Raw genomic sequence first — 72,089 nt, forward strand, 5'->3', positions numbered from 1 at the left:
TATTGCATTTACTGTTTTGTGCTTTGAGGACATATTTCTCACAATTTATATTATTACACTGACTTTACTCACTTCCTTTTGTCCTTGCGTTATTTCTGAGGGGTACAGGGTGGATATGTAATGTTGTTGCATCTGTTTGTGTGTATGATGTTGGGGTGGGAGTGTTGCGTGTTGCATGTGTGTGTGTCACTCTCTTTTTTCTCCACCCCTCAGTTGTGTACTAGGTGAGGTAGTCACCGTGGTCATCTTTGCCGCTGATCGTGTTCCTGGTGTAGGAGGAGGTATACCAGCATGGGTAACACCTGCAGTTCGGGCTCCATGGCGTTGTGGTTGTTCCCTGATTGTCCAGAGGTGAGTCGCTTCCCTTCTGTGTACTGTTTCCGCCGTGCTTCCGATGGCGTTGGTACTGCCCCAGTAAAGCTGGCAGATTGGCTTGTTGTAATATGGTGGGTGATACATTGTCTTCCACCTGCCTATTGGCAGTTACCGCTGCAGTGCTTGTTGCTACCGCCATGGCGGTCAGAGAGTTAAAGTGGCTGTCCGTGTAGGCGGTTTCCACCGTGGTCGTAATTCTATTTTATTTACCGCCAGCCTGTTGGCGGTATTACCGCCGCTTTTGTTGTGATGAGGGCCATTATGTTGTACAGAAAAGAGTATGTCCTCTATGGATGGAGAGCTTCAGAGCATGATTCAGAAACCATGAACCAGTGCATGCGCACAGTAGAGCGGACCATGCTGGACAATGAAAAGATGAATGAGGGATGCCAGAAATCTGAGGGTTGTACCTATGCTATCATCTCTACCTCACAATCTAATGTGGGAAATATTCAAAACACGGCCAAGTCCACCAACATATGAATCCTATGGATGAAGGCAACCTTGTGGTTCCTGAAAATACTCCAGATCTGTGACAATGGGAATTTGAGAACTCGAAGGCTGATAGGGAACACTTCGACTTATGGGCTCTTGCACATGATGAAAATAAGTAAGATTTTTTTTTAAAGAAAATGTTTTGTTGTTTTTTGTTATTGTTGATACACAGATACTCCAACACATATTGCATTATAAGCCGAACTGAATAGAATCATAACAATGTGTTAGGACAAGTCTAAATGAAATTTTAGTCAAACCTTCCATTCACGGTTTACATGACATGTGAAAAAGAACAGTGCTTATATATGACAGATCCTCAATGGAGGTACTTATACATTGGTGAGTATTTTTAAGGACCAATGGAAGAAGGGGTAGTGGGAAAGGAAGGGAAGGTTACTTTGGTAAAGTAAGAATAAGCTGGCAGTGTTAGGCTTCAACCCAGGATTCTGGAGTGGTGAACTAATGGAGAGGATGAATAACACATGAAATGGATGGGCTGCTGGCTCAATATATCCTCTGAATTGGGGTGGGGGAGTGAGTCCCTGGGAGTCCAAGAGACCCAGAAGCACGACGCCCCACCATCATAACCAGCCAGCCCCAACTGGGGTCTGAATTTTTTAGCTTTGGAGATTGAGTGTTATTCCCTAGCCTGAAGGCATGCCATAAAGATTAGTAAGAGGAGACATATCCACTATGTGGTTTTGTCAGCTCTGAAAGTGGTCTATCCTGTTCTTGCGCTATTGGGTGACAACGGAGAGCCTTAGTATCATCACTATTTAACTCCAGAGCTTAGGCAATTACCCATAATATTAACGCATGCACCAAGCCTCATATGATGAGGTAATGGGTTATTCCAATGCAAAGTAATTGATGTTTTTGACTGACTAAGGGACAGGTTTAGGAGGCCTAAGGCAGCTCTATCTTTCTTCAGCTGCCTGTAAATCCTTAGAGCTCCCAATTCCCAGGAGTCTACTTTCAGGAAGCTAGTGATTGTCTCCAGTTGCTGTGTCACTTCGGGCCAGTTTAGACACCGCTGGGGGCAATTCCAAAGCATGTGTTTAAATCCAGCAGCCAGAGAACCACTTCTAGCACACACATTTGAAGTTTCAGAAACAAATCTACCAAGCCACTTGGAGGAGAGTTACACCCTATGTAATATGTAGAATTGTATTAACTTTGGACAGTTTCTGGAGATTTATATTCTAATGCTTTCATCCACTCCTTATCATGCAGGACTCTACCACATTCCTCTTTCCATTCCTCCCTGCAGGGTTGCAGTGAAGTTAGGGAGTGGGCTGCTAGGGCTGCAAATGAATGAGTTCATCGTCATTGCCCCATGTGTGAAATAGTAAAGGAAACAAAGGAGCATCACCATCTTTGAGACTGCAATGCAACCCATGGCCAAGAGAGACGAAACCGTAATAAGTTCACCTGTGACTAGAGAAATGCTACAGTGACAGTTAAATGGCCATCAAGCAAATCCAGTGGACTAAATGGATAATGAAAGCAGAACGACCCCTATTGTTTAAGGCCCGCTACTAAATCCAGGTTTGTCAAGAGTGCATTGGGGTTCAGTGGGAACACTCCAGTACATCAGGAGGATTGAGATGGTTCCAAATATATCCAAAAGGTAGGCAATATTAGGGTGGCCACCAAACATATCTCTGATTTAGAACAAAACATAATCTGCATAAAATTAAATTCTAAAGGTTCTGTCTGGTAAGGGAATTCCCCGCTTCCCTCTGTGCATTCCAGCATGGGCCAATTTCAGGACTAGAGTGCTAGCAAAAGTCATACAAATCTGCCTGAAGCCCATCTGTTCCAGGGGATTTACCTGCTTCCAGCTCAAGAATCACTGCTTTGACCTCTTAGATCATAATAGGTGTGTCTATCTCCTCTTAATTGTCTGGGAACAACCAGGGGAAAGGGGTGAGCTCTAGGAAAACTAGTATCTCATCTCAAGGGGCACCCAAGGAGGAAAATAAATGGCTTGGAAAAAAGTATAAAAGACACATGGATGGCTTGTTTTGAATAAAGAAACGTGGCATCTATGTTGCACAGTGACATCACCAATTATTATTTAGCTTTTCTATTTTAATCCAAGCCAAAAGAAGGCTGAATTCATTGCCCTCAGAGCATGTGCAGGTTGCATAGGATGCATTGTCTAGACATTACAACCTCTCCATCAATATGGCCTTATCCTAGCATAATTTAATCAAGGTATATCTGAGAGTTGGCTTCTGGACAACTTGTCCCTCCATGTCAATGTATGCCCTGCTGACACTATCTAACTCTCGCAGAAAGATGTTTCACTCATCCAGCATGGTGAGAACATAATCACCCTTGATAACAACTTTAACAGCCTCTCATTCGCCAGTACTAGAGGAGGCGGACCCTTCATTGTGTTCAAAGAAGTAGTAATGCATTTTATCTAACAGTGTTCCCGTAAAGGCTGGGTACTCTAGTCTGGATGGATGCAGACACTAGATAGGGATTGGGGAAGGGGTTCTGTCTCAGGTTGGTCTCAGTATCAGAGGGCTGTTATCAGATAGTTCCCTCCAGGTAGTTCTAAGAGAAGATAGATGGAAGTGCAGAACTGTATTCTAACCTGGTGTCCACATGTCATGTTCTGAAGAGTAAGAGGAGTAGATCCTGCTCTCAGGCTTATGGTGGCACCAGGCATATTGCAAAAACCACTGCTGGAACCATGAGAAATGGTGGGGCAGCAGGGAGTGCAGGATGTCAGCAGTCTACCAACCATGGGATGTTCACCCCTTTGTCTAAGTGATCGTTGTTATAGAAATTTCGGTGGGTCATAGATAATTATTGAGGAACCATCTAAGAACACCTCAAGCAGAAACACCTGCGAAGTTAGTGGTATAAAACTGGCCTCTTCATCTCTTCTGAAGCCTATCTCCCTCCAATTGAACAATATGGGAATCTTGTGTCAGTGCTATATGAACTACTTTTTGGTTAAGGTAAGTGTGAATTTTGTAATGATTAGTTCGTGTCTGCATCCTGTGGCTGCAACAGAAGAATTTACGATAAGTCTAGGCAGGAAGCATTTATGGAGTGTGTTGAACCTTTGAGTTTCCATGAAACTGTATACTTCCATCTTTTTGTAGGTCTTGGGGATAGCCTAGACGGGCCAGTGTTGGAAGGGGTTAGGGGTTCCAGCTCATGTTTATCAACACTTAAGAACCTCGTAATAGTAACTAAACTCAAAGAGAATGCAATGGGCAGAAGGCCAACTGTCGGCTGTTCAAACTGTGTGAACAATTGTCCCTCCTCGAATTTGGGCTTATGGAGAAATGTCTGCGGCAGTTTAAATAGTATAGGCTGTCAAGGAAAGTCATAAATGAAGAGCAGTTGGGCCCATTTTGGTGGGGCTCTGTGCAGGACCCTTGGGGCCCAAAGGAGGAACTGGGGGACAGTAATGGATAACTAACACCGGGGAGTAAATCTTGACCCTGACCAGTGTGGAGAAACCTCTAAACTATAAAATAGTCTTGTAATCTGAGCCAGAAAAGTAGCTACTAATGACCCTCTGGGGTAATCGAGTGACATTGGAGTCTAGACTACTACCTCTTTCCTCCACCTCCACAGAATGATACTGGAGAAATTAAAATTAGAGGGGGGGGCACAGGTTTCCCAGGACAGGAGAAGAGGGGAGGTTGAGAGGGAGGCTGTATGTTACATAGAATCATTGGCTATCTAGGGTATTAACCTGGGGGAAACTCATGTCTTGAATTAGCAAAGGTGAGGAATCTCTCCCATCAGATTCCTCCTATGAAGTGCTGACAGGGTTTCCCGGTGGGTCTCAGAAAGTAGCTGCAGCATCAAAGGCCGATCGCTGAATGTTGTGGATTTGCTCTAGGGACTGGGTTGTTACCAGTGGGTGGGAGCCTCATGGTCATCTCCTCCAGCAGCACCAATGGCCAGGTATGAGCTTCGTCCATCATGGGTTGCTGATTCTTGTGATGATGAGCCCTCAGCCTTCCAATCAGTCCTAGTCCCCAGTAGGACTCAATACGAAGAACACATTTTGGTCCATCACAATTTGTAAACTTGGTGGGGAAGAGCGTGTGTAATTCCCATCCCCTGTCATGGCCTCTCAACTCCTAGGACGAACTCTGTCTGACAGTGGACCTCCAGTGCATAGTCCGAAAAGATGCATTTACAGGGATTGTACTTGAGGAGTGGGTCTGATCGTCTTGCCATTTTAAAGATGATATCTGGAACTGTGAAATTATATTTTGGCCACAATTGGCTACAATCAACCCCACCCTGGGGGCTATCTGGTGGCTACTCAGTAGACCCTTTCTATTGAAAGTAAAGGTGTGAAGTATTGTGACACGGTATCCTATCACACCCTCTGCTATAGACTCCACACAGCTGGCATCCGCGGAAAGGCCCTACAGTGGATACTCTCCTTCCTGACTGACAGAACACAGAGTCAGACTCCTGCCATACCTGTCAGAACCTACAGAAATCAGCTGCGGAGTACCACAGGGCTCCTCCCTGAGCCCAACACTCTTCAACATCTACATGGCCCCACTTGCGTCCATCATTAGGAAACATGGACTGAACATCGTCTCCTATGCTGACGAAACCCAGCTGATCATCTCACTGACTGAAAACCCTACAACTGCCCAAAAGAATTTCCACAGTGGGATGGAAGCCGTCGCTGCCTGGATGAAGGAGAGATGCCTCAAGTTCAACTCTGACAAGACCGAGATCCTCATCCTAGGTCCCTCCACATCAGCCTGGGATGACTCCTTCCTAATGGCCTGCTACCCTCAGCACACACCCCACCCCAGCAAACCATGCTTCAACCACAGCTTCTCTCTGGATTCATCACTCACCATGATCCGCCAAGTCAACTCTGTTGCATCCTCCTGTTTCCACACACTCTGACTTCGCCAGGAGCTTTTCAACTGCATCCCAAATGACTGCTGCAAAACTGTAACACACACCCTGGTCAACAGCAGACTTGACTACTGCAATGCCCTCTATGCTGGCACAACCCAGAAGAACCTGAAGAAACTACAGCACATCCAAAATGCCTCCCCCAGACGTCCCTTTCTGCAAACACATCTCCAGACACCTAAGAGACCTTGAGAAAAGAATCAACTGTAAACTCCTCATCCATGCATACAAGGCTCTCCATGACCTAGGACCCACCTACCTCAACCCCCTTATCACCTTCTACGCCCCCACCAGACCTCTCCGCTCCACTCAACAGGCACTAGACACTGTATCCCGCATATGGAAGACCTCTGCAGGAGGAATATCCTTCACCTACCTTGTGGCAAAGAGCTGGAACACCTTGCCTCTTCACCCCAGGCAGTCACCATCAGTTCAGGAAGGACCTTAAGAAGTGGCTCTTCAACTTCGAGTCCCTTACAGGTGAGTAGTGTGCTCTACAACTTCGAATTGATTGAGTGATTGATTGTGAGGTAACCAGCCCCGTCAACCATCACTCCAGATAGTCCACCATGTTGTAGCCCTCTTTGTGTTCCAGGAGGCCTATGATATGAATATTAATACAGCGGGAACAACCCACCTCATCCTCCATCTGGGCCACAAGGAAATGGAACCTCTATGTCAGACTTTGTGCTGGAGCTTTCACGTATGTGGTTGCAGCTCTACTCTGGTTTTGTTAACTTGGTGATCCTTTCAGAACGTTTTTGGTGATCATCCTACAGCAGTTTTATGTGGAAACCTATGCCATCCAACTGAGGACGTTTCATTTCACCTGGAGAATAGCGTTGAATTTGTCTGGGTTCTTCACAGAGGTGCTGGGTAGAATGGCTGAAGGAGAAGGTGATGAGGACTCTGTGCTTGTTTTGAGAGACTTAGGGGCAGATGTAAGAGCCCCTAGAGCCTCCTTGTGCCACATTAGCCTCATTGTTTTTATGCTAATGTGGCCCAACGAGGCCAAAATTGCTGCGCCAAATTTACAAAGTGGCGCAAAGCATGTATTGCACCACTTTGTAACCATTTGAGCTACATTATGCCTGCACCAGGCATAATGTATGCAAAGGGGGCGTTCCCCCTCTGGGTGGGATGAAAAGTGGCACAAAGAAATCGAAAAGATTTCTTTGCATCATCCTTTTCAGCACTTTTAGGGCCATATGTATGAAAACTGGAGCTTGCGAATCTCAAATAGCGATTTTTAAGAAATCGCTATTTCCGAGTCGCAAATGGCCATGTAACAATATTGCGATTCAGAAATAGCGATTTCTTAAAAATTGCTATTTGTGATTTGCGAGGCCCATTTACCGAATCGCAATTTGCATTATCGCAAATTGCGATTTTTCTGCGATTCAGTAAAAAATCACAAATTGTGAGAAAGTTAGAGAAAGCACACCTGGAGGAGGCTGATGATACCACCAGCAGGAAATGAGTCATCCCAGGCAGTTTCAGGTGCCACACCCAAACCAGCATCCTGAGAGAAAGCAGCCCAGCCACACAGAGCAGCACTCAGAAGGAGCAAGAACACCTGAGCAAGGATGGATACCCCAGGCCAAGCACAGGAGAAGGGTGAAAGGAAGCGCAAGCTGAAATTCAGCGAGCAGGAGCTTGAGGTACTAACTGAGGAGCCATGACCGCCTCTTTGGAAAAAGCTCACTCCACGTGCCTGAGAGTGAAAAGAGGAGACTATGGTTGGACATACAGTCCAAAATCTGCGCAATTGGAGTGGCACAGCGCTCCATTGAAGAGATAAAAAAAAGGTGGTATGACATGCGGTCCCGTGCAAAGGAGAGAGTGGCAAGGAGACTTGCGGAGGCCAGGGGCACAGGAGACGGTCCACCCACAGAGGCACCATCAACACCATTGGAGGACCTAGGGGAGTCCACACTCCTCCCTGAAGCTGTGACTGGGGTCACAGAGATCGACACCTCTGGCACACCAAGTAACAGCCAAGGTAAGTGCAATATTGTTTTGTAACCCTATATGTGTATGCACAAAAGCCCCTTAGGAATTAGCAAGTAATGTGAAACAGTGTGATAAGTAGTCCAGTCCACATCTTAGAAGCAGCACTACAATGCATTATGGTAGTGGCAGTCCACAACCCAGAACTGAAAGTAGCACAACAATGTATTTAAGTAGAGTGACACCCAGAGGAACACAACACACACAACACCGTGTAGAGCAGTACCTGTACCTTTATTGCCATTGTCTAACCGAAAATGTAACATACAGAACTGACATGCTGCATATTGTTGTTGCAGGTGGGCCAGGCCCAGCAGCCACAGCATCTGCACGGGTAGGCGAGACTGACACCCATCTGGGCTTAGATTCGAACACCAGTGGGTCCCTCATCATAGCGACTGTACGACGCAGGCCCAGGGCACTGCTACTGCCAGAGCTCAGCAATGACTCCGATGAGCAGCAGGAAGGGCCAAGTACCCCATCAGCACCAGACAGGTGCAGCCAGATTCAGGAGGGCAGGTGTCATCCAACCACAGCACCACGCAGGATTGCGACAGAGTCCTGGGCACAGCAGCATGAGTCAAGTGAGGGTCCCTCCTTATTTGGTGGCCTGGAAGCTGCTATGTTGCAGCAGCAGCGTCTGCAAAATAAGCTGATCCTTGCATTAGACAAAAACCTGTGCAAACATAACTGCAACATGATGGGCCTGCATCGACAACTTGACACCCTCGATAGTAACATTGTACAGCTGCGTGAGGGACAGGTGCAGGCATCACAGGACACCAGGGACCTTACAAGTGCTGTCCGTGAACTCTGCCAGGAGCTGCACCATGAGAGGGTGAGCCAGCGCAGGCAGGTACCATGTTTGGCAGCTTCTGTCGTTCCTCTAACATGATGGCAAATTCTACAGCACTGATTGCCTGTCGTGCAGTGGCTGCGTAAGTGGAGGCAGCACACAGCAGCAGGGACGTTGTCAATGGACTTGTGCAGATCACAAATGTGATCGAACACATTATGGGACCAAGATCAGCCACTCCGAGTGAGCTAGCACTGGGGGACATAGCACTGGGGGACACTGAGGACAGTTCCCGCATCAGCAGTGTTGCTGTACCTGCAGTGGACACCAGACGGCGCAGTGCCAGGCACAGCACTACCACTGAGGGTGACAATAGAGGTGCCAGTGACATAACTGGGCACCCGAGTGGTGTGCGTGGGTGAAAGAAATGACTTTTGCTGCCATTGGACAGCTGTTGACACTATGAAGTAATAGTGCATAAATCTGGTTCTTCATTGGTTTGCATTTGTCACATTACCTGTCTTTTTTTATTACTCACACATACATTACCTGACTTAAGGTAATACATTTATTTCACTACAGGTACAGTTGTCAGGGGACTTGTGTCATTAATACTCACGTCTGAAATGGTTGTGTGTGATGTTGGCACTCCTTTGCCTTCCCTCTGCTGCACTGGTCCTGTCTGCTGGCTGTAGAGGTGGTATGGGATCGTCATCCTCATCTGATTCAGATTCACATATTTCTACAGGTATGTCCATGGTGGTAGCTATATTGTGCAGGATTGCACAAGTAGCCACTATTCTACATGTTGTCTCTGGACTGTACTGTAGTGCCCCTCCACTTTTGTGGAGGCACCGGAAGCGACTCTTCAGCAGTCCAAATGTGCGCTCCACCATGTTGCTGGTTGCCCTGTGTGCTGCATTGTATTTCCGTTCAGCTGGTGTTGTGGGATTGAGGTAGGGCGTCATCATGTAGGTGTGCACTGCGTAAGCACTGTCTCCTGGAAGGGACAGAGGGTGTGATGAGTAACTGAGCCATCTGACATCGGTACGCCATCAATGCACCAGTGTACAGAGGGACATTACCTAGTAGATGTCCTTCAACAAACTCCCCAGCTAGCAGTCTTGTGTGAATCCCTCTGTGGGGAAAGATGTAAGAATCATGTGTGCTCCCTGGGTACCTGGCCACGAGATCAGTAATGATGTAGGAGGCATTGCATATCACCTGAATATTCATTGAATGCTGGTATTTCCTGTTGTGGTACACATACTCTGTGGCTGATGGTGGACAGATTGCCACATGTGTGCCATTTATGGCACCTGGGACATGGGGGAACTGTGCTATCTGGTAAAACTCTATTTTTGTCTGCTGTAATTCCTGTGGGGTGTGAGGGAATCTGATGTACTGGTGTAGTTTGCTCAGCATGGCGTTGATGAAGGCATTGAAAAATCTGGAGAGGGTACTCTGTGTGACCCCTCCAGCTGCTGCTATGACCCCTTGATAGCTCCCTGAGGCAAGTAGGTGGAGGGACCATAATACCTGCACATGGGTGGGTATGCTGTGACTCCTTAGTGTTCTGCGCTGCAGTATGGTTTGTAGCTCAGCTATCAGATCAAGTATCATGGCTGAGTTCAACCTATACCTCTCATATATTTCCTCGTCTGTCAGGTCAAAAAGTGTAATGCGCACTCTGAAAATGCGCTCCTGTCTCCTCCTCCCTCTCCCCAAACCTGCCAAGATCCTCATCCTCCTCGCCATGACGTAGAGTGCAGCCATTGTTGAAAAGAGTTTGAGGCATTCTGGGCCTCTTTATATAGGTTGCACCTGGTTACCACCTGGTTTCAGTTCATGGTATTATGCATGTGTAAAATGCCATTCTGCGAAAAATCGCAATTTGTGATTTTTTTATGCATCGAAGTGCCACTTGGATTTTGCGAATCGCAAGTTGCACCTCGCAATTTCCTACTGGAAATACCGAATCGCAAAATGCGACTCGCAAAACCAATTCACAACGCAAAAATCACAGTTTTTGCAATTTCTTATTTTTGGTCTGCAAATGCCTTTCATGCTTCGCAGACCACGTTTTTGCACTCGCAAACAGCCGATTTTTGCGATTCGCACTGTTTGCAGGTGCAAAAACATTTCATACATCTGGCCCTTAATTCCTGCTCAGAGCAGGTGTTAAAAGGAGGCACAACATTGTTTACAATGGGCCTCAATGGTCTTTTCAGGATTAGCGTAATCTTTTTTGACACTTTCCCATTCGGGGCATACATCAACCACAATATTGGGAGCTGTGGGGGGAGCCCCAGGCTCTTCGTGGCTCCAGCTAGCTACCCGCATAGTGCTGAACCGCCTGGAGGGTGCAGCTAATTATGTATGCTCCCTCTGGGCGGAGCAAGGTTCTGATCTGTTTCGCTGCCTGCAGGAGTAAAGAAAGGGACATAGAACATAAGTCATTTCTAAAGCTCCCACCGTCTGTTTACCCCCTTCTAGCGGGAGCTTTTAAATTGCTCCTGCCAGGCAGGAGCAAACATATGTTTTCTTGCTTGTATTGGTCAGGGAACCTACTGGGTGGGCTCCAGGGATGAGCTAGGTGAGCTGGCCCTGGGAGATAGGGACCCCAGAGTCTAAGAAAGCCTCAGGGAATGGGGCTACATGGCCCTGCTCACTCTTAATTAATGCAATGGCCCAAAGGGATGGGGTCCCCAGGGCCTTTTAAAGCTCAGGAGGGGGGCCGCACATCTCTCTCCCCTTTTTTCTTTTACAATTTTTACCACAAGGGATAGTTTCCCCAAGGCTTAACAAGGTCTGGGGCAGCACATCCCCTCCTCTTAATATACCCACCACTGGGGATGGGCTACCTGGGGCCATAAATGGCCTCAGGGAGGGGGGCCATATTCACATCCCATTCCCACATACTTAATAAAGAGAATGGATGTTGCCATTTTATTTTTTTATTTTTTTTTAACTGTAGGGACTAGTGGAGGCAAGGTATCCCTACCGCTCATATTAATGTATTTCAAAACTTCAGGACAGAGGACTAAAGGCCTGATTTAGATCTTGACAGGAGTTCCATCATAGCGCTGTGATGGCAGTTCCAAGTTCTCCGTCAAGCTGACGGAGTTCAGACCGCATTATTTAGATGTATGGCCACTGAACCTCCATCCATGTCAACAGAGTGGAATCCACTGCATACGCAGTTTCCCGCTGCTGATGCAGCAGACTCCAATGCTAGCTAACCATACCCTGTCGCCGTCAGGACAGCAGGATTGTGCCAAGTATATTTAGATTCCACAGTTGTGCTGGTGTTGTTCTGGCGAAGGAATCCTGTTGGCGAGAGTCCATCGCAGGACCCGCTCAACATCGTAAAATGTCTGTGGCTTGTATTGGATGGATGCCAGCAGCACACACCTGATGTATATTGGCGGATTGTGAACGCGTGCATACCACACTATAAAACACACTCCATTGCAGACCATGATCCTTTGCCATTCCTCTGCAGGACACCATTTTGATGCTGAAATTTGCACTCAGGAGACAGGTCATTTTGCAATTTTTTTTTCTCCCTCTGTACATTTTTCATTTGTCTCCTTTTTACATCTTTTTTATATCATTTATGTTTTATTATTCATAATGGCAAGGAGGAGACATCCCTGTTTTACAGAGGGAGAATTGTCAGTCATGGTGAATGAAATCATCAAAATAGAGCCACAATTGTTTGGAACCCAAGTAAGAAATATAACCATGTCTCAGAAAAGGCAAACGTGGTCCAGAATAATTGACAGAGTGAATACTGTAGCAAATAACCTACACACACAGGAGGAAATTAGGAAGAGGTGGAACAACTTGCCGGGGACAGTGTATTCCCTGGCCTCGAAGCATCACCTGGAGGCCCAGAGGACTGCTGGTGGTTCTTCCAGCCCCCTTTACAACTTTTTCCCTGAGAGTAGAATATCTTGCAGATCCTATAACCTAGAGGCTTGACAGGAGTCCCAGGTTGAATGGAGACCTGTAAGTTAGACTTAAGAGTGTCTCACTAAACATAAATTATGTTTTTGCTCTCACGTTAGCTGCACATAATGTGTTTTCCACCTTTGTAAATCATATAAGTACAAATTTAAAACTCACAAATCTATTGTCATCATCAAATTATTAGCATTATGGTGCCATCACACCTTTTAATATATGTGTGGTCAATATGTACTGTTCTTCATTTCTTGTATTTGCTTGTTTGTTTTACTAGGAATGTTCAACTTACAATTATCTGAGTATTGGCAATGTCAAATAGTAATGGCTACAAATATCATGATGCCTTGTTTTTGGATATGGAAAATATGTTTGCAATGTGATGTTGGTTATTCTCTCTTTACTTCCTTACATGCACATATGTCAAATTGTCAGGCATTTCTCAAACCACATTTTATACAACAAATAATAAGTAGATGATGGCATGTCATTTTGCATGTTGTCACTTTCTTGTCATTTCATGGAAATTATTTAATTGGTTTCACAACTCAAAGTATGTTGCCTTAAAGATCTTATATCACGTTATGCTGCATGCAGAATATGAGTAGTAGTGATAATAACTTTATTTTGCAACGTTCATATGATGACCAATGCCATTAATCCTTGTAAGTTGTACAATAGTCTGAGTTTAAGCCTGCTAGGCTTTGGAATAGTTAACTTCTCAATTATCCCCTACACTGAGGTAGGTGTTGAATATGTGGTATCATTTTTGTAGACTTCCTAAGTAATCTTTTTCTTTTCAGGACATCTCCTCACATGCTAGTTTTTGGAAGTTTGCATGTGTGTAATTTATAATGTTTGGATAATTACCAAAATATGCACTGAAAGGTATGAACACACTATAAATACCAATTTATTATTTTTAGTTTGCTTCAGTTGTAGCTCAAAACGTATCTGATGCATAATCCAGACTTTTACAATTTGTTTACTTGTAATTGATTTTAGGTCCTACACCCAGAGTACTTGAGTAGACATCTGCCACTGAGGAAACCTCCACACCAGCCCTGAATCAAGCCTTCAGTGAGGACACCACTCCTGGAAGTCAAGATGATATGGAGAAGCCTAGTCCATGCGGTCTGTCTGGGGATACCGCTCCAGTTAGTCACTCCAAGCCCAGCTGTTACAATACCTCAGCCAATGGACACCTCTACTTCCTGTGTCCAAAAGGCCATCATCCCAATCTTGTTCCCCCCAGTCCTGGCGTCCTGGCTGCTGTTGAACCAACAGCAACACTAACACCACCTCCAATTCAGCCATGACCCAGTGGGATGGGGCACCCTGGCTTAAAGGTACAGGGTAAAGGGGGTAGGGTACGTGGGACGGAATCTGTGGGCCAGCAAAGTGAGGCCACTTGGTTCACTGTCACCCAGACCATCAGTGGTCAAGTCTTAGGAGCTATCAATCGATCCCAAGACATGATGGGTCAGGTCCTGACAGAGCTCACAGACATGAAGCAGTTGCAGAGGGAGCTCAAAATAGAAATGCATAATTTGAGCTCTCTGACTGGGGTGTTGTTTGCTATTTACTGTCATATGTGCAGGGTTTCCTTCCCCTTTATGTGGCCCTACAACAGCTCGGTCCACTACACATGCCTTTGCCACAAAAAAGGATGCCCAAGCACAAGCAGAAACATCTGCATCCACCTCAGTACCAGCAACTGTGCCCCCCGCCTCCCAAGAAGGTTACATTCATCCAGAGCACGAGAGGATAGCAAGACCTCCACCAGCAAGAGAAGAATAACCTAAGTTCCTCCAGTGTTTGACTACCATTCATTCTGTGGACTACATTCGGTACACATTTACCTTTTATATGCCATTTGTATTTTTTACACTCAACTTCAAACAATTTTGACTCTGAAATAATGGTTTAATTCACCATGATTGACTCTTTTTTTTGGTTTGCCACTTGGGTATTTGATTTTAATCATGTATCAGTTTATTTGACTGTGTAAACTAAGGGCCAGATGTAGGAAACCTTTTGCATGGCGCAAACAGCGAATTTCGTACATCTGGCCCTAAATTCTAAAAATGCAAAGTCAATGCTAGGTGTTGTGTTTCTTGTGGTATTTACTTTTTTATTTATTCCTTCCGTCATTATTGCACAAATGCAAAGACTCAAAACAATTTATAACCAAAAAACGGTATATTTAAGTGATGCTTGTCCCATGTTCAAAATAGTAAAATATAACAACTGTAACAATTCTGAATGTATTAATTTCATACATTAGTGGATAAGAATAGTGTGTCAAATGACAAAAATGAGAACACATGCATAAACAAATCAGTCAATGTCTTTTTTGTTTTTACAGTTTCCAGAGCTTGACACTGTAGGAAAGTACCATCTTGCCTGGCATGTTACCCCCATATTTCACTGTATATATGTTGTTTTAGTTGTATGTGTCACTGGGACCCTGCCAGCCAGGGCCCCAGTGCTCATAAGTGTGCCCTGTATGTGTTACCTGTGTTATGACTAACTGTCTCACTGAGGCTCTGCTAATCAGAACTTCAGAGGTTATGCTCCCTCATTTCTTTCCAAATTGTCACTAACAGGCTAGTGACCAATTTTACCAATTTACATTGGCATACTGGAACACCCTTATAATTCCCTAGTATATGGTACTGAGGTACCCAGGGTATTGGGGTTCCAGGAGATCCCTATGGGCTGCAGCATTTCTTTTGCCACCCATAGGGAGCTCTGACAATTCTTACACAGGCCTGCCACTGTAGCCTGAGTGAAATAACGTCCACGTTATTTCACAGCCATTTACCACTGTAATTAAGTAACTTATAAGTCACCTATATGTCTAACCTTTACCTGGTAAAGGTTGGGTGCTAAGTTACTTAGTGTGTGGGCACCCTGGCACTAGCCAAGGTGCCCCCACATTGTTCAGGGCAAATTCCCCGGACTTTGTGAGTGCGGGGACACCATTACACGCGTGCACTATACATAGGTCACTACCTATGTATAGCTTCACAATGGTAACTCCAAATATGGCCATGTAACATGTCTAAGATCATGGAATTGCCCCCCCCCCCAATGCCATCCTGGCATTGGTGAGACAATCCCATGATCCCCCGGGTCTCTAGCACAGACCCGGGTACTGCCAAACTACCTTTCCCGGGGTTTCACTGCAGCTGCTGCTGCTGCCAACCCCTCAGACAGGTTTCTGCCCTCCTGGGGTCCAGCCAGGCTTGGCCCAGGAAGGCAGAACAAAGGACTTGCTCACAGAGAGGGTGTTACACCCTCTCCCTTTGGAAAAAGGTGTTAGGGCTGGGGAGGAGTAGCCTCCCCCAGCCTCTGGAAATGCTTTCATGGGCACAGATGGTGCCCATTTCTGCATAAGCCAGTCTACACCAGTTCAGGGATCCCCCAGCCCTGCTCTGGCGTGAAACTGGACAAAGGAAAGGGGAGTGACCACTCCCCTGACCTGCACCTCCCCTGGGAGGTGCCCAGAGCTCCTCCAGTGTGCTCCAGACCTCTGCCATCTTGGAAACAGAGGTGCTGCTGGCACACTGGACTGCTCTGAGTGGCCATGGCCAGCAGGTGACGTCAGAGACTCCTTCTGATAGGCTCCTCCAGGTGTTGCTAGCCTATTCTCTCTCCTAAGTAGCCAAACCTCCTTTTCTGGCTATTTAGGGTCTCTGCTTTGGGGAATTCTCTAGATAATGAATGCAAGAGCTCATCAGAGTTCCTCTGCATCTCTCTCTTCACCTTCTGCCAAGGAATCGACTGCTGACCACGCTGGAAGCCTGCAAAACTGCAACAAAGTAGCAAAGATGACTACTGCGACCTTGTAAAGCTGATCCTGCCGCCTTCTCGACTGTTTTCCTGGTGGTGCATGCTGTGGGGGTAGTCTGCCTCCTCTCTGCACTAGAAGCTCCGAAGAAATCTCCTGTGGGTCAACGGAATCTTCCCCCTGCAACCGCAGGCACCAAAGAACTGCTTCACCGGTCCTCTGGGTCTCCTCTCAGCACGACGAGCGAGGTCCCTTGAACTCAGCAACTCTGTCCAAGTGACTCCCACAGTCCAGTGACTCTTCAGTCCAAGTTTGGTGGAGGTAAGTCCTTGCCTCCCCACGCTAGACTGCATTGCTGGGTACCGCGTGATTTGCAGCTGCTCCGGCTCCTGTGCACTCTTCCAGGATTTCCTTTGTGCACAGCCAAGCCTGGGTCCCCGGCACTCTAACCTGCAGTGCACGACCTCCTGAGTTTTCCTCCGGCGTCGTGGGACCTTCCTTTGTGACTTCGGGTGAGCTCCGGTTCACTCCACTTCGTAGTGCCTGTTCTGGCACTTCTGCGTGTGCTGCCTGCTTCTGAGTGGGCTCTTTGTCTTGATGGATGCCCCCTCTGTCTCCTCACGTAATTGGTGACATCCTGGTCCCTCCTGGGCCACAGCAGCATCAAAAAACCTTTACCGCGACCCTTGCAGCTAGCAAGGCTTGTTTGCGGTCTTTCTGCATGAAAACACCTCTGCAAGCTTCTTCACGATGTGAAACATCCATCCTCCAAAGGGAAAGTTTCTAGCCCTCTTCGTTCTTGCAGAATCCACAGCTTCTACCATCTGGTGGCAGCTTCTTTGCACCCACAGCTGGCATTTCCTGGGCATCTGCCCACTCCCGACTTGATCGTGACTTTTGGACTTGGTCCCCTTGTTCTACAGGTACTCTCATCTGGAAATCCATTGTTGTTTCATTGCTGGTGTTGGTCTTTCTTGCAGAATTCCCCTATCACGACTTCTGTGCTCTCTGGGAACTTAGGTGCACTTTGCACCCACTTTTCAGGGTCTTGGGGTGGGCTATTTTTCTAACCCTCACTGTTTTCTCACAGTCCCAGCGACCCTCTACAAGGTCACATAGGTTTGGGGTCCATTCGTGGTTCGCATTCCACTTCCAGAGTATATGGTTTGTGTTGTCCACATCCTTATGTGCCCCCATTGCAATCTATTGTGACTGTACATTGCTTGCATTGCTTTCTATTGCTATTACTGCAGATTATTGGTATTGTGTACATATATCTTGTGTATATTTGCTATCCTCATACTGAGGGTACTCACTGAGATACTTTTGGCATATTGTCATAAAAATAAAGTGCCTTTATTTTTAGTATATCTGTGTATTGTGTTTTCTTATGATATTGTGCATATGACACCGGTGGTATAGTAGGAGCGTCACACTTCTCCTAGTTCAGCCTAAGCTGCTCTGCTAAGCTACCTTTTCTATTAGCCTAAGCTGCTAGACACCTCTTCTACACTAATAAGGGATAACTGGACCTTGTGCAGAGTGTATGTACCCCTTGGTACCACTGCAAACCAGGCCAGCCTCCTACAGACACCATGGAAGAACAGGGTATAGTCATATATTACAGATTCAATAGGCAAACAATATTGATTCATTTCACCAGCTGGAGCCAGACCTCCTGCCTCACAGTAGGAATTCCATATCACAAACACCAATCGTCAAAATCATGACAGTATACAGTTTTGTGTCCACAGGATCATTCCAATTCACTGTGGCATTATCTGGTGGCATGTCACAACCAACTTTAAGTGGTGTGCACAAAGATTTCTTTCTACAATTATGAGACGCATCAACAGCTTCCTAGACGTAACACAAAATGAATATTTTGAAAATATAAAGGGAGAGTAGTATGCTATGGGTCAATTTTCAAGTGTGATCAAACCAAGTTAAGCAAGACATATTACCTTGGTGACAACATTCAACAGAAAACAAGTCTAATGCAATCTCATAAACTTCTATTTAATCACTGTGCAAGTTCTCTTTGTACAAGATATGTACATCCAAAGTGTGTGTTTTTCACAGGATCAACCTATGTTCCTTTGGTACTTTGCAACAGCATATAACAGCATAGGATACAACTTTGAAATGTCCAAATGAAGATGACATGGTGAAGCATCCTAAAACAGAATAACAAGAAAAAACTAATTCATTTTCATGACAAAATAGACACATTAAAAATGACAAATAATGAGGACACATTCACTCAGAACAATCAAAGCTTAACAATAAAAATGGACACAGTAGTCAATGTGTCAGAAACTTCGACAACAAACATTGTTGTCTTGGAATGTACTACACTACCTATTTCTAGTACATGCCCTGCACAGACTGATATGCTCTTTATTATACAAGTTCTTTGGATATTGACTGTAACACTAGGTAAAGATATACTTACACTCAGGTGAAGAAGTTGTCAATAACATCCTGACGTACATCAATTCCTTCCTCTTCACCACTATCATCTTTATTTGGCATTTCAACATCCTCACCTGGTGGCTCATCATGGTCTCCAGCCTCTGCAACGCATGGGATGTTCCGTCACAGGGCTATGTTGTGCAATATGCAGCAAGCCGTGGTGACTTTGCACACCTTATCGAGTGAGTAGAGCAGGGCTCCTCCAGTTTTATCCAGACATCTAAATCTTGCCTTCAGGAGCCCAAAAGCCCACTTCACTAATCTCCATCATCTCCTCATTGAAGCAGGCTTCCCATAGCTTTGTTCGATTCCTCAGAGGCGCAAACATCCATGGTTGGTTGTGATAAGATGAGTCTCCTATATGAAAACTATATATATTGAGCAAATTTATCTAATCCCATTGTACATTCTTAAACTAGAAATTAAGAAAGGAATCTTATAGGCAGATTGTACTTACCAACAAGCTGGCCCTCTCTGGTCCCAGTTGAGACATTTGTAGGGGTAATCTGCTGTACTGCAGTACAAAGGATTCATGTGTTAAACCAGAGAAGTGGGCACAAAAGTGTTAAATGTACAAATTAGGCATGCAGACACATTGATTGAATGGAAGATCTTCCAATTGCAGTAGACCTGTTCCCTGGTGTGTAGTGATACTAAGGGAATATGTGTGCAAATAATTGCTCCAACCACGTGGTTTGCCCCCAAAACACAAAAATCTCCCTTAAGATTTGCAAAATTCTCATTTTGTGGAAACTGGATGAAGCTGTTGATGTGTCTCATCATTGAAAAAAGGAATTCTTCTAGCATACCACTGAAGGTTGGTTGTGACATGCCTCCAGAATCTGCTGCAGTGCATTGGAAGGATCCTGTGGCCACAAAATGGAGTACTGCCATGAGTTTCACTATTGGTGTTATTGATGTGGGATTCCTATTGTAATACAGAAGATCTGGCTCCACCTGATGACATAAATTAAGAATAGTTTGCCTATTCAATCTGAAGTTTTTTTGATAATATCCCTTTCTTTTGTGGTGGCAAGGTATGGAAATGTTCTAAACACCAAAGGCTGTCATTCTCCACCTCTCCCTGGTTTCATGTGTCTGCATTTAAGAAAAAAGAGACGCTCCTCAATCTCACACACCTTAGGTTAAGCATTTGCACTAAGTGTGGTATCACTGTTGCCTATACCAAATCTTTAGATTATCTTCATGTTTTCAATGTTCTGTGTCCTTGTAATTGTCCCTAGGTTTGACTAAAAGACCTCACATTTTTGTCCCACATGTTGTACAAATTTCACTTCAATGATGATCTTTTTTCTGTTATTGTAAATATTCACATCCTTGATAATTATCCATGTGCCTGCAGACAGGGACTTTCTAGCCAGGTCCTTTCCAAAGTGATTTATTAATATCCATGTGTCTGCAGACAGGGATGTTCGAGTCAGGGACTTTCCAGAGTGACTGCAAAGAGGGACTTTCCAGTCAGGTACTTTCCAGAGTGATTCATGTGCCTTCAATATGGTGACTTTCCAGTCAGGGACTTTCCAGGGTGATTTACGTGCCCTTCTAGAAAGTACTATCTACATATAAATACTAAGTCAAGCCCCAGTTGGGTGCTTGTCTTTTTTCCAGATAAAGAACCCTTATCTTCCCTCCCAAACTCCTGGATCATCACACTCTCTCTCCCTGATCCAAGCTTCCTAGCCTGACCTGGTGACATCTGCACCCTAGTAGGCCTACTGTGAGTGACAGTGTGGAATCCTCTTTGCAGCTGCAGCCGTTCAGAACAAGCTCATTGTGAGGACATAACCTGCAATGAATGGAAGGACAAAGCAAATGAAGAGAAAACAAGTTTAGTGCACTATTCTTTGTTTTTCATCTGTCACAATTCTACAGAATGAAAAGACTCCAAGACTTGTGAATAATCCAGGCATAAGACTCCCGCATTATCTGCTGGAAGTTCAAGAGACAATTTGAAAACTTTTAAGACGAAAAAGGGAATTCAAAATAAAGAAAATCACATAACAAGAGCATATGACGAAATATGCTCCCAGGGAAAAAAACTGTGAACTGTTATTCGAAGCTCACAAAAGGAGTAGGAAATTCTATCCCACAAGAACTAAAGGAGTACATATTTTCTGTGTTGTTATAAGCATCTCTAGGTGCATGTACTTTCATTGCTCCATTGTTATTTGAACTAACTATGTTAACGCATGCCAATGCTAATATAATTTGTATGTTTTTTCCCTTTAGTTGACTCTCCTGAACACCCCGAAAGAGAAAGACACTTGGGGGATTCCCAAACAGGATATCAAGTTAGACACCACTCAGAGGGCGCAAGTCTTTGTCTCTTTTATAATTTTGTCCCAACCCCTTTCCCTACTAGGACAGCACCTTATTTGAGGTTATTATTCCTTGGTCAGGTGTTGTGCTGGGAGAGAGTAGGGTCTAATATCGTCGCTGCGGGTAAGTTCTCCAGGTTAGTGGCCTGACAATACCTTTGTAAAATTCCATATACTTTTTATTTATATTTACACATACGTTTTTGTTATGTTGCAACGTAGAATAACAAATTTTTACGTTGTACATTTGTAAAAAAATGATGTGTAAATAACACTTTTTCAATGTACTAGTTACACAATCTTTTTTCAGTTTTTTCTCTGAAATTCCGTCAACTGAAGTATAAAATCAACTGTGTCACTATTGCATTTAAACACACTAACACATTACATTATACTGCTTTAAAATTAAACAAATACAGTAACGCTCTCAATTTGTAGACATAAACAAACTAGCCACAATTTTTACTGGTGGTGATGCACTTAACATTAAAAAATACACTGTTTCACTTTCTAAAATGGCAGGTGCATGACCTTGCTGTCAGGATGTTTGCAATTAACCGGCTGGCGGTGGAAGGTGACTGCATAACTCCATGATGGACTCAGCCATAGGCTATCGTGTCTGACTGCAAAGTGCGAAAGCCAATGGATGCATCATCTCTGTTGACAATTGCGTACACTGTGTAAATGTGTCCTTCTTTACAAGAAAAGCTCGCTTGCCTCCTAACACTGCAGCCAACAACATCTCCTCCACATTTGCTGCAGTTGCCAACCTCTGGGAACCACAATGCTGCACAAAGCATGCTACAGGGCCTCTAACTTCTCTACTGAGGAGTTGGAACTGCTCACCACAGAGGTCCTGTTCCTGTACAGCCAGCTGTATTGGAACCCAGAAGAACAGGCACATGTTTGAATGGAAAATGTATTTATAACTAACTTGTTTTTTTAAAACACAGGCTGAATTGTCCATTTTATTTCCAAAGTGAAGTTTTGAAAGATTGTAGTGTGATCAACTCAATAATGTAGCTGGGAGCAAAGTTTATGAAGTCTCTAAATTGAAATGAAAAGTAATCTGGGTGAATGAGGTGACTTTACATTTCAATTTACTCACAATTTAATTTTTCAATTTGCAAACTGCATGCTCCTTACTTCCAGTGTCCAGTAGAACATGTGCCATAAGCAGAGTTGAAAATTACATGTTGAATTGAGAGAAAAGTAAAGTGAAAGAAACACATTTCTAGTAATGAACTTGCCTGAAATTTTTTAGGCACTTTACATTTTTTCAAATTTTCAGATTAATGAGTGTCTGTGTGTATAATACATGTAAAGGTGCCACATATTGGGAAAGGTACATCCTGTGCTGCAAGTACATATGACACAGACTCTCAGTCACCAATTCAAATATGTCACATTCTTACACACACAGGTTCATACATCACCTAAAACCATGCTTTCACTCACTTTTGTACTCATTATAAGTAGCTCTTACAATAGGACATATTTGAGAACCCTGACCTAGGTGATGTTTGTGGAACGGATTTGTATAATGAGAGCATTAGAATTGCTGAGGGTACTCAGCAGGTCACTACAAATTAGTCTTTCCGAGGATATAATTATTTTTAAGGATGATATTGTATGATCTGTACTTACGTATCCTGGGGGTCTACAAGCAGCACAGCATTCACTGCAGGAAGAGGTGGGAGGACCTATGAAGTGGGACCCGCAAGTCATCTGAAGCCTACCTCGGCCAGTCTTCTCAATGTGACAGGTGACATAGCATACAATGCACTTATGATGCACTGGATGTTCCAGACATCACATTGGTGAGTTGGTATAATAACCAACAATATTGATCATGTGATCGGAAATGACTAGTAACATGAGAACAATGGCAACATTTCTTAGCACAAACATTAAATAAACAAGTTTTCACTGCAAAGTGAAATTTAGTTCATGTTACCAGTTGCAGCTTGGCATGAAGCCGTATTTTTTCACAAACTGCATGTAAGCCAGCCTGTTTCAACCAACTTGAATTTTGTAGGCAAACATTACTAATAGAACCAGCCAGGAATGTGTACACATAGATGACAGAGTAACACATATTAACAAATCACATTTTTGTGTCCTTTGTTATGTCCTGATGATAATTCAATATTGAAGACATGGAGTTATTGAAGGTGACTTTTGCAGATGGACAAGGTGCATGATACTAAGCTTTCTTGCTACATATTTATTTTTGTGACATGAGTTCACTATTCCAGTCAACCAATCTGTACCTTTTTCAAAGTGATAAACATTCCCAAGAGAAATTTAAAGGGTTTAAGAGAAATTATTAAAAATGAAGTGGGAGTAATGTTGGTAATTTAGAAAACTGTGAGCAAATGGGACCATAACATTCCCTACATGCATGGGGTAATAGTAAAGTATACATAAGTTTAAAAGCCTTGAAGCAGGTGAAACATTACATTTAGGAAATGTTGTCTTAAAGAACCTCTTGATAATTCTCCTTTGCACAGATACAATAAAACAGTTGTGTGTGTCTTTTCAACATCTTCAGGAGAGGGCAAAGGAGACATTGGCCACAAATGTGGGAAAGCAACTAGTGGCTGTGCATCCGGTGCAGGAATATCTGACATCAATGGAGCCAGAGGCATGGAGGGTAAGGGGCCTGGTACGGAGGTCACAAGCTCTTCATCTATACTGGTGGCCCCCATAAGCGAACAGTCCCTAGTGGTGGTGGACCCTATAAGACCTGTTCCATCAGCATTCTTGTCCACTACCCAGATTCCATTTCTACTCTTTCTCTTGCTTCCCCTATGTTGGCCAAATCCAGCTCCCTTAAAGGTCTGGGATCTCCATTGTCACAGGCACCTCTCCCTCTGCCCCTGTCCCCCCGGCTGCACTCAGTGAAGAGGCTATTGTCCTCTTATGCAGCATATCTGTAAGCCAGACAGTGATTGTGAATGGCATCCCGAGGCTTGCTCTCTAAATGACACAAATGGCTGCATTCCTGGATGCCCTTTATAGTGCAATCTCAGGCATGCAGAGATCATTTGCAAAGATAGCCTTTGCACTGACTGTAGCCCCCCCAACCAGCCAAACCTTGTGTCAATACTGCCTGCAGTCCTTTTGTCATCCCAAATCCCAACTACAACCCAATTCCAAGTATACTCACTTAATTTCATATACCTTCTGTCACAGACAAGAGCAGCACACCCACACCCACACATAAACAGAAACACACAAAGAAATAATAATCCGCCATCCACGCACTAGTGACACTACACCCAGACACACCACACCCACCACCACAGGCACCACACCCATCACTACACCCACAAGCACCACTACCATACCCACAAGCACCACTCCTGACACCATGCTTTCTAAAAGTGTATGTAAAAACAGACAGCTCGGTGAAATTGTAAAGTGGCATAGTAGAAGAAAGTGGACAAGTGTTTCTTGGCTCCCCAAGTGGCAGGTACAGCGGGCCAACCTCCCTGTCTCAGCAATGTGCCATATGTTAGTCACTGAGGTCACTGGTAACGTGCCCATGTGAAATGTGAGCCAGAGGGATCTTTTGTCCACCGGGTACATTGTGTCATTAAAAGTAGCTTTGCATTCTGGGTTAAAAGATGGGTAATGTCTTAAAAAGGGGCCAGATTAAATGAAGGGCCTCTGTGTTTTGTGGACCCAATAGGCCCTTATTACTGCAGGAAGACTGTCCGCCCTAATTTTGCCTGGATGTACACAGAAATCTTCTAGGTCCAGGGCCACCAGTATTGTTGCGACATGATTACACCAAGGTAGCTTTTGAAAGTTTTGAAGTTTCATGGTGTCTATCAGTGCATCTTTATATGGTGTTAAATCCTCCTTGGACCAAACACGGAAAAAGTATCTTATTGGTGCCAGAGCCGCGAGGCCTTCGATTTTCATCATTTGTAAGTTCTTATGGTATCCATTGGGGTGCCACGGCCTTGGCGAAGTAGACGACAAATAAAATGGTTTCAGTTATTTGTATGTCTGGGATCTTTTTAAAGCCTCAAATTTCCCCACCATCCAATGCTGCAGCCCTTGCTTTCATATTACATGCTAGTATTGCATGTGTTACAGAGTGGTTCCCCACGGCTTTGGTAAATCTTGATACAGCTCCAGCTTGTTGTATTAAGGTGATATTGTTTTTATGTGCCTGGGGATTCCAGTTCATTGAATTGTCTACCTGACAGCCCAAATAATTGTACGTCGTGACACGATCCAGCGGCCTCTCCTTAACCTTGAAAGTTGCCCGCCATTTCCATTTTGGATTAAGAATCATGTACTTTGTTTCATGTATTTTTATCTGCAGATTCTTTGAAGCACAGAAGTCCTCTAAGCCCTGTATTAAATGATGCATTGCTACCTCAGTTCGTGCTAGTAGCACAGCATCATCTGCAAAGAACAATATTGGTATACTATTGTTTGCAAATTAAGGCACATCTAGGTTTAAATTCTTAAATTTTTGGGCCACCTCTTTTATGTAACAATTAAATAGAAGTGGGGTGAGAATGTAACCTTTTTTGACCCCTCGTTGGATTGGTATCCCATCTGTAAACTCATTTTGTTAACTATATCAAACCCTTGTGGAATTTCCAGTATGTCATAGAATTAGCAACCTTAAGATTATTCTTGGGATGCCCATCTCTGCCAAGAGCTTCCATAGTTCTGGGTGGTCTACACTGTCAAATGCAGTCTGAAGATTGACGAATACCAAATACAACAATTTATTCTTTAGGGAGACATATTTGGAACAAATCAAGGTAATTCCAAAAAATTGGTTCACCGTGCTTCGGCCTCTCCTGAACCCCGCTTGGTATGATGATAGTAAATCTCCTTCTTCTATCCAAAGAGCTATACGCGATTGCAGGCTCTTGCCAAAGATTTTTGCCGCGCTGTTGAGCAGAAAAATAGGTCTGAAATTGCACGGGTTGTCTCATGGACCCTTTTTATGAATTGGAACTATTATTGATTTTGTCCAGGACGAAGGAATTTGCTTGAGACACCAGAGAATATTATATAGTCGATTGAAAACAGCTAGCCAAAATGCTAGATGGCTGTGATAGGTGTCTGAAGATATTCTGTCTGGACCAGCTGCCTTACATGATTTTTGTGAGAGAATGGCTTGCTCGATTGAATGTACATGCATGGTCTGAGAGTTTTTAATACAAACTGACTGATCGAATAAATGACTTGTGGAAACTTTGGGCCATTGGGCCATTGTCTCATAGTTCTATGGCAGCTTCATTGTCTTGTAAGTGCTGGTTCTATTTACTGCCAGCCTTTGTTTATACCCTATTGGGTCTATAATGAATTCTGATGGTAAATTATTGTCTCCTTGATGTTGGCCTGTGGAGCGATCATTTGGATCCTGAAAGGCTTCCATTGATACGATGTTGTTGCCTTGATACAAAGCTGTAAAATGGTCAATCCATTGCTGTGGGTTGTTCCAGGTTTTTTGGCAGTCCCCTCCTGATTATTTCCCAAAAAGTTCTTGTGGTTCCTGCCGAGATTGCATCTAAATGTTCTCCCCAGAGCTTATGAGGGAAGATCTTCTTTTTATATTTTAATAGTTTCTTGTACTGAGACCTATAGGCTAAGAATTGTTGCTTATTTCTCTAGCTAATGTGCTGATTTTGCAGAGCCTCAGAAAGGGACTTTTTAAATTTTAGGCGAACCACCCTTGTTTTGCCAGCAGGATGTTTCTATCTATCTCAACTCTTACCTTTGATGTTTGATCCTGGAGATCACTGAATTTTTGCAGCCAGAGAGGCACATCTTCACCTGGCATGTCTAAGATTGTAGTGTGCAATACGTACCAGGTTTCACTTGGAGAGAAGTTGTGGAGGTCACCCTCAATTACTGATTGAATATTTTTCCTATTATACCTCGAGGTGATTCTTGGGCGATTTTCGTAATGTGCTGAAACGGCTTTCAGGTGATCTGTACCTCGGTGCGTCATCTCCAATAGCAATGGATCGTGGTCACTTTCAATCCTGGCCTCAACTTTCATGTCCCTGATGTAATGCCAGGCTTTGATGTTAATTGCTATGTAATCAATTGTACGTCGCCTCCTACCAGCCTGAAACGTGACATTCAGGCCTTTGTCTGAGTTAGTTCTTCCATTTAGAGTACGCATTCCGCATTCAATTAAGGCCTCTAAAATTTGCTCTCCCTTTTTTGAGCTTCGGCATCACACTATTGGGGGATATGGAATATTCCAAGCATTATCTTCTTCGCACTCAACTCGTCCCCTATTATGGGATGTGGATTGGTGTTAAGGTCACTGCATTTTAACAGAACGTTACTGCAAGCCTGTGATGAGCACCCGCCTCTAGCTCCAAAGGGTCATTCTACCTGGGCTTCTGCTCTTCTGCTTCAGCTGTATTTTTTTAACAGTTGCACTCCTGTCTTAACTTGGGCCCTGCTGGAGGGAGGAAAGTAAACATTCACTAGTTCGAGTGACCATGACTTGTTTGCCATTGATATAGCATGCATGTTATTACTAAAAACGGTATGAGTTACTGCGAAGTTTTGAAGTAGTGATGTTTTTACCCAGATTGTTAGGCCCCCTACTGGCCTGCCTTTGCAAAATTTCAAAGCCTGTATATGGTAAGAGCAATAACCATCTAAATCAATGACATTTACAGACCACGTTTCCTGGAAACAACTGATATCTTGTTATTTAATTAATTCTGACCAGTCCTTGTCCTCCATTTTAGATTTTAGGCCTGCGATATTCCAAATTAGAATTTTTAATGGCTGTCTCATATTTCCTTTCAATTTGGGCTTGCGACATGGCTGTTTGTATGGCACTCTTTTTTGGCATAGTTGCTAACAGACAAAACCTCATCTTGCTCAAGTCTGGCCATTGGGGGAGAGGACGGAAAGAGCTAATTGCCCCCTGCAAAACTAAGCCAGGTGATTCCTTGATCTCATTATTACTGTACAAGTTTTGAGTTTGTCTTCTTTTGAGGAATATGGGAGGGTACGTTTCGTTTTGCGGGTACATATTGTTATTCCCCATATCTTCATTGTGATAGAATATCTTAGGATCTCATTTACTATCCTTGCAGAGCTCCAGGCTGTGTCAGTAGATTCTCCATAGATCGACCCATTCCTTTGTATGACTCTAACTGAGAATAGACCACTGGTTGATACGTTGTGCAAACCCGGCAATGAGTTTACGAGGTGCATGATGTTACTCCTGTTTATTATGTCATGGCTCCCTCTCGAAGAGTACTCTGGGCAGAAAATGATCGTTGCTTCCTGTTCGTTGCTTCTGCCAGAGTTCATCACTATACTCTTACGCCTTTCTTGAGACTGACTTCTTTGGGGCCTAGGTTCGTCTTGAGGGTTGTTTTTGGTGTCAAATGCAGGCCTTGATGAAACCACCCATGCCCTCTCATACGCCTGCTGGGGAGGGTCTTGCCTGGCTGGTATGTTCATAGCGCAAGTCCTTGTGATGATGGTTTATTAAGGCAGGAGCCATGGATGTAAAATCATTTTTGTCATTGCTCCCATGAATAGTTGTGTTTACACTTGGCTCACTATTCACAGATTCGATGTGCTTTAGTTTTAGTTTCCCCAAGTTAGTTTTAGAGTTGCTAAACGATGTACACTCGAGGCTGGTATGCACTTTTTTCTATTGCAATTCGCTGCACTTCCACCTTTCACAAGCTTCATGTACTTGGGCTAACTGGTCTGTTTTAGAGTCTATCTCATCTTCGAGGGATATAGCTCTTCAATAGTATAATGTCTGGTATGGCATCACTGATTCTTGTGTTGTATTCCCTGTTCCGTTAAACGGTTCCTCACTTACCCTGTTACCTCTGTTTCCATAGATTAGACGATTTCCATTCTCTTCCTTGTTAAGTTCTCATGGTTGGGTTCTAGGCCTCTCCTGTATCCAGTGGGAGCATGGTTGATGTGGGAATGGAGGGTGCAACCTTTATCACACAACAGATCTAGGTTTTTGTTCACTAAATCACCGTTCGTGTCAGCGCTTGGTCCTTGAGATTCTATAAGTATACAATGCCCCTTGTTCATTTGGCAGGCAACATTTTTCTTTTGGGGTTGTGTTGTTTTTTGGTTGCACACTTTTGACTGCCAGGTTACAGATTTTTGATCTTTTGCAATCTGCCTTGTTTTGTTCCACTTAGCGTTTTTCCACTTGTTTTTAGCCTTCCCCTTTGGTTGCCACATTGTTCACTGGGACTTCCTCCTTGCAACAATAAGAGTATGAGTTACAGCAGTAGGTATTCCACTCACTTCTTCGGTGATGCCATCTGAATATCCTCCAGTTTCCAGACTGTCTGCGGGGTCCACGAATTGTTGGGCTCGACTGGGCATTAGTCTACTTGGTGAATTTGTGAGCTCAGGGCCTGTAATGGGAAGGTTTTTAAGGCTGTTTCTGCAGTCCTCAATGAGTCGTTTATGACCTTTGGGACTAATTTCTCTATCAATGGGCCACTTATTTCTTTTCTTCCGATTCGGCTGTCGTCTGTTGTCTTAAAATTTCCCTTACGGCACCTTCTACCAAGAACATTCTGTGATCTATAGCCTTTGTAGAAGCTTTAAATTAGTCAGTTTGAGTTGCACGTCAAGGTTTTCGGACTGGGTCGTGAGCGCTACTCCTATTGAATCTAATGTTGCACACAAGGTCTTCATTATGCTAAGTATTAGTTGGTCCAGTGGGAGATCTTTTTCATACTCCATTGAGCTTTGAGTCTGGACCATTTGCGTGTCTTGATCTTCAGATTCTCTCCGCCCTTAGCCTTGTCGCCCCTTAGTGTGTTTACATCCAGGAACTTCAGGTCATCAGATGTTATGCTTTCCAATTAGGGGATGATGTTACAAATCGAATTACCAAAGGAGAAATTATTGAGTGAGGAGAAGTCCCAGCTGGGTGATCCTAAGAAGAATGGGTCTGGGTTGGTCTTAGAATTTTATTAATTGGTGAGTGAGCTGACTTGGATACCTTCCCAGCAACGTTATGGAACTTTACCTTCTCGAGATGGATACTTTCTGATTTCGTTTGAGTCGTCTGGACTATCTCAGGTAAAGTCTCAGGTCCATGGGGACCTTGTGGATCTTGTGGCCCTGTGTATTCATCAGGCTGCTCTCGGGTCTGCCCCTGGCTCTTCTTTCCTTCTTCAGATGCACTCCCCTCAAAGGGTTGTTAACCCTGAAATGGAGGGGAGAGACATTCTCTGTCAGGGAGGCGGCCCTTACTTAGGTAACTGCACTGTGGTTTAACTAATGGAGAAAAATTTGGCTGCCTGGCTACTGTTTCAGCCTTCTCCATTTTGTCAACTCCACTGTCACCCTGTGCTTGCTCCAAGTCGACATGTGGTGTGGAATGCAAAGTCTATTTCTGTTCAGCGATCATGTTCAAACAGTTGTAATAATTAGCTATGGTATTTGCCCAGAGTATCTCCTGTTCCGGTCGTACCTTTATTCCCCATAAATGTCTCCTTGTTGCACTTATGGAGTCGCCCGGGCTTGTGTCTCTTCCATCTGTATCACTCCTTGGTGCTTTTATGCTCCTGGTGTTGTCTGTTTTGCCCTGCTCTTTTTCAGTGAACAGGGTGTTGCCATTGCCCCAAGGGCTGCTGGTAGTAACACCTATATTAACACCTAGGGGGCTGGAAGTCAGACCAGTCTACCAGGTCTCACCGTTGTCCATTTTACACTGGCTTCCAGGTATGAAGCCCCACACATTGGGCTGTATTCCCTCTGCAATTTTGCAGCTGTCCTGTAATGTGTTCCTCTTCCTGTGCTTGTGCTTCCTTATCTCTCCTTGATCTCCCCCTGGTTCCATTCATCCTGGGAGGTTGAGTTTATTTCTTTAGCTGAGTAGCCCTGAGTATCCCCTAGGAATGTCTCTGATGTGGGTCGGCAGTGGGCAGACAAACAAGACACAGCAACCCGCACCAACCCACGGCCGGCCGCTTCAGCCGTGCCCCGCAGCCTGAGGCTCTAAGCCTGCCTCCCAGCAGTCGACCCTTGGCCTGACCAGCTCCAAGTTAAGCTCTCAACTACCTCACCAGCAGCTGGTGGTCTCTCAGCATTCAGTTAACTGACTGATTATCCAGGGAAACAAAGCTTTGTCCTGCACCTCTCCGTGCGTTCTCCTCTGGGCCTCTAGTTCTTTTGATCCCCAGGAGCCGGCCCCACACCAAACTACAGAGGGGGTAGAGGAGGTGCGCAGCATTATGGGGGGGGACAAGGTGGACATACCATTGTTGTCACACTTAGTACTTACACACATGAAAGAAAACACTCAGTGTCACAAAAATAAAAGTACTTTATTTTAGTGACACAAATACCAACAGTACCATAGAGACTATACTCCCTCAGGAGCTAAGTAAAACACAAATTATATACACTAGTATGCAGAAATAGGCATAAAAACTAGGAAGGGCAGGAACCCCTACCAGCCCAGATGAAGGTGCAAAAGTTGAACCACCGGTGAAGAAGAGTCAGCACGGCACCCAAGAAGATGAAGTCGGTTTCCTGGAGGATGCAGATGCTGTCCCATGCCGTATGGAGGATTGCAGTTGGGTTTGTGTTTTTGGAGTCTGCAAACAAGCCTTGGCAGAGGCAAAGCTCATGGTTAGTGGAAAATAGTGCTGCTGGGGACCAGAAAGGACCAGGTGGTCTCTACCCCGGAGGAGCCAGAGGGGACCCTCAGCAACACAGAGAGTCCATAGAAGACCGGGCAACGCCCACAGGAGTCCCGCAGGATGGGGATAGGAAAGTCACAGAAGAGGCCCATGCAGCTCTGTGAAAAAGACTCCCACGCCTCTGGAGACCCATTCAAGGAGCTGTGCTGGGGGTGGATTCCAACAAGCCTTGTCAGCTGCAAATGATGCAGTGCACACAGGTACTGTCCCGCTTGGGCAGGCTAAGGGCTTATCTTCACTGGCATTGGAAAGTTGGAAGAGAGGACTGTCGGGACCACTTCAGTCCACCGCCCGTGATGCAGAATCCACGCAGCTCAGCAGGGGAGTGGATCCACACAGCCAGTCGTTGTCGCAGTTGGTGCCTGCAGAAGCAGGGGAGTGACTCCTTCACTCCAAGGAAGATTCATTCTTTCTTTTGATGCAGGCTCCCGGACGGATTGTCCTCAGAGGATGCACGACAGGGAAATGTTGCAGTTGCTGGAAGGAGCTGGAGATACAATGTTGTAGAAGGTGTCTTGCTTTTTTGTTGCAGCTTGTAGGGTCCTGAAGAGTCCAGATGCAGTTTCTTCGGTTATAAGTCGAAGAAGGGGGTGCAGAGGATTCCTGCTGGAGTTTTGCAATACAAATCTGAAGAACCACCCAAAGGAGAGACCCTAAACAACCCTGAAAGGAGGATTAGTCACCTAGCTGGGTGACCACCTATCAGAAAGGGGCTCTGAAATCACCTTCTGGCACTGGCCACTCAGATGCTCCCAGAGTTCCCTCCCAACCTTGAATCCAAGAAGGCAAAACCCAGGGACCCTCTGGAGGAGCTCTGGCACATCCCCTGGGGTGATGATGGACAGGGGAGTGGTCACTCCCCTTTCCTTTGTCCAGTTTGATGCAAGAGCAGGGACTGGGGGGGGGTCCCCGAACCAGTGTACACTGGTTTATGCAAGGAAGGCACCAAATGTGCGCTTCAAAGCATTTCCAGTGACTTGGGAAGGCTACCCCTCCCAAACCTGTAACACCTATTCCCAAAGGGAGAGGGTGTAACACCCCTCTCCCAAAGGAAATACTACCTTCCTGGGCTTAAGCTTCTCAAGCAACAGGAGGGCAGAAAACTGTCTGGGAGGTGGCAGTAGCTTGGGCTGCTTGGAAACCCTAAGGGCCATCAGAGTGTATGGAATCATAAAACCAATGCTTGCAAAAGCCTTGGGGTATGATTCCAACATGTTTGATACCAAACATACGTACATTCAGAGTTACCATTATGTAGCTGGACTAGGTATAGACCTATGTCCAGTACTCGTGTAAAATGGCATCCCTCCACTCACAAAGTCTGGGAAAACAGGCCTGGAGTTCATTGGAGTACCTCTGCTAGTTCACGGATGCCCTCACACTCAGGTACTTTGCACCCTGCCCTCTGGGCTAGAAGGCTTACCATAGGGGTGACTTATAAGTAATCTGATGAAGCGAAAAATGACAGTGAAAGGGTGCTTTTCACGCAGGCTGCAATGGCAGTCCCGCAGAAGCATTTGCTTGGGCTCCCCATGGGTGGCAAAATATATGCTGCAACCCATAAGGATCCCCTGGAACCCCAATGCACTGGGTACCTAGGTACCACATACTAGGGACTTGTAAGGGGGCACCAGTATGCCAATCGTGGGTGAAATATAGAGTTTTGGGAGAGAGAGCATAATCACTTGGGTCCTGGTTAGCAGGATCCCAGTGAACACAGTCAAGCACACTGACATCAGGCAGAACAAGGGCGTAACCATGCCAAGAAAAAGGGTAATTTCCTACACTTTGAAAGATTTTAAAATAATGCATGAGTCCAGAGCTAGTGTACACAGAAAATTCTAATGTTAATAAGTAAGACAGTGGCTTACCTTCGGTTCCAGCGATGACGGGGTTGATTTACATCGTGGTCCAGCAGTAGCAACAAAGGTAGGACTTGTACAATCAGGTTCATGGTGGCAAGGGAAGTGAAAAGTAGAATAAAGGTAAGGTTCCAGCTTATATGGCTTTGATTCTGCCAACTCGGTGTGGAGATTTCTGACAAGACGGAAGTCCTCATCTTCTGCTCCACCCCCTCCGCATGGGATGACTCCTGATGGCCTGCCACTCTCAGAGCAACTCCATCTCACACCGACCATGCACGCAACCTAGGATTCATCTTGGACCCTCACTATCCATGACCCAGCAAGTCAACGCCATCTCCTCCTCCTGCTTCAACACCCTCTGCATCCTCCGGAAGATCTACAAATGGATACCAACTGAAATCAGCAGAACAGTCACCCAGGCTGGACTACGGCAATGCCCTCCACGCAGGAACCACGGGCAAACTCCAGAAGAGGCTGCAACGCATCCAGAACGCCTCTGCATGCCTCATCCTGGACATCCCCTGCCACTGCCACATCGCAGACCACCTGAAAAACCTGCACTGGCTCCCAGTCACCAAGAGAATCACCTTCAAACTCCTCACCTACACTCACAAAGCACTGCACAACACCGGACCTGAATACCTCAACAGATGACTCTCCTTCTACACCACGACCCGGCATCTCCGCTTCGCCGACCTCACCCTTGCAAAGGTTCCACGTGTCCACAGAACTACAACCGTTGGTAGATCATTCCAAAATGTGGAACACTCTTCCCATCCACCTGTGCCAGACCAAAGATGTCCCTACTTTCAGGAAACTTCTCAAGACCTGGTTGCTCAAGCAGTAGCAGCACCCCCCGCCCTTATCCCCCCTCCCCTCCTCAGTGCCTTGAGACCCTCACGGGTGAGTAGTGCAAATTTCTGATTGATTGATTTAACCACCACAGTTACGTCGGTGGGAAGGCACATTGTGATTCGACAGGCAGAAAAACTGTCTGTGGTTCCGCCGCCAGATGCTTTGGCCTATGGTGCTGTCGATGCAAGTTTAGAATTCTGGCAGTGCCGGCTGTTCACAGACAGACTATCATCAACTAGCCCGCCAGCATCTAAATAAAGAAGATGTAATTACTGATGTAATATGCAGGGTAAGTAGTAGTGCAGGATGAGGGCGCGAGTTATCGTTACCTTAGGGTGCAAGTGGACAGAACAGTCTCAGCATAGTGTCCAAGCAGGGGACAAGGCATGGGTGTCCACTGTCACCCCTGTTCTTTCAGTGGCTATGGACCTTCTCTCACATAAAAGCCAAGACTGGGGGGTGCAAACTCCTTCTAAATTGCATATGATAGCAATATATGCAGGTTACACACTACTGTTTCTCAAAGACCCAGATAATAGTCTGCTGGAGGTAATGAAGACAACATCAGAGATTTCTCAGAATTTAAAGTAGATCTAGAAAAATGAGAGCCTTTCCGATATTATCAGAAACAACAGAGCTGAATGGCTGCAACGTCACACAATGATCAGGTGGGAAATGTGACTGATGAATGAAGTACAGGTATATCATGGTGATAAAGAGATTAGAGATTGTAATCTGAGGGAAATGATTTGATCCATCAAGCATTCACTTCCTTTTCCTTGCCGGAAAATCATTTGATCCATTAAGCATTCACTTCCTTTTCCTTGCCAATGGGAAGGGTAATTGTTTGTGGAAATAATTTTACCCAGACTTCTCTATCACTTTGCAGTGATGTCCATAATACACCAAAAAACAATTTACTCAAAGACTATGCTCTTAGACTTGATATGGGGAAATGGTAGAAGGCAAGCAATAACTAAAGGTATGCACCCAGTGGCTGTAAGAAGGTTGCATACTCTAAGCTTCAAGATTTATTATAGGGGAGCAATGGTTAATGCAACAGTTAACACAATGGTTAGCTTATAACCCTTGGAAGACATGTTATAAGCAGTGTGCTTGCAGGTGATAACAGGTTGACCAAAATGCAGCCTTTCCCACTGCAGACAGAAGCATACTGCTGGCAAAGCAACATGAAACAAAAGATCAAAACCTGTTGTTTACCTAATAATACTCCCCTACCCCCGCCCGTGGTGCCTGAATACATCACAAACCTCTGTGGCAAGAAGCGAGGATAGCTAAAGTAAGAGACCTGTACCTCAATTGGAAACTGCGACAATTGATGAAAAACAGGACACATATAGACACACAACACAAAAACTAGAATGATCAAACTGAAATAGGAGCAGAGGAGAAAAACCAATCTAAATTAACCATATTAATAATGTACAGGACACACTCAGACATGTAGAAGAAATGGGAGGGGAAATTGGCAGGGAAATCACTAATTGAAATTGAGACAGTTAACAAGAATGTGGAAAAATGGTAACAATAAATTCACAAAATTTAACTAGCTGCACCAAATGTATTTGTCCCCTGCTAGGAAAGCAAAAGTTTGCCCGTATGCATCAGGGGGCAGTTCAACTATCATTTGATGATGCAGGACAACACAGCAAGACAACCTGCTGTGCTGCATCAGATGGAGAGGGCACATAGGGCCAAATGTAGGAAGCTAAAAATTTGTGAGTCGGAAATTGTGAGTCGTTGTGACTCGCAATTTCCGACTAGCAAACAGGTATCCAACAAGAAAAAGCGACTTCATTTTACGAATCGCAAATGAAGTTGCACCGCAGATTGCGAGTCCGCTGTTTGCAAGGTCTCTTTTTGCGACCTCGCTGAAAACGAACATGCAAATTGCGAGTGAGTTTCGCAATTTGCGTCTGTGCCGCAAATTGCATGCAGGTGCAGAAGAACAGTCTAGAAAACACTTCCTGGCTCTTGCTGATGACATCACAGGCAGGAAGTTTACAAATACAGCTGGGAGGAGGGAGGACCACACCCATTTCCAACTGCTGAACAACCACCAGGAGGAACAGCAGCAAGAATGGAGGACTCTGGCAGGAAGAGGAAACTTAAGTTTTCAGAGAAGGAACTGGAGGTGCTGGCAGATGAATGCTGCCAGCACCATGACCAGCTTTTTGGAAGGGCTGCCCTAAGTGTGCCAGAGACTGACAAAAGGAGGATTTGGACTGACATCCAGGAGAAGGTAAACGCAATAGGAGTGAGCCACAGGAGCATTAAAGATCTAAAAAAGAGATGGTACGACCTGCGCTCCAGGACCAAGGAGAGGGTGGCAGAGCGCCTCTGGGAGATGAGGGGCACAGGAGGAGGCCCATCCACCGTCCCACCACCCACACCCATGGAGGAACGTGTGGAACAGACGCTGGAGCCAGAGGCAGTGGCTGGAATTAGAGAGCTGGACACGTCAGCGCCAAGAACATCAACAAGTGAGTACCATGAAACATGCATGTACACCCATATCTGCCATACCCCCACCCACCCAGTACACAGCAGCATGCACAACCAAATTAGCTCCATTCCAGACTAGCAACCACCAGAATGGTGCATTATGGGCAATGTAGTCCAGTAGGCAGCTGATAGGAAACAGTTTATTAGGAAGCATACAACAGATGTTAGATACTGACAGTGTGTTCCCTATGTCCCACAGGTCTCCCACAAGACATCCCCACCAGCCAGTCCGTCCAGGGTGCAGAGGGCAGCCAACAGGCAGCACAAGGCTCAGGAGCAGCCACCACAGGGCCCAGCACCACCCGACCACAGTCCCCTCCAGCTGCACCATTGGACATTGGGGAGATTGACCCAGCACCCGGTCCCAGCCACAGTGCCAGCCAACAGGACCCTGATGCTCCACCGCGTCGCAGACGACATGTCCATGTCCCTGCAGTGTCCCAGGGAGATGTAGGGGACTCTTCCATGTCCGCCACCGAGGCAGCTCTCATCAGAGGTCAGCGCCTGCAAACAAGGCAGATGAGAGTCATTTCAGGGGCCATTCAGCGTATGGAGCAGAATTTCACCACAGGCCTGGCACAGGTGCACACAGACTTCCAAAGCCTGAACAGTCATGTCAGTGACCTTGTACTCTCCATCCGGCAACTAGTAACTGAACTTGTTTCAGAGAGAGAGAGTGCAAGGCGCTGTGAGCGCCAACTCATACACCGTTTGGACCGCATGGCTGCCTCAATCGTCCACCAGGCTGTCAATACAACAGGGCTGTCACGCCGGACAGTCAGTTTGCAAGTAGACTTGGGCCACTTTGCAGGGGATGTGGCTCGTGGACTGGGACGGATAAGCCACGCTGTGCACATGATGGAGGCAAGACAGGTGGCTAGGGGCACAACAGACACACCTCAAGATAGTGAGGAGGGCTCCACCGTCAGTAGTGCATCTGCCACGGAAACAGGGGTATTGAGGAGTGGCAGTGCATGTCAGGGATCTGCTGACACTCCAGGCACTAGCCATGCTGGCCGTCCCAGGCGTAGGAGTTGAGCTATGCACTTGCGGACAATTGAGGCACATGAGGTGAATGTGTCCTTACTGCAGGTGGACATTTACAGCCCCTGACCAACAGTTCAGTTCTTTAGTTATTAGGTTCACTTAATAAACGTTCTTGTTTGTTCCACTTCACACCAGGGCTCTTTGTGAGTGACATTCGTGTGTGTGGTGACAGGCAGCACATACCTTCCAAAGTATTGGTTTGCAATGTGGTCCCGTCTCTGTCTGCCTTGTTTTTCAATGCTTCTATCCCCATGATGGCGATGTGGTAGCTCTTGCTTGTCATCCTCCGAATCTAGGTCTTCTGGGGTGAGATGTAGCCCATGTCTGGTGGCAATGTTGTGCAGTATAGCGCATGCGCCAACTATCTTGAATGCTGTTAGTGGGGCATACTGGAGCGCACCTCCACTTCTGTGGAGGCATCGGAATCTTGCCATCAACAGTACAAAGGTCCTCTCTATAACATTGTGGGTCCTCCTATGTGCACTGTTGCATCACCTCTCAGTCTCATTGCTGGGTGTTAAGTACGGGGTAAGTTTCCATGGTCGTAGCGCATATGCACTGTCACCTGTTTGGCAAAAATGGACAATGTTAGCAGGGCATGGATGGTTTCCACATTGACCTGTGTGTATGTCTTCAGGGTGTATTCAGCAATACCTAGGAGATATCCGTCTCCAAACTCCCCACGTTCTAGGCGTTGGTGTATCCCACTGTGCCTGAAAATGTAAGAGTCATGTGTACTCCCTGGAAATTTGGCTACCATGTCAGTGATAACATAATGGGCGTCACATACCACTGGGATGTTCAGTGAGTGGGTACACTTATGGTTGCGGAACAGATATTCCAGATTTGCAGGAGGGCAGATTTGTATATGTGTCCGTCTACACACCCTATTACATGAGGGAAGTTGGCAATCCTGTAGAATTCCAACTTGGTGCTGTTGATTTCTGCCTTATTCCTGGGTAGGTATATGTATCTGCACATGTGTGTGAGTATGGCATCTAAGAAACATCTGAAATACCGTGAGAGTGCACTTTGGGATACCCCACCTGCCACAGCAATGACCCCCTGATAGCTACCCGAGGCCAAGAGGTGCAGTGAGCATAGCACTTGCACATGTGTGGGGATGGCACTGCCGCGCACAGTCCTTCGTTGAAGCAGCGAATTGAGTAGATCTATTAATTCTAATTTTGGTGCACTGCTGAGTCTGTATTTATCATAAATCTCCTCCTCAGTTTGTTGGAAAGGTGTCAGGCTGGTTCTGTATATCCTCTCCTGTCTCTGGCTGCTGTGTGGCGTGGACTCTCCCCCTCCTTGCTATCACATATATCTCCGCCATCTTGAGTCACCCAGATGCCTTCTGTGTCTCCTTTTATACTTTGGTTCTGGTTACCACCTGCTCTGAGTTAATGGTAAATTGGGTGTGCAAAATGGGCTTTTTGCGACCAGTCGCAATTTGCGAGTGGCTTTTTCATATGGTTTGAGGCTCGCAAATTGCAACTTCCTATTTGCGGGTCGCACTATGGGGTCGCAAATTGTACGAGTCGGTAATGGCTCGCGTCACTATTTGCGATTCGGAAATGGGGTTTTTGCATCCCATTTCCGATTTTGCGGGGTCACAAATAGCGATTCGGGCCATTTGTGACTCGCAAAATTTTGCTACATCTGGCCCATAGTTACTAACATATGGAGCATTCATGCTCTCTCTGTGATGGTGCACTTGTGGCTGCCATGCACCAATGCAGGCATCTTTGTGCCATCGTGAAAGGCAGCCTGTGTTACAAACAGGACTGCTTTTGTGCAGAAAGAGACACATCTCTACACAAAACAATCCTCAGAGGCTTTTTCCTCATTCAAAATGTGTTGAAGAATGCAGCAAACATAGAATGAGGAAATTATGATGAGAAATATCCTTCTTACACCTAACCAGTGCAGGCGTACCATTTTTATGCATTCCCAGATTACTAGTCTTAGTGAATTTGGGAATGCACAAAAAACCATGAGTGTATGCATGAAACCACCCTCACTCCACCCAAGAAATGCCTTCCCAGTGCAGATTTATACAAGGCAACAAATTGCGGTGCCTTGCGTTACTCTAGATTTACTAAGCCATGCTAAGTAGCTTTGCGTTGCTTAGTAAATGTCACTATATGTCACTAAAGCCTAGAATTACCTTGTGCTGCCTGATGTGATGCAACAACAACGCAGGGCTTCATAAATCTGGGCCCAGATCCTTGCCCCAGATGTAGATAGCTAAACAGAGAATTGACGTGATGGAGACAACACTTCTGATTTCTCCACTGTTTACTAGGGCAACAAGATAGACCACAAAACGACCTATATACAGATTTGTGACTTTGGTACTACTTGAAGCAAAACGAATTTGACAAAGAAATGGAAAGGAAGGAGACCCTCACCAAAAAAACGATGGCTGCATGAAGTTAAAAAGTGGTCGGCAGCTGAAGTACTAGCCATTGAATAGCAATGCAAGTTGACAAGTAAAGGCACACCGTACAAAGGCTAGGACAAAACAAAAGTGGCTTGTGAGAATAAATCAGACAAACCAACTCTGTGAAGAGGTTCATACTCAGATCTACCTATTACGAAGAGGAGCTGGTAGTATTAACTTATATTTAAAATAATTACTTACCAGACTGTCATAGAGAGGTAACAGAGGTCAGAGGTCACCTAATAATAAAGGTATATTTGACATATAATATGTACATTGATATAATATTAAGGTAAAATGTGGACATAGAGTGGAAACTACCTGTTTAGCCAAAGAAAGTGGAAAAGACATTGCAAGAATGTTTGAATGGGGAAGGGTTATTGCCAGTTCTTTATGCTATATTAATGTTTACCAATATGGGTTCTAAAATATGATGCTACCTGCTGACCAAATATACCCAGATTGAACACAAAGAAATTTGATGTATAGTAGGTCATAATAAAGAGCTAATGAAAAAAAACTTTTACAGCTGACTCATTTGAGTGAATTTCACTGATGTACCACATTCACCTGCCTTGTAACCATTCTGCACTGATTACACCTTTCAGTCAGACACACTTTGCCATGCACAGCGGGGCTTTGTCACCTGGCCTACCTGAGCTTAGGCTGTAATTATTTCATCATCTGGAAGCTTTCATGCAGATTCATCAAACAGCACCAACAGTTATTCAGTTAGGCAGTCATTAGTGAATGAAACTTTTATTACCCCTTCATTTTATCTATGCCCAACGCATCTGTTCAAAATTTGACAAAACCAGCCAAAATGATTTACAAGTCACACATTATAGGAGATTGCAAGAGAAATCATTAGCACATTATTTCCTTTAGCTCATGAGAGACAAACACTTCTCTTTTCTCTCATACACAGAGGAGGCCATGACCCAGTTTCTGTACTGATTGGCAGAGGCAAGGATGATACAGTGTATCATCGCCATGTGCACCTTGGTGCAAGTCTTTCATCTGGGCTTAAAGAGGCAGACAGGTTGCAGCTATGCACAACAAACGAAGAAACACAAGCACGCGGTAAGCTTTTTCTGAGTGTTTCAGCCTCCCTTAATGTTTCTTCGAGCACTCCAAACCTTTTGCTTAAATCTGGCAAGTATTTCTATAATGATCAATAAGTAATTTTTAAAACACACATTTTTTAAAAATTTTAATGTATCATGTGAGAATAGAAACCCCTGCCTGAATACTCAGTTCATGTAAGTATGCGGTACTATTTACATACGTCCAGCGGCTATATCACATAGTCTCCCTGGACTTGGCAACTACAATTCAAGATTTATGCTCTTTCTCGAACTTTTGAACCTTGCAACATTTGTGGGACATTAGACTGTACTTACACTTGGGCCTTGAGAAAGTCTTGTTGACGAAACACGTGTTGGCTGTTGTTTCTCTGTATTCATGATGCATTGGATGAATAAAACTTTTAATATACACTTAAGTGTAGTTTGAACTGTGATTGCTACAACACAACAAGGAATGTACTTTTAGGACTATTGTTGTGTGTCTTGGTACAACAATATAACAAACCCCAGATACCTTTCAATAATTTTTGAGGATGGTATTAGCCACACTTGTTTCTCAACACAGGGCCTCAAACTCGCTGTGTCGGTTGGACCACCGCACACCTGGCAATCCAACCACCAGATTGCAACCCTGGTGGTCAGACTGCCAGGGGACCACCTCTACCACCACGATCATGGATCCCGACAGGGTGGTGGCAGTAGGAGTCATGGTCAGCCACTGTACTGCCCATGGCAGCACCATGGTGCTGAGCACAAGTCCACTTTCCGCAAGCCTTTCCCTGGCAGTTTCACCACCATGAAAAAGCTGTCAGAAAGCCAGTGGTATGGGCCACAGGAGTGCCCCTGTATTGCTGATGTCCATGGCATGGGCAGTGCAGCCCCCCCCACCCTGCCAGCACCCTGGGAATGCACACTGTCTGTTGTGCACACAGTGTGCATTCCGAGGATGCTGTTGTGCGATGGCATTGGCCTCGGCTCCCTTAAGGGAGTCGAGGCCAATGCCGTTGCACTGTTTTCGCTGGGCTGACACGCAGAAACATCGTAATATGATGTTTTCTCCTGTCAGCCTGGTGGAAACACCATAATACTATGGGGGGGTGAGTGTAGGAGGCTGGCGTGGTTTGTAGTGGGTACCAAGGGGTACTTACACTCTCCACCAGGTCCAGGTATCCCTTATTAGTGTAGAAGAGGTGTCTAGCAGCTTTGGCTGATAGAAAAGGTAGCTTAGCAGAGCAGCTTAGGCTGAACTAGGAGACATGCAAAGCTCCTACTATACCACTGGTGTCATATGCACAATATCATAAGAAAACACAATACACAGATATACTAAAAATAAAGGTACTTTATTTTTATGACAATATGCCAAAAGTATCTCAGTGAGTACCCTCAGTATGAGGATAGCAAATATACACAAGATATATGTACACAATACCAAAAATATGCAGTAATAGCAATAGAAAGCAATGCAAGCAATGTACAGTCACAATAGATTGCAATGAGAGCACATGGGTATAGAGGCAACACAAACCATATACTCCAAAAGTGGAATGCGAATCACGAATGGACCCCAAACCTATGTGAACTTGTAGAGGGTCGCTGGGACTGTAAGAAAACAGTGAGGGTTAGAAAAACAGCCCACCCCAAGACCCTGAAAAGTGGGTGCAAAGTGCACCTAAGTTCCCCAGAGAGCACAGAAGTCGTGGTAGGGGAATTCTGCAAGGAAGACCAACACCAGCAATGCAACAACGATGGATTTCCAGACGAGAGTACCTGTGGAACAAGGGGACCAAGTCCAAGAGTCACACTCAAGTCGTGAGTGGGCAGATGCCCAGGAAATGCCAGTTGAGGGTGCAAAGAAGCTGCCACCGGATGGTAGAAGCTGTGGATTCTGCAAGAACGAAGAGGACTAGGAACTTTTGCTTTGGAGGATGGATGTCCCATGTCGTGAAAAAGCTTGCAGAGGTGTTCCCACGCAGAAAGACCGCAAACAAGCCTTGCTAGCTGCAAGGGTCGCGGTTAGGGTTTTTGGATGCTGCTGTGGCCCAGGAGGGACCAGGATATCGCCAATTGCATGAGGAGACAGAGGGGGCGCCCATCAAGACAAGGAGCCCTCACAGAAGCAGGCAGCACCCGCAGAAGTGCCGGAACAGGCACTACGAAGAAGAGTGAACCGGAGCTCACCCGAAGTCACAAAAGAAGGTCCCACGATGCCGGAGGACAACTCAGGAGGTCGTGCACTGCAGGTTAGAGTGTCGGGGACCCAGGCTTGGCTGTGCACAAAGGAAATCCTGGAAGAGTGCACAGGAGCCGGAGCAGCTGCAAATCACGCAGTACCCAGCAATGCAGTCTAGCGTGGTGAGGAAAGGACTTACCTCCACTAAACTTGGACTGAAGAGTCACTGGACTGTGGGAGTCACTTGGACAGAGTTGCTGAGTTCCAGGGACCACGCTCGTCATGCTGAGAGGGGCCCCAGAGGACCGGTGATGCAGTCTTTTGGTGTCTGCGGTTACAGGGGGAAGATTCCGTCGACCCACGGGAGACTTCTTTGGAGATTCTAGTGCAGAGAGGAGGCAGACTACCCCCACAGCATGCACCACCAGGAAAGCAGACGAGAAGGCGGCTTGATCAGCGATACAAGGTTGCAGTAGTCATCTTTGCTACTTTGTTGCGGTTTGGAGGCGTCCAGAGCAGTCAGCGGTCGATTCCTTGGCAGAAGGTGAAGAGAGAGATGCAGAGGAACTCTGATGAGCTCTTGCATTCGTTATCTAAGGAATTCCCCAAAGCAGATACCCTAAATAGCCAGAAAAGGAGGTTTGGCTACTTAGGAAGGAGGATAGGCTAGCAACACAGGTAAGAGCCTATCAGAAGGAGTCTCTGACGTCACCTGCTGGCCCTGGCCACTCAGAGCAGTCCAGTGTGCCAGCAGCACCTCTGTTTCCAAGATGGCAGAGGTCTGGAGCACACTGGAGGAGCTCTGGGCACCTCCCAGGGGAGGTGCAGGTCAGGGGAGTGGTCACTCCCCTTTCCTTTGTCCAGTTTCGCGCCAGAGCAGGGCTGGGGGATCCCTGAACCGGTGTAGACTGGCTTATGCAGAGATGGGCACCATCTGTGCCCATCAAAGCATTTTCAGAGGCTGGGGGAGGCTACTCCTCCCCAGCCCTGGCACCTTTTTCCAAAGGGAGAGGGTGTAACACCCTCTCTCTGAGAAATTCCTTTGTTCTGCCTTCCTGGGCCAAGCCTGGCTGGACCCCAGGAGGGCAGAAACCTGTCTGAGGGGTTGGCAGCAGCTGCAGTAAAACCCCAGGAAAGGTAGTTTGGCAGTACCCGGGTCTGTGCTAGAGACTCGGAGGATCATGATTGGGGTGACAATTCCATGATCTTAGACATGTTACACGGCCATGTTCGGAGTTACCATTGTGACGCTATACATAGATAGTGACCTATGTATAGTGCACGTGTGTAATGGTGTCCCCGCACTCACAGAGTCCGGGGAATTTACCCTGAACAATGTGGGGGCACCTTGGCTAGTGCCAGGGTGCCCACACACTAAGTAACTTAGCACCCAACCTTTACCAGGTAAAGGTTAGACATATAGGTGACTTATAAGTTACTTAAGTGCAGTGGTAAATGGCTGTGAAATAACGTGGACGTTATTTCACTCAGGCTGCAGTGGCAGGCCTGTGTAAGAATTGTCAGAGCTCCCTATGGGTGGCAAAAGAAATGCTGCAGCCCATAGGGATCTCCTGGAACCCCAATACCCTGGGTACCTCAGTACCATATACTAGGGAATTATAAGGGTGTTCCAGTATGCCAATGTGAATTGGTGAAATTGGTCACTAGCCTGTTAGTGACAATTGGCAAAGAGAGAGCATAACCACTGAGGTTCTTGTTAGCAGAGCCTCAGTGAGACAGTTAGGCATCACACAGGGAACACATACATATAGGTCACAAACTTATGAGCACTGGGGTCCTGACTAGCAGGGTCCCAGTGACACATAACAAACATACTGAAAACATAGGGTTTTCACTATGAGCACTGGGGCCTGGCTAGCAGGATCCCAGTGAGACAGTGAAAACACCCTGACATATACTCACAAACAGGCCAAAAGTGGGGCTAACAAGGCTAGAAAGAGGCTACTTTCTCACAGTGAGGCCGCTTTGGCGGTCCAACCTGGGGAGGCATAAGATTTTGATGCATGCCCAGTTCATGGATTCTTGTGAATCTGTGAATGCATCAAAACCCATGGGTTTTGAGTTGCCCTACAACATATCTACAAAACCATGAAAAGTCATGCAAAGTGGCTTCTCTTGGCCTTGTAGATATGGACCTGTTCAATGCGCCACTGGTACGTCACAGTGACAAACTGGAGCTGGTAAATAAGTCCCCTTGTGTCTGCGGAGGGCCCTGCGAGACTGGAAGTTGGCTGCCCGTGAGGGGTTAAGAGCAGGACCAAGCTGGAGACACAGCCTTCAGCTAGATATTACCCTTACGTATTGCAATAAAATATAACTTTATGTTAAAAAAACCCTAGAAAGCCACCCTCAAGAAATTTGACCTCGGTGATCACTTTATCTCCCAAGTGCACCTGCGTTATGATAAACCTACAGCACAGGTCAACTGCGGCGGGTTCATCTCCAATCCCTTCGCGATCCGCAGAGGGACGAGACAAGGGTGCCTGCTATCGCTCCTATTATTCCTCCTCGCATTGGAACCCTTAGCAGCTGCTATACGCCGCTCTCCTCTTCTTACTGGACTGTTAATCCAGGGGGAAGTATCTAAACTCTACCTATATGCAGACAACATCCTGCTCACCCTAATAGATCTAGACCATTCCATCCCAGCCTTGTTGGAGATCATAGATGGATTTGCCCTCTTATCTGGTTATCAGTGAATTGGGATAACAGTACAGCCCTAACCCTATGCACTATTACTACATGAGCAGCGATTCATGGCTTCCCGTTCAGATGGAAACCATCTCATCTTAAATACTTAGAAATCCTACTTAATAGAGGCCTGGATCATATGGTGGCGGACAATCTGGCTCCCCTATTGTCTCGTATGTCTCAGGATTTTGACAAATGGACTCACCTGGGGCTTACCATGTGGGGACCCTCAGAAAAATTGATGCACTAATGAGAGTCTTTGTGTGGGGTACAGCCTGCCCCGCCTTTCTACTGCCAAACTTATGGCTCACCAGTCCAGTGGCGGTATGGGACTTCTGTCAGTCGAACAATATACCTTGGCCCTCCACCTGTCTCAGCTGGCGTACATGTTACTGGGTGCCTCAGAACCCCCGCCATGGGTCCAGATCGAGCGTCAATTACTCTCAAATGTCGGTGGCCTCAGCAACCTATACAGAGACTACAAACCTCAGACTCCTCACAAATACCCGATACTCGAGGCACCCTAGCAGCTTGGCGACAGACGCACCGACTTCTTGGCATACACCCCCACCTATGGGGTGATGACCAGTTAAGAATAGGGAGATCCACTATTTCATGGCCTCAATGGAGCATGGCAGGTATTACTTCTTTGGATGAATACGGCCTTCACCCCGATCAAATGTGGCAATACCTACAACTTGAACACTGCCTCACAGTGCTTTGGGCCTTCCCTTGGTCCTGCCAATCCTCTCCTGTACTATTTTCCTTCAACACCTGGGGCGCACTAAGGGGGTGATGTCGGGCCTCTATGGAGTGCCCACTCAACATCTCTATTCGCAACCCCTTCTTAACAACCTACGGTCAAGATGGCAGCACCACCTTCATACCGTCATACATCATTTGAGGATGAATACTGGGCAGACATCCTGAATGTCCTGGACAGGGGCACGTGAGAGGCCCAAACAAAATTCTGCCTCTTTAAAATACTAAATGACTGGTACAGGACCCAAGCTAAACTGTGCAAAATGGGCCTGCTGCCGCATGCCCACTGCTGGCGGTGCAGTGAGACATATAGTGATATCATCCATATTGTCTGTGACTGAGACCCCAATATGTTTTTTTGGGGAATCCGTGAGTAACATTCTTGAAAACTCCATCCGTCTCCGCCAACCACTTCCTTCTTCCCTTATCCTCCTGCATGACACGGGTAACCTCCCTGATCTATCCAAACCACAACGTCACCTATTACACACTGCCCTCGCATTGGCCAAGCTATGCAACCTTCGCCATTGGAGATCACTCAACCCGCCTACCCCGGAAGAGTGGATGGTGGCAATGATACAGACTGCAATGCATGAACGTGCCATTTACAATCTACAGGACCAAGCCGCCCTATTTACCCAGATATGGGCACCCTTCCTCCCCCAAGCATCGTAGTCTGTTACGTTCTCCCTATATGCAACACATTTATGAATACAGCACGATTTGCCCATGGCAAAGCCACAGACTCCACATTGGTACTCTTGAGGAACAAATCTACACACCCGTGCCTCTCTTCCCTCTGCTTCGGACTGATGCCTTCCATACTGGGTTGTTTTCTCACCTCCCCTTCCCACCTGAGGGGGTACTGGGTGCCCTCAACTCCTCAACTCTTATGCTTCTATGCTCTGCTATCTGCCCTCCTTTCCCACTATCTTAATACCTCTGCCTCCCCTGCATCCCACACCCCTCCTCCTCCATCGTTTCACTAGATCTTGCACTCCCACTTTTCCACTATATCCCCGGTTGCTCTCCCCTACCTCCTCGATCTCGTCCACTCGTCTCTTCCTTTTCTACATACTTATCCATTCCATAGAGATACTGGTGAAAGACTGAGATATCTGGGAGGACCGCAATCGTGGAAGTTTTGAAGTACTGTATGGTGACTAGCGCTTCCCTTTCGCCCCCCCTTTCCCCTGCTGGCTACCAGAATTGTTGCCCTTATGCTGATCAGGATGAGCACTATTCCTGGCTAAACAGGCTGCAATTCTTCCTATATAACATTCTACCTCTACATTCTCATCAATCTATACACTGCTCTGGTGTCTTCATACCCTTCCCCTCACTCCCCCCACCTACTGAGGGGGCTCTATACCTAGCCCATCCTCTTTCCAGCCTTCCCCCTCCTCTTTAAACTGCAGCTATTATTCTGTAGTTCCTATTTCCTCTCCCCTATTCCTCCCCTTCCCCCCCTTTTCCTGTCTTCTCTCCCCTCTTCTCCCCTTTTAGACTACCCAAATGTTGAAAGACCCTGTTTAAGCCCTGTGTTTGTTGCTGCTCACAGTTGTATGTGGAAGTATGCTCTGCATAATATATGTTTGTATGCCTTGTCTCTTCAAAAAAAATGGCAAAAAAAAAAAAAAACTAGACATTCACTGACAAAAACAAAAGTTGATATGACATCCTAATTAGATGTGGTAATAATTTCATACAGTTATAGTTATTTCAAGTAACTATAACTAAAGCCCTTGCCATGCACAGCTTATGACCTCAAATATTACAACACAACAACATGTTCTGTGACATCATTGATAACATTACTAATGACAACTGAACTGATATCACTAACGACAACACTATGAGGGGGCACAAGTTAAAGTTACTTGAAATAAGTTTAACAAGTTTTTTTGTTTTAAACACAAGGTGACAGAAGGGCAATTCAAGCTCTTAAGTAAAATTCATTATGCCAGGCGGAGCCACCTTGTGGGGCTCTGTCTGGTATGGTAAATATGGATTAACGCAAGGCAGCGCACGTCGCTGCCTTGCATTTCTCTTCCCTGGAAAGGCCTTCAGTGGGTGGAGTATGGGTGTTCCAATGAACCGAATGATGACTTTTGGTCCAATCCACGATTTAGTAAACCTGGGAATTCATCAAAATGGTATGTCTTCCCAGAGGAGGCATAGCAAGGAGAAATATGTTTATTTTTTCTCATTTTTACCTTTGACTGCATGCGCTGCATTCTGCAGCACACATAGAAAGAAGAAAAAGACTCAGCAGATTGTTTTAGTGTAGGAAGGTATCCCTTTGTGCACAAACATAATCCTGCCTGCAGTCTCGGAACCTTGCATTATGGCGCAAGGGTGACTGCTTTGGCTCTTGGCAGCCACCAATGCACCAGCACAAAGAGGGAGCAGGAATGTGCCATATCTTAGTTTATATGGCACGTTCCTGAGATATGTTTACATTTAGCTGTCTATAAAATCCTTTTTAATTAATTTTGTATTTTTTTAATTAGTTTGATTGATATCAGTTATTTTAGTATTATACGTTATTGCTATTACATAATACCTGTGTTCAATTTGTTATAATATGTAAGCTTTTAAATGCAATTTCATTTTTTAAATTGAATTACAAATTATTAATTTAGCAACGGGTTGCCGAGTTTGTTTGAGTTTGAGGTGTGAAGTTTTTATATAATTTGTTTTTAATATGTAATCAGCTTTTCTATGTAATTTCGTTTTTAGATAATTAGGTTTATTTTTCTTTACATTATTTGTTGGTGTTTAATTAATTTTTAATTGGATGCTACATTTATTTGGTTATTAAATAGTGTTAATTCCACAGGGGTTGGGGGTCTGCGTGAGCCCCCAACAATTTTTAATATCTAGCCTCAGGGAAGTGGCGCTCCCCAGGGCCCAGTGGGGTCCACACACTCCCTGTATATTTAAAAAATGTAGCCCCGGGGAGGTGGTGCCCCCGGGGCTTGCATAATTTTTCAGTTTAAGCCCTAGGGAGGTGGTGGGCCACAGGGCCCATGAGGGTCCACAGTGTCCCCATATAATTTTGAAATATAGCCCTAAGGTGGTGGGGGTACCTGGGGCTTTTAAGAGCCCTAGGAGGGGGCTTCATGTGCCCCCCTCCTTTTTTATTAATGCTACAAAATCCCAGGACCTGGCAAAGTTAAAATCACTGTGAAATTTGTTAATATTTGCAAATTTGGTTGTGAAATTTTTAAAAATGCTTTGTTTTGTTCTGGAGGCACCCAGGGGGACCCCTGGACCCAGACTAGGGGCTTAGGATATTCCTAACTTGCCCCCTTTTCTTTTTTCTGCTATTTGTTTTGGTACTCAGCTGAAGCTGAGTCCTAAAATGGCTGCCAACAATTTCTGGTTTAAGTGTTGGGTGCCAACCAGATCTCTGCATGAGATTGAGAGTATTCACAAAGTCGTCATGACCCTAGGTATACAAATTTGGTATACAAATTTGGAATTCCTTTACTTTTCCTAAAACTACTTAATGGATTTACACCAAATAACAACATTCTGTATATATATATACATATATATATATATATATATATATGTATATATATATATATATATATATATATACACACACACACATATGTATATACATATACATATATATATATATATATATATATATATATATATATATAACACCATCCAAAGGCCCACCTTCTGGCACGTAAATTTTACGGATGCAAACGTGAGGAAAGGACCATTCCTCTGCAATCTCCAAAACCAACAATTGTCAGACAATTGATTTGTTGCACTCTAGAAGAGTTTTATTGCTTCTATCCAGTTTCTGTGATCAAGACCGAGAGGTTGAAATGCATTGGTGGTGTCTTTTTACACTTCTTTGGATAGAAGAAATAAAACTCTCCTGGAGTGCAACGAATCAATTGTCTGACAATTGTTGGTTTTGGAAATATATATATATGGAGAGATAGATAGATAGATAGATAGATAGATAGATAGATAGATAGATAGATAGATAGATAGATAGATAGATAGATAGATAGATTCAATGAAACATGTTGAAATGGAGGTATACATAGGTTTTCTAGAAATAAAAAAAACTAACATTTAAAGAACAAGAAAAAGCTAAAATTCGCCACTTATTCATAGCTGACATAAGCATAACTTGCACTGCAGTACATTTCAGATGTCATCAGTGAATTAATATGTGAGGTCACAAGCAGTGCACCATAGTGGTGCACGTGTTACTCATGTCAGTTTGGCTCCATTTTAATCTTTGTTTTTCAGTGCATTTGTGCGGTTTTTTATCACAAGTTAAAATCTTACTACTTGACTTATGTATGACTTCAATGTAACCTTTGTTTTTTAGTGAATTTCTATGTTTTGTATTGTAAAGTAAAAGGTTAGAAGCATATGTCTGTGGAAATATATTTGCTGCACATGGCCATCTGCCTTCCACTCAACTCTGTGAGTGGTCAACTGGCTACAACTTCCATTTTTTTATTCTTTGGTCGTGCCAGACTCACGTTGTTTTTATTTTGGCCCTGCAAAGCTAGGGGATCAGGATGGCTCTAACATTTTTTTACATTTATTTTCCAGTATTCAGGGACAGAGGGTCTGATTTAGAACTCAGCGGATGTGTTACTCTGTCTCAATGGTGACGGATATCCTGTCTGCTGAAATTTGAATCCCATTATATTCTAAGGGGTTTAGATTTCAGGGGACAGGATATCTGTCACCATTATGATTGAGTCGCCCGTCTGTTCTAAATCAGGCTCAGATTCCTGTAATGGCGACTGCAACGTTCCTCTTCAAGTTTTTTCCAGCCTATCAAAGCTCTCAGTTCCACAAGTCCCCTTTTGGTCTCAGAGGAGTGAGTTGGCCAATGCGAAAAAAAGGCCTCTTGACCAATAAGAATGTTTTATTTTTAGATTCTGGGAGTCAGTGCTTAATTTGTAAATTAAGAGGTGCCGGTGCTCAAAGCCCTTCTCTTAAACACGAGGCTGCTGTAATTAAACCTGCCAGCACTGAATACTGAGGCAGCGTAATTCTGAAGCCATTTCGGGCCTCTTCAATCCATTTACGGCCTCTCCCTGCCCCTTCAGCACATTCTGCAACTTCCTATTTTCTCTCTTTATGACCCGTTTTAGTTTTTCCCTTCTTCCGTCTTTCCCATATGTGTCCTTTGCTCGCAGCAAATGCTTGAGGCATAAGAATAAGCTCCGTCCCTCACAAATAAGTGCCGGTGCTCAGCACCGGAAACAACAAGCACAAATTAAGCACTGCTGGGAGTGAACCACACAGCACAATTCTTTGAACATCTCCAAAATGGCTAAACGGATTTACACCAAATCATGTAAACACACTTTCTGTGTAAAGATGCAGGTTTCTGCGAAATTTGGTGCAGTTTTGTTCAGTGCAAACTGATGACTCCAGTATGAGTGATAAAGTTTAGAGGTCACTTCGAAGTGCCATGACTGAATTAGCAATTTTTAAGAAAGTGCTTAACTTTGTAGACAGAAGGTCCAGACTGAAGTGGAGTCGCTCGAGATACAGGTGAGCATTAGCTTAAAAAAGACAATTAGCAAATGGAAATTACAATGTCTATAAAATGGTAATTTTTAACTGGGCTCAGCAGTCTGAAATGTGAAGCATTGTTCAGTTTAAGCATACTCAATAGTTTAGCACTTGTAGATGTTCCTCTAAGTGCAATACTGCGGTTACTGTTTAGGAAATAGCACTTTTGGTGGGCCGACCCTTCAAGGCTTTAGGGTTCCAATTGAATTAGGAAATATCCTTTGACTATCTAGTCCAGTAGAGTCTGAAACTTCTCAATCACCACCCAGGTCCATGAGCCTGTGTGCCCTGGGTATCATAATGTTGAAAGCAAGGACTCATTAGTGATTGGACACAACCCCTCGCATATGCGTGATCCAAGGCCACAGGGAAATTGCTAGACTGAGGTTCAATGCCTTCCTCCTGGGGGGCGAATCCGGGTCCTGTGGTTGCATCTTGGAGACAGCAAATGCAGTTCTGCTGGCAGGGAAGATGTGGATCAGCATCCGTTCTGGTGGCATAATGATCACAATTTTGAAACAAAAATCTATTTATTGCTTAGAGTGGAGGCACTGCTGAGTCTTCTGACAGGCCAAAATAATGGTGTCTTGTACATACCGCAACCTCCTTTAATATGGCGGTGTTGGCATGGATACTGTGATGGGCGTTCCTTGGTTAGCTGGTTTGTTGCATGATGAGTCCGCGTTGTAATTGGCTGGTGATGTAGTACATTTTTCATTTGTCATTTATGGCACACCAATGGAAAATGTGTAATTAAAATATATTTGCTTGAGTAGAAGTTTGATTTACTGTGCTCAGACATTCCCTAATACAATGGAATGGTCTGTATTTGGTCATGTTGTGCAATTTGCAGTATAACACCTAGAGTAGTGTCCAGATGAAATGATTAATAACAACTTTCATTGTCAATGATCCCAGGGTGGTGTGTCAGGACATATTTGCAAAAATATCGCTGGATGCAATTATCTTATTATAAGTATTCTTTACTTAAATATAGCCCCTCTGAGTGTAGATTTTCTCTTGGTAACACTCATAGGGCGATAGTTGTTTTAACAATATTTAGGACAAACTAGCTTTGTCAGGTGACATTTTGGTACCAAACACTCTGGCCCTCATTACAACCCTGGTGGTTGGTGATAAAGCAGAGGTAACACAGCCAACAGGCCGGCAGTAAAAAAATTGGAATCATGACCGCGGCGGAAACCGCCAACACAGACAGCCACTTTAACACATCAACTGTCACGGCGGTAGCAACAAACACTGCAGCGGTAACCACCAACAGCCAGGCTGAAGACAATGTACCACCCACTGCATTACAACACGCCTATCCACCACCTTTTCCGGGGCGGTACCAATGCCATCAAAAGCACGGCGGAAACAATACTCTAAAGGGAAACGACTCACCTCGTGATTCTCAAGGAAGAACCACAACACCATAGAGCCCGAGCTGCACTGTTTCCCAATGCTGGTGTACCTTCTCATCCACTAGGAACACGAACGCAGGTGAAGATGACCACGGTGAGTACTGCACCTGGCACACAAGTGAGGGGCGGAGGAAAAAGAGAGTGACACACACACGCAACACCCCCACCCTTAAACCCATACACACAAACAGATGCAACAACATTACATATACATCCTGTTACCCTCAGGAATAACGCAAAGACAAAAGGAATGGAGTACAATGAGTGCAATAGTACAGTTTTAGAAAAATATGTACTTAAATCAATAAACAGTATGTACAATATATACTTATATACAAAAGGAGGGACAATGCCCACTCCAAAATGTCTGTGGCTCACTGGGCCAAAACACATAGGCCAAGGCCACACTTGACTCCTGCCTCAATACGGAGAGAACACTGCAGGGGGATCAGGTCGAAAACACACAGGCACCTCAGGGGGACAGGGAATGGGGGGGGTACCTCAGCCGGAAGATGGTACAACGCCACTGGCCTAGAGGGGGCTCCATGCCCACTGCTTGGTCCTGGGGAGTACAAAGCCACAGTCTCTCAAGTGGGTAGTTTGCCCACTGCTTGGTCCTGGGGAGTGCAAGACCACAGTCTCTCTAGTGGATGCTTTCTTCCAGTGGTTCTGGAAGTGGCCTTGTGCCCAGTGTGCTTCATCCTGGCATGGAGGGGCTGAGTGGATGCCTTCTTCCACAGGTTTTGGAGGGGGCCTTGCGCCCAGTGTGCATTATCCTGGCAAGGAGGGGCTGAGTGGATGCCTTCTTCCACAGGTTCTGGAGGGGGCCTTGTGCCCAGTGTGCATCATCCTGGCAAGGAGGGGCTGAGTGGATGCAATCTTCCACAGGTGCTGGAGGGGGCCTTGTGCCCAGTGTGCTACATCCTGTATGGGGCAAGGTCACAGTCTCTCACCTGTGTGTCACACCGACAGGTGTTGCAGGGGCCAGGATGCACTGCAGCCCATGTAGTCACCACTAAACACTGTTCGCCCGTGGAAACGGCTGCTCAGTGGATGCCAATTGTGCTGCAGGTGTCGGTGCTGGCAGTGGTGGTTATATCCCCCAGGCCTTCACCTGCAGCCTCGGACAGCTGACCACTGGGCTGCTGCTACAGGCAGTGGTGCTGCTGGTGGCGATGCATGTGGCGGTTCTGTCGCGGTGCAGATGGCAGTGCTGGCAGTGGTGGTGGTAGCCTCCAGGTCTTCACCTGCAGCCTCGGACGTATGCCCACTGGGGCTGCTGCAGCTGGCAGTGGTGTTGCTGGTGGTGGTGCATGTGGCAGTGCTGGCCGCTGTGCAGGTGGCGGTGCTGGCAGTGGTGGAGGTAGCCTCCAGGCCTTCACCTGCAGCCTTGGATGACTGAAGTGCCATGGCTGGTGTTGTGTGCCCCTTCCTGCCCTTGGCAGATGGTGGTGCCTCCTTGCTTCTGCTAGCTTGTGTCTTTTTCTTGCCCTTGCTGGCCGGATGGTGCCTCCTTTCCCTTGCTGGCTGGTGTCCCCTTCTTGCTCTTGATAGGTGGTGGACCCTTTTTGGCCTTGGCAGGTGGTGCTGGCACACTGGCTGGGATGACGGGTGCCTCTTTGGAGCCTCTCACACCTGCAGTTGCTGCAGAAACCACAGTGGCCGTGGACAGGGTGGCTGAGGTGCTGGGCTGAGTTCTGGCCACCCTGGCCGAAGTGAAGGACGGGGGTGCGGTATGGAATAGGTCAAGGGTGGCGAGAAAAAGCTTCTTAGGGACACTGGGGCAGGAAGAGGGTGAAGGTTTGGGAGTGGAGGAAGAGGGAGTGGTTGTAGGAGGTGTCAGTATGCTGTGTTTGGGTGCAGTTGCATGGGCTGGATGCTGTTTTGAGTTGGATGGCGGTTGTGTACTTTGAGAGGAGCGGGCACAGACACAGTGGGAGAGGACACAAGGGACGTGTGCATTGATGTGGGATGGTGACTGCCAGTGAGGGGTGTGTTGTGATAGGCGAGCTGGTGAGGGAGGTAGTGGATGAGGATGTAGTGCCAGCAGGTGTGAGTGGAGACGCTACTGGGAGGGAGGATGACAACGAGGAGCAGGGGGACACAGTGGAGGCAATGGATATTGGTGTGGCTGCATGTGGATGGTGCTTGTGTGAGTGCTTGTGAGATGAAGTGTGGTGCTTGTGTTTGCCTGAGCCACTCCTGTGTGTTGATTTGGGTGATTGCTGGTCTGAAGGTGTGCTTGGGATAGGCTGGGGTTAAGGGGATTGGGACTGGGTAGAGGAAGTTGGAGGAGGGAGGCTGGAGACAGGGACAATGGCTGCCATCAGTGCATTGGCCAGAGCCTGGAATGCTCTCGGTTGGGCCGCCATGCCAGAGTGAATGCCCTCCAGGTATGCATTTGTTTGTTGCAAATGCCCTGCTACACCCTGGATGGCATTCAGTATGGTTGACTGCCCAACAGAGAGGGATCTGAGGAGGTCAATAGCCTCCTCACTGAGGGCAGCAGGGCTGACTGGGGCAGGGCCTGAGGTGCCTTAGGCAAAGGAGATGCCCACCCTCCTGGGTGAGCGGGCACGGGAAACACGCTGAGGGGCTGCTGGCAGGGCGGTACTGGTACAGGGTGGCAGCTGTACCTGTAGTTGGGGTGGCCATAGAGGTGTCCGCCACTGCCAGGAAGCTGCCATCGGAGGAGATGTCGCTGTTGGCAGTGTTCCCTCCTGTCTCTGTTGTGGTGCTCCCCTCGCCCTCCATCCCACTGGTGGCCTCACCGTCGGTGAATTCAGCCTCCAGGCCCATGTGGGATGCAGCTCCCTCCATTGCCGGTGCCTCTGCTCCTCGGCCAGATGATGATAATGCACACAAGGACAGGGTGACAAAACAAAAAGGGGGGAGAGACCAATGATATACTTGGTTAATTCCAGGAACAGCATAACTCTTATGGCGTTGGCGTACACAACTCACAGGGAACAGCCCTATGCACTAGGCCATGCACGACCAGTTACAATGCTAGTCACCAGCCCATGGGGGACAATGCCTAACACCATTAGCTGCACACCTGAAACCCACAGGACCCTGCCCAGTAGTAGATGCCCACTAACATTATTGAGGTTGGAGTGAATCTTAGCTTGCCCATCATTGAACATACCCTGCCATGTTCCCCCTGGCCTAGGGGTACCCACAGCCCACATCCCCCACACAGGTAATACCTTAACACGTGCAAAGTCATGATTCAGGATCTGTACTCACCCCCTTGTGGCTGCTGTGATGCCTTCAAGCGCCCATCCAACTCTGGGTAGGCCACTGCCATAATGTGGAACATCAGGGGTAGCCAGGGTACGCCAGGCACCCCTTCCTCGTTAGGAGGCCAGCCCCAGCTGGGCCTCTGCCGTCTTCCTTGCCCAGCGGTGCAGTTCCTCCCATCATTTGCGGCAGTGGGTGCCTTGCCTGTCAAAGACCCCCAGGGTCCACACCTCCTTGGCGATAGCACGGCAAATACCCTTTTTCTGATGGGCGCTGACCTGCAGAAAAAATACAGCAGAAAAGGTATTAGTCATACCGTCCGGACTGTTATACTCATGGCCCAACATATATCTCCATCCCCTTAAACACATACATTGACCACCATACATGCAGCCCTCTGCCGAGGACCCCTCAGACCCCCCCCACACGAGGTTTAAACACACAGCAATCCATACATTCATGGCCCACGCTTCATGCTCACAGTGTACTCACCTGTTTGTCTGGAGGACCATAAAGTAAAGTGTACTGGGGTAAGACCCCATCCACCAGTCTCTCCAACTCCTCCGAAGTGAAGGCAGGGTCCCTTTCCCCAGACACTCGATACATTGTTGCTTCCAGGCACAGGTCATAGCAGTACTTGCAGTGTAGGTCCTCTCCTGTTGAAGGTCAGGTAGCAAGTGAGTGCACAGATAGAAAATGGCGGTCACGTCCGCGGCAGTATATACCGTCACAGCTGGCGTACATCCCCATTGGCTCCTGGAACTCATAGGGCCCAATTATAACCAATGCGGTGTTGCGCGGTGGTCGTCGACCGCCAACAGCAACGACACACAACGCCAGCGGAATTACTTCATTTCCACATGTCCCTCCTCTCAGGTCAGGCAGCCGCCATTTCAGGTGGGGCATAGGCCATTGCACATAACTGCATCACAGCAGACATTGGCACATCAACTGACTTACGAGTTCACGTACTGTTTCTGTAAAGCAAAAATTGCATATCAATGTTGAAATATTTGTGAATATGACCTTCTGCTCATCGTTTTTCACCCTAGAGTTCAATCACTGAGGATGAATAGAAGATGGAGACATCCCCCATGTACAGACGCCTGGTGGACCTGGCGACAATGGAGGACAGGCACATTATCCTGACCTACAGACTTGATAGGGCCACAATCCAAGAACTGTGTGCCCAATTGGAGCCAGACCTGATCTCAGCTATCGGCCACCCCACAGGTATCCCCCCTCCAGTGCAGGTCCTGTCAGTGCTCCATTTCCTGGCAAGTGGTTCCTTCCAAGCAACAGTGGCCATGGCATCAGGGATGTCACAGCCTATGTTCTCAAACGTGCTGACCAGAGTGTTGTCTGCCCTGCTGAAACACATGTGCAGCTTCAGCATATTCCCCCAGGTGGAGGATTTGGCCTCAGTGAAGGCTGACTTCTATGCACTGGGACATATTCCCAACATCATTGGTGCCATTGATGGTACACATATTGCATTTGTCCCCCCAGAGAAATGAACACGTGTTCAGAAATAGAAAAAGCTTTCACTCTCTGAATGTGCAGATGGTGCGTTTGGCGGACCAATACATCTCCCATGTCAATGCCAGTATCCTGGCTCTGTGCATGATGCCTATATACTGAGGAATAGCAGCATCCCATATGTGATGGCTCATCTCCAGAGGCACTGGGTGTGGCTAATAGGTGAGCCCATGGCCCCCATCCAGATGATGTAGGTATATGGGTGTGGGTTTGGCCCTAAGGGTGAGTGTGTGGCTAACAGGTATCCCTCGATATTTGCAGGTGACTCTGGTTACCTCAACCTCTCATGGCTACTGCCCCTAGTGAGGAATGCCAGGACAAGGGCAGAGGAACGTTACAATCAGGCATATGGGCGAACAAGAAGGATAATTGAGCAAACCTTTGGCCTCCTGAAGGCCAGATTCCGGTGCCTCCATCTAACAGGTGGATCCCTGTACTACTCACCCAAGAAGGTGTGCCAGATCATCGTTGCATGTTGCCCAACCTGGCCTTGAGACACCAGATGCCTTTTCTGCAGGAGGATGAGCCTGGGGATGGTCGTGTGGCAGCGGTGGAGCCTGTGGACAGTGACAAAGAGGAGGCAGAGGAAGAAGATGTGGACAACAGAACTACAGTAATTCAACAGTACTTCCAGTGACACACAGGTAAGCCACTGTAACTTCACCTTCCATTGCAGTTTTGTGTTTGACATTGTACATGGCTGCCTGAATTCCCTTTTTCTTTTGCCACTTACTGTACCCTTTGGCATCTCTATTTTCAAATCTCTGTGCCCCACTCTGGCTCCTGGTGTGTTTACCGCTGCCCACTACAGGTCATACTATTGTGAATATTACTGTGCATTTGAATTGCAATGTTCACAGTTTGTGAAACTAATACATTTGTCAAACAATTGACAGACTCCATATTTGATTTTTTTCCAAGGGTGTTTATTTTGATGCTAATAAGTGGAGGGGGTATTGCAATGGGCTGGGTTGCTGATGGAGGAAAGTCCGAGGTAGAGTCCAGTCTATTTGTATCACAGGTGAATTGTCCAAGGGGGCATAGGAAAGGGAGCAATGGGAGGCTCTGTGGTGGGTTGAGACTGCGCCTGGGTAACCGACTGTCCAGAGGTCCCTGATGGGCCAGGTTGGTCATCGTGATCCAGGCATGCTGAGCTGCTGTCACCACTGTGTGCCTCTTCTGGGGGGAGGACTGGATGTGGCTGGCACCTCCTTTCCGGTGACGTTGAGTGGGGGTCCTGTGGGGATGTAAATACAGTGTTATTGTATCAGCGTGTGCCATCTTGTGCATGGATATGTTTCCCTCTATGGTTGTTATTAGCAAGGCAGCTTTGGCTTGTGTGAGTTGAGATTGGTTTGGGTAAGTGATTGTCACTAGTGTGCATGCTGTGGTGATGGGTGTCCATGCAGGTCTGTGAGTTGTGTCCATGCAGGGCTTGGTATTGGGATGGGTGGATTGTGATGGTGGTGTATGTGTGAGGTGGTGGGGTGATGGGGGCGTGGGTAGGGGTTGTTGTTTGTGATGGCATGCTGGTGGGGGGATAAAGCAGTAAAGAGTTTACTTACTAGAATCCAGTCCCCCTGCTACTCCTGCCAGGCCCTCAGGATGCATGATTGCCAAGACTTGCTCCTTCCATGTTGTTGGGGTAGGAGGTGGGAGTCCACCGCCAGTCCTCTGTACAGCCATCTGGTGTCTTGCAACCACAGAACGCAGGTCGTTCCACCTTTACCTGATGTAATTCCTTGTTCTGGGGTGCTGTTCCACGCGTTGACCCTGTCCACGACTCTCTGACATAGCTCCATCTTCTTTGCAATAGATGTCTGCTGCACCTGTGATCCGAATAGCTGTGGCTCTACCCGGATGATTTCCTCCACCATGACCCCTAGCTCATCCTCTGAGAACCAGGGGTGTCTTTGTGGTGCCATGGGTGTAGTGTGAGTGATATGTGTGAGGGTGTGTGGGGTGATGTGTTGGGGTTTGTGCTGTGAGGTGTGTAGATGGTGTATGGGTGATGGTGTTTTGTGGGTTAGATTCAGTGGGTGCTCCTGGCTTGTCTCTCTCTCACTGGCCAAAATCTTTGGGTCTTAAAGGGTTGTGGGTATTGTGGGTGTGTGTTTTATAGTGTTGTGGGTGTGTGGGTGTGGTGTGTGTATGTGTGTCAGGTGTGTGTATTTTGAGCACACAGTACCTCCAATGGTTTACCACGGTTATATGACCGCTGCGGTGATTCGTCGGTCATGATGCTGTAAGGGTATTTTTGTTGGCGTAATGGTGTGGGTTTGGGTACCACCAGTTTATCACTGACCTTTGGTCTGGCGGACTTCTGTGTGTGACTGTATAGGGGCAGATTTCTATGTGTGGGTCATAATACAGGTAGCTGTATACCGCCACAGTATATTGGAAGCAGTCAGCATGGCGGTAAGCGGCACTTACCGCCAGTGTTGTAATGAGGGCCTCTGTGTTTTTATATTTTTTCAGTATTAACTGGTATCTGGGAAGGCCACACTGCTTTGGAACCTTTTATCCCATGATAGTTTTCCCACTGTCAACAATATTTCTTAGAGTTTACTTTCAGCTCTGTTTACTGGCCTTACAGAGTTACAAACCATCTTTGCCTTTTGAAAGCTCCTGAGGTATAATCAAGCAAATATTTCATACTATCCAACATTAGTGCAACAGTTTCCTGAGCCACAGGTAAAATGCCATTTTCTCACTGCAACAAAAACCATGCCTGACCTTCCAGGTACCAACAGGGCTATTCTTTAGGCCTTCAAGGAAAACTAGAAGCTCCCCATAGTGGCACTTCTGAGTAGCAGAAGCCTGTTGTGGTACAATTACTCAGAACAACTGGTAAAAGGTAAGCAACACACTTCTTTGCTCCATCTCTGGGCAGCCAGAGTTCTCACAAACTGGACCGCTTTTTTCCTCAACCATCTGCGCCATTGTGCAAGGCCAGCTTTTAATGGCCATGGCCTCCACCTAGAGCATAGGTCACAACATACTTTCTGCCTGTAAATATTAACATACAAAGGGCCTCCCTTACAAGAAATGACGCAATGCTCTAAACATTTAATGCTGTGGTACAGTGCCCCATGGCATAAGAATCCTGGCTGTGTCAAGAAAAGTAATGCTAACCTGTGTGCCAAGTTGTTAGGAAAGCTGCCGCTACTGCTGTAAAAGTGACGCTAGGCTGATTTTCATTTCAATGCAAGCATCACTTTTGTGTGCCAAATGCATAAAAAAAGAGGTTAAAAAATGCTACATTGGACTAAAAAAAGGAACCCTCTCCTGAAGCAGCCATGAAGGACAGAGGAGACCACAGAGTCCAGGACAACCCCAGCAATCCCAGTCCCAGCGAGAATGCCCAAAGAGACTCCCAGGGCAAAGGAAAAAAGAGCAAATTTAGTGAGGAGGAGAATAACATCATGATCACTGAGGTGACGGAGCACCAACACTAGCTATTCGTCACCTCAAAATTGCCAATAGGGAGGAAAGAGGCTATATGGCAGTCCATTGTAGACAAGGTTAACAGTGCGGCATAAGTCAAAAGAACAGTGACCGACTGTAAGAAGTGCTGACATGATTGCAAGCGCAGGACAAAAGAGAAATTGGCCAGCAACCTCAAGCAGCCTTGCAGACCAGAGGTGGAAGCCAGGTGCCCCAGGAGCAGTTGAATAAGTTTGAGGAGACAGGACGGAGAAGCCTATGATGAACAACAAGACCCATATGGTAAGTTGCAAGAAGGGGCAATGCGCGACTAGGTAAGGTGCAGACAGGTATGTCACAGTGCTCCAACGCTCCCTCACGTCTGCAGGCCAGAGGGCAGTATGCCAGTTTATCTATGGATAAACATCAAATTAAAATAATTTGCACTGACCAGTTACAATTTGCACAGTTCAGTCCAGATCCGTCACCTTCCTCCCTTCAATGTGTGAAGTTCAGCATCAGTCCACGTTTACCTTTCTTTGTATACTGGCCCCTTGCAGTGGAATGTACACCCTCACTCACCACAACTACAACTCCCAGAATATAGAACAAAAAACAGGGACAGGAACAATACATCATGCACACACACTGTTACCTTGCACAACCCGACTGTGGCAATGCAGGCCACCTTGCACCATGAAGCTTCTCAGTCTCACTTGGGCCCATGCACTCTAAGCTAAAATAAGCTAGAATGTAAATATTTGGAGTGAATTGGGTGTGTCAGAGGAGAAACCACTCATCTGAAAGGGGGTTCAGGTGTGGGCCATGGGAAGTATCTACACATAGGGACATGTCAAGAGAGATGCCTACAGTACCTTCCACAACTGGTGTGCAGAATGAGAGCACACAGGTGCCATGGAAGGGGCCACCTGACTCCTCTCACCTCCTAAATTGGACAGGGGGATGCAAGAGATTCACACCAGAGGACCATGTGTGTCCAAACTAATGATGATGTGTGGGCCTGGCGGGTCACTGCTAGTGTTGTGCATTGTAGGTGCTGGCTCTTCATGTAAAACTGCCACTGGATTTGAATGGGGAGACTGTGCATACCTAGGAGGTGAGAATGGACATATGTACTGCAAAGTACCCTCACCAATAGACATGCACTGCTGTGTCTGACTGTGCCACACTTGTGCACCTGCACTTTGGGTACTACATACTACATGTCATGTGGACCTGGGGTAAGATGTAGCACGTGCCAAGGGGGAGTCTGATGCAACATTGTCTCACAGTGCCACATGTATAGGCTATAGGATGGGGACTTGACAAGGGATAATAAGAACTACTTAGCCACCACAAATGACAGGAGTCGTGAACGGTCCCATGCTGAAGTGGGTTGGCCTAGTGAGGTGGGAAACATAGATAGGTACCTGCTACTATTTCCAGCAATACTTCTAAGTGGGATCATGCCTGATCCGTAGCCCTCAATAACAATCCAACATGTAGTTCCATTGGATATGGTCACACCTACTCTACCTATCATAGCCACATGCAAATGAATGTATGATATGAATAGCATCACTGTGTGGCATTAACCCATGTCCCATGACCCCAAAGCGGGTAACCAGAGGAAGCCTGTACACATACAATGGCGTGGGCCTGACTCACATGACATGTGATACTCTGCAGATAACCAACTCTGATCAAAATGAAATGGAGTTAATGTCAGTGATCGTAACCTACCCATTAGGACAGGGCCCATTTCCTCAGAGTAGACACACAGTCCTTGCAAGAACAATGCAGAGATACTGCAATCTGTAAGGGTACTAGAGTGCAATTTGCCATCAATACCCAAGCATAACAGGTGTCCTATGCATTATTGTTGAACTGAAAGTGCTAAATTTGAAACTTTGATTGTCAACCTGCTCACTCATGTCAACATCTACCAGAGATCACCATTACCATTTCTCTATCTCATTGCAGTGTACAAACCCATACCTCCTAGCCAGCAGACTGTTCCAGACTTCAGCGATAATGAGAATGACAACCTGCAAACCATAAACACAGACACGCTCTATCAAATCATGGGCTCCATACAGACACCATCTCCAGTCGCGGGAAGGCTTGACAGTGTTGCCGGGTCTCCAGCTGATCCGCCTACCTTCCAACAGATACCATCTGCCACCCCACCCAGAGCCATGGACTCCCAGGACCCACAAATAAGATTCCAACAGACTACGGTAAGAGTCCAGTGGGAGCTGGCAGTTTAGGTGTGGGTTGGGATGGAGACCATGGCAGGCACCCTAGAGGCAGCCCATATGTGCCTCACTCCAAATAAGGACAACTCTGCCACCATAAGGGGCACCTAATTTCCGCAACCTCCAGCAGTCCTTGGCTGACATCGCTGGTGTCATGAGGCAGAGACATGTGCAAATTTCTTGCCAAAGTGGCACTAGCAAGTTTGCCAACTAGCTGGGGGCAATCAGAAACATCTTGGAGTCCATGGAGCGGAAGCAGGACTCCTTCCTTGCTACCATGGGTGCCTACCACTGTGACTTTGCTGCTGTGTTGCAAAACCAGCAGATCTTCCTTGCTGTTGAGCTGCCTTACATCTGTTGCCACTCAAGAAATCTGCTGTGGACCTGGGATTCACATCTTTAGCCCCTGGTGTGTGTGTGCCCACCTCTACTCTGTCACCTACAACATCCCTCTCAACGGAGGTACCACATACATCAGGGGAGGAAGATGTAGACTTTGCCTCTTTCACACAAAAGTGCCCAGTAGCATTTCTCTGTGCCACATACTCACTGTTTCCTTTGCATATAACCTATGACCATGCCAGTGTAAAATCAAATGGCACTGTCCTCAAGTTCATTCTCCCCCTGTTGTGCAGTTTTTTTAGCATTTACACTGACACATTATTTAGCTCTGGGGCTGAGGCCTGTGCCCCTCTGACCTTGTGACATTTCACTTTTATTCCTTTTTTATTTTAGAAAAGCGTTGTTTTAGTGGAAATGTTTTTTATTCTTTTATCAGTTGTCCTTTCTTGCAGAATCTGGTATTCATTTCTTCGCACAGCATTTCATCCTTTGCTCAACCCAAGGCTGTACATGATGTTTAATGGTTATTGCCGGTCATAAGGGTACATTGTCTACCGTATACAGAACAATATGTGTTGTCAAGTCAGGGCAGTTCTTAGAACAACAGATATATTATTATAAAAAATCACAATGTCCACACCATCATGGTGGGGACATTCCAGACAGTTTAACATCTGATGATGCATATCGTCACAGATTCTTCTGTAACCTTTTAGTGCCTCTTCATCTACATGGCAGGACTCCCAGCAGACTAACAGACCTCTTCTTTTCCTCTGAACATAGGTATGGAGGTTGGGCTTCCTTCCTGAGACCAGAAGCAGGGGGTATAAGGTTACCATTGCTACTTGCTCTCATGTAGAAATTGAGCAGTGTAGTGGGGGTGTTAGACATGTTATTTTGACAATACGATTTCACTTTTCTTATCACTGCTGTAATAATGCTGTGTTTCATTATCCTCATAATCACAATTCATGACTTTTTACATAGAACGCAGTTGCTTCAATAAAACCTATTGAACTAAAATCCTGCTTCTATTCTGTCTTTGCATGATTGAGACTTGTATAACTGAGATAAAGGGATAAGATCTCTTCTACCACAACTTCCCTGAGGAGTCTTAATGTCATGTGATAGGCTGCCAAAGATCACTTCTACCTATGATACTTGTGAGGTGCCGCAAGCTTGCTGGAAAGGTTTAGGCTGACAGCTGTCAAATGATGTGGAATTAGGCTCAGTCCCCCCTGCTTTGTGGTGCTGCCGCCTAAAAATCCAGCAGTCTTGTTACTACACCAGGAGTCTACAACACCTCTGTTGACCTCACACACTTATGGACTGTCAATGTGGCTAATCTACCCTGATGGCAATGTTATCTTCCTCCTCCTCTACAAGCCCCATGACGTGTTTCCCCCTTGGACCCTGTCCAGATATCTACTGGCTCTCTACATCTTTGTGGCTTTTGTTCTATGAACGGTCCCTGTGAAGCTCCTAATTATTTGCACATGTAAACGAAAGCACTTAGTACAACCTGTGTGTTGTATGTGTGTTTGAGGCAGGACTAAGTTGAACATGGTGCATTGTATGAGGATTATACACCAACTACTTGCCAAAGGGGCATGTGCAGATTGGAGCCAAGTACAAAACTACACAGATAGAGTGAAACATTTTGTTAATACAATATATGTTCACTAGCTAGCAGCTGTCTCAAGCTCGCAAGCACGAAGTGCAACAGGTATCACAACACAGGTGGCTGTTCTACCGATTAATAGTAGCAAACAAACAACATAACTGTGACAAGCAAATGGCGCAAGTGTGAATGTGTAAGGGGCAGATAGTGTGTGAGTTATAAATCCTTGGATTAAGGAGAATGCTTTAAAAACAACATCCTTAAATGCATGTTACATTACGTACATACACAGAGCAACTGTATGTCAATACCTGTGTTGGGCTGTGTTGTATCCATTCACATCCAGATTGCAGTGTATACTGCTTGATGATTGCAGAGAGCTCATGTGATTCTATGGCTAACCTGGCAGATACTTATCCATAGGAACATCACTTAGTTACATATATTGCCATACACTGCTAGCAAAGCCAAAGGCATGTACTTATCAGTACCTGAGCAGAAATGCTAACTCCTACACAGTAAATAATGATTTAGACTTGTATGAGGCAAACAATGATATTGAAACCTTACTAATATATTTGACTAAAACTACCTAACCTACAAAGCCTAACTATTCTATTCTATTCTATTGTACCCTAACCTACAATACCTTATCCTAAATACTAACTACAACTATCTTAACTTAACTTACTCTATACATTTACAACCACATGATAAACATCAAACCTCCCCTCAAAACACATCTTCAGACAGAGAACAGAAACTACATCTAGACATCAACTACAAATGTTATATTATTTTTGTATGTGTAAACATATATGTAACACATCAGCACCCCCATATTTAACATCAAACCACTAAAAATTTACCCACCCATTCTAAAACCTATAAAATACTAAACGTACCCTATTCTACAACAACTAACCTAAACTAAGCTATAACAACATCTTATACTAACAACAATGATATACAAGGGGAAGGGAAGAAAGGGTCCCTGTGGCTCATTTTAGGCGTGATGGTTTATGCACATCCTGCTTGATTTCAGACAATAGCAGGATAACATTGTCCATTTTGTGCTCTGGCTCTGCCACTCTGAATTTCAGATTAGAAAATTCCTTACACATGTCCTGCTCAAAGGTGACAGTGGGTCCTGTTGGTGGAGCGTGGTGAACCTGTTGTCCTGTGTGCTTTCTAGTGGAGGTGCTTCGAACTGGTCCTGCAGACCAACCCTGGTCTTCTTCTCCTGCCTTGCCTTTGGTACGCCTGTCAACTGTTGCTAGTCCCTGTGGGAAGGCACACCCTTTCACAGATGGTTTCTAGTGTTCACATTTTTTGTCCATAGTCCAATAGGCTTTTGTTACTTGCGGATGTGCCAATACCTTCCCTCCCAGATCAAGTGCCTCCCCAAACCCAATCTGAAGCAAAAAAAAAAAAAAAACTCAAAACTGCACAACTACCCCAACAACAATGATACCCATAAAGACGTACACCCGACAAAACACAGCACAAAACAATACAATAGACAATTACAAACAGACAATTTACATGTTAGGGACACAACAGGGACAGAAAACAGTATAACAAACTCCAAAAACACAACTCCTCTCACCAGCACAACCAAATCACACCCTTTCACAAGCACAGACAAATGGACTGTGAGTAAAGGAGAAAATGAAAGTAACTTCACAGTTCCTGGTTTGCAGCATGACTGATCCATTACTTCACTTCCTATGTGGATGTGTCACATTTTAAGCTGAGGCATTTTTTGACACTTGTTAGACTTTTCATCCTTGGTGTGGTCTCCTTTAACTTTTTGCCTCTGTTCCCCAGGTTGTTGATGTGTGCTGGACTCTGATTTTGCTGTTTTTGTTACTCTGGGCACTTTACCACTGCTAACCAGTGCTAAAGTGCAAGTGTTCCTTTACAAAATGTGTATGTAATTAGTAAGTCCCTAGTCAAGTGCACTAGAGGTGCCAGGGCCTGTAAATCAAATGCTACTAGTGGGCCTGCCGCACTGGTTGTGCCACCCACATAAGTAGCTCTGTAATCATGTCTCAAACCTGCCACTGCAGTGTCTGTGTGTGCAATTTTACCTGTAAATTCAACTTGGCAAGTGTACCCACTTGCCAGGCCTAACCCTTCCCTTTTCTTACATGTCAGACACCCCTAAGGTAGGCCCTAGGTAGCCCCAAGGGCAGGGTGCAGTGTATGGTTAAGATAGGATATATAGTAATGTGTTTTATATGTCCTGACAGTGAAATATTGCTGAATTCGTTTTTCACTGTTGCAAGGCCTGTCCCTCTCATAGGTTAACATGGGGGCTACCTTTAAATCTGATTAAAGTGTAGATTCCCTTTGGAAGTGGATGGACATGTGGAGTTTGGGGTCTCTGAGCTCACAATTTAAAAATACATTGTTTAGTAAAGTTGATTTTAAGATTGTGCGTTTGAAAATGCCACTTTTAGAAAGTGAGCATTTTCTTGCTTATACCATTTCTGTGACTCTGCCTGTTTGTGGATTCCCTGTCTGGGTCAGTTTGACAGTTGGGCTGTTTGCACCTCTCTCTAGACAGTGACACAAAGGGAGCTGGGGTATGGTCTGCATTTCCTGATGAGCCATCTGTGCTAGGGGGGAGGAGTTGTCAATCGCACCTGAAAGGGCTGTGCCTGCCCTCAAACAATGCAGTCTCCAACCCCCTGGTGAGTGTCTGGGGCCTGGCCTGGGCAAGGAAGGATTTCACATTCCAAAGAGACTTTACTTTGAAGTAGGCCTACTTCAAAGGAGAAACTGGGTATAAGAAGGGCACCCAAAACCACAGACTTTAGAACACTTCTGGAAACAAGAGGAACCTCTGCCTGGAGAAGAGCTGAAGAGCTATCATGCAGTTGCTGCTTCTGCCAGAGTAAGAGGGAAAAGACTGGACTTTGTGTGCCTTCCATCTTGTGAAGAAATCTCCAAGGGCTTGATTTAGAGCTTGCCTCCTGTTGTTTGAAGTCTCAGGGACTTCTCTCTGCCAGCAAAGACTTCTCTCTGCCAGCACTTGGAGTCTCTGGAGAGACTCCTGCTTTGACAAGTGGTGCCCTATCCAGTCCCTGGGCCCTTGAAAGGAAAGCTGGTGGAAATCCAAGGAAATCGACTTCAGATGACTCCGGAACGACGCTGCTGCTGAATCCGGTGACGCCACCTGCACCCCACGCCGTGACCTTTGCTGGAACGCAATGCTCTTCGCAGGCCAGACGCCGCTGCAGCCCCACTGAAGTCCATGTCTCCGTGGAAGTCACCGCACCACATCGTGACCGACGCCGCTCGAAGTGCGCGAATTCAACGTTTCGCACTGACGCTGCGATCCCCGACTTCATGCACCGACTTGTTTTCACACTTCACCAAAGGTACTGTACTTGGGGGTCTACGCGACTCCGTGTCTGGCGCGGCTGGTGTCGGCTTGTAGGGAACGACCCCATCACGACGCCGTGTTAACACCTCATCGAAGCATTTTTGTTCCTAAGCGCTATTTTTGAGTTTAATCCTTAAAAATTCATAACTTGACTTGTGTATGTTGGATTTTTGTCGTTTTGGTCTTGTTTTGTTTAGATAAATATTTCCTATTTTTCTAAACTGGTGTTGTGTCATTTTGTAGTGTTTTCGTTAAGTTACTGTGTGTGTTGGTACAAATACTTTACACCTAGCACTCTGAAGTTAAGCCTACTGATCTGCCAAGCCACCAAGGGGGTAAGCAGGGGTTAGCTGAGGGTGATTCTCTTTTACCCTGACTAGAGTGAGGGTCCTTGCTTGAACAGGGGGTAACCTGATTGTCAACCAAAGACCCACGTTCTAACATTGGTGATCAGTGGTTGGGATTTGGACTTGTATTTGTACTTGACATACAGTGATTACGTGTACACTACTATTTAGAGTGCAGACCATTACGTGACCACATACTACTTGTTTGGTGATCTTTTGATTTTTCTCTTTGGGACTGTTTTTTGTTCTACTTCCATTGTTTCACTGATTCCTTGATTGACCTTTCTTTGGAACTTGATTTGGGAACTTGTTTTTCTGCCTTTGGAACTTTGCACTTGTTTTTGAATCTTCATCATGTCCCAAGCTGGAGATGCATCAGTTGGAGCTGACTTTGATCTTGAGAAATTGGAGAGTTATACTAAAGCTCAGTTGAAGCAGTTCTGTAAAAGTTTTGACTGTCCCATTAAGAGCTCATCTAGGAAGGAGGAGGTGCAAAAGGCGCTGAGGGCCTGGGTGACAGCCAAAAGCACTGAAGGGCACACAGAGGATGAGGGAGATGAGGAGGAGGAAGAGTGTTCCATACACAATGGTATTGTGGGTGGGCCTGTTATGTCCAGGGAGAAGGTCTCCAGGGCAGGTAGCAGTGTCTCATCCAAGGGTCTGACACCTGAGGAGTTACAGGACAGACAGGCAGAAAGGGAGTACCAATTGGAGCAGAGAAGGCTAGCCCTTGAGGAGAGGAAGTTAACGATGGCTCATGAGCTTAGCTTGAGAGAGATGGATCATAGAAGCCAGTCCAGAAGAGATGGTGAAAGCAACCCTACAGTGCAGCCTGAGAGGAGGGTGCACATTCCTAAAGACTCTGTGAAAGATTACAAGAGGGAGGATGACATATACTTGTGGTTCAATGGGTATGAGTCTGCTCTCCACATGAATCTGGTCCCTGAAGCTCATTGGGGGGCGTGACTGTGGAAACACTTTGAGGGAGAGGGGAGGGATACACTGACAGCCCTAGGGGATACTCAGAATCTCACCTACTCTAACATGAAGGATGCCTTGCTTACAAGGTATGGTCTTACCCCTGAGCAGTACAAGGATACGTTTAGGTCCTACAAGAAGAAGGAATTCCAAACATGGTTGGAATGTGTTGATTCTTATTGCAGGTCACTGGATGGTTGGGTGAAGGGCAGTAAGGTAACTACGTATGAGGAGCTTTACAATCTGATTACTTGGGAGCACTTGTACAGTTTATGTTTTCCAGAGCTGCGCCAGCACCTGATTGACAGCAAACTAACTGACCCCAGGAAGCTTGCGCAGGAAGCGGACCGCTGGGAGAGCACCAGGGTCCAAAAGAGGTATGGGGGAGACCACGCCAAGGGTGGGCAGGGTCCCTCTCAGAAGAAAGGGGGCTATGGGTAAACAGGGGGAGTTCTCTAAAGGGCCCCAAACTGATTCCCAGGGTAAGGATTCCCAACCCCCCAATGAAAAGAAGCCATGGTTCTCCAAAGGGAAGCCAGTGGCAGGTGGTCCCCACATAAG

Source organism: Pleurodeles waltl, chromosome 2_2, assembly GCF_031143425.1.
Source record: "Pleurodeles waltl isolate 20211129_DDA chromosome 2_2, aPleWal1.hap1.20221129, whole genome shotgun sequence".
Taxonomy (NCBI): Eukaryota; Metazoa; Chordata; class Amphibia; order Caudata; family Salamandridae; genus Pleurodeles; species Pleurodeles waltl.